Below are 57849 nucleotides of genomic sequence, written 5' to 3' on the forward strand. Positions count from 1 at the left end.
GCGGCTCGGCGCGCGCGTCGCCTCCGAGTCCACGTGTGGACGTGGGGCGCGGGGCGCGCGCCACCCCCCGAAGGTGCGGGCGGGTGAGTGCGAGCGTGCGCACGTGCGGCGGCGGGGTCCGCGGGCCGGTGTCAGCGGTGCGGCTCCGTGTCCCCCACCCCCACCCCCGCCTCGGTGCTGATTGGCTCGGCGCCGTGACGGGCCGGCCCCCGCCCGGGGCGGCGGCGGCGGCGGCGGGCGCGGGTGCCCGCGTGTGCGCTGTGTGCCGGCGTGTGCGCCGGGGTGTGCGCCCGGCCGCCGGGTGTGCGGGAGAGCGAGGGAGCGCGCCGACGCGCCGGCCGCTGCGGCCGAGCTGGAGGGTGCGCGGCGCCCCCGCCCGCCCGGCCCGGCCATGGCCCCCGCCTGGGGCCGCCTGCCCCCCGCCCTGTGGGTCGTCACGGCCGCAGCGGCAGCGACGGCCACCTGCGTGTCCGCGGCGCGCGGCGAAGGTGAGCAGCGGCGGCGGCGGGGCGGGGGCGGCCGAGGGGCCGGGGCGCGGCGCCCGCTGCCCTAGGCTCAACTTCCTTCCCCTGGACCCTGAGCGCCAAAGGGGCTGGGATTCCTGGGCTTGGGAGGGCGGGGGACAGGGATGGCACCGCGGGAGAGACCCGAGGTCAAGGGACAGCGCAATGGAGATGGGGACAGGACTGGGGGACAGGGACCCTAGGGCTTGAGGTTGGGGGACGGAGGCCCCCGGGGTCTGGGGGACGGCGAGGGAGGATAGGACTGAGGGGTTCAGAGCTGGAGACAGAGATTTGAGGGTTGGACACTGGGGATGAGGGAACAGGACGGGGGGGACAGAAGACAAGAGAAGAGGTATAGAGGAGAGAGGGGACAGAGCAGGGGACAGGACCAGGGGACATGGCAGGGACAGAGGACAGAGAACAGAGGGACACAGGGATGCAAGATGAGGATCAGAAGGCTGAAGAAGAGGGCAGGGGTGGCCTTGAGAGAGGGGACCAAGAACTAAGGAAGGAGGAGCAGAGAGCAGGACCAGGTTGTGGGAAGCCGGACAGAGGGGCAGAGAGGGAATCTTAGGTGGGAGGGCCGGACGGCTGGGGGGAGTCAGAGCTGGAGGGGAAGGGCAGCTCTGGTGGGCAGGAGGGTGGCCCTGGGAGGAGGGGACAGTGAGGAGCAGGCCGAGGGGCCGCAGAGGGGCTGAGGCAGGCAAGGCCCTGGAGAGCCGGGTCTGGTTCAGGGGCAAGGCGGGGGCAATCCAGCCACTCAGGGGACCCAGGGGTAGGAGGTGGGGGGTGGGAGGAGTGTGGGCTGAACACTCAGAACAAAAAAAGGTCTGGGAGGTGACCTCCTGGTGGTGGGAAGGAGCAAGGAAGGCTGGGAAGAGGCACCCATCAGGGTCCCCCAACACCCAGGGCCTCACATCAGCACACGTGCACACACAGGCGTGTGCGCACACACACACACGTACAATTAGCCCCACTGAAGTCCAGGTCCAGCCCGGGATGCCGCCCTGGGTTCTGTTCTGCACCCCACCTCCCATCCCCTAGGATCTCCTCTGCTCCTCCAGCTCTGCCCAGAGGAGGCCCAGCGTGGTATCTGGGCAGGATCCAGGGGCTGGTGTCCTGGGTCCAGAGCTGTGTTCTTACCCTGGCAGGATGAACTTCTTCCACATGCGAGGGAGCTCCAGAGCCAGTGTGCCTCATCCACACTCAGATACACCAAGGATCCACCCCCTCACGCACGAACAGCTCAGAGACACAGCCGTCCCCGAAAGCACACATGCACACACGGACCCACATCGGATTTACACACATAGACCCAGGCCTGTAGAGACTCCCATGCATGGACCGCCCCGCACCTCAACGTCACCCACAGTCAGATACACAGAAGGGCAGCCAGCATACATGCGCACAGACACGCGTGTGCACACACACGTACAGAGGCGTGCACATGAAAACACGCACAGCCCTGGGCGGATACTGCATGTATAACGAGACCCCCAAGCTTGCATTCATGCCCGCGGAAATGCGTGTGCACGTAATAAATGCACACGTAGATGAAGTCAGTCTCCAGCGGAGCAGGGACTACGGCAGGGGAGCTGAGAGGTGAGGTGAGGGCGCAGCAGAGCGGGGCCAGCTGGGGTGGCTAGTGAGCAGACGCAGGTTCCTGGGACACCGGGAGAGAATCGAGGTGGGGGCCGGGTGAGTAGGGAAGAGGGCCGGATTGGGCCACAAGGGCCTGGGGACTCCCAGGTTTGGGTTGGGGGAGGGGACAGTGTCTTACCAGCGGGATGCTGTGGGGTCCACATTGAGGCTCTGGGCTTTGGACAGTACACCCTCAACTCCTCGCTTCAGGTATCTGCTCCGGGAAGGAGGCAGCACCTTCCAGAATGGCAGACTGGCACACCCCAGAGCCCGCGGGGGAGGTGACTTTGAGCAGGCTCACCTGCAGAAGACAGGCCTGTGAGAGAGGGGACGTGCCCAGGGAAGGGGCAGTGGTTGGGGAAGAGGCAAGGGCCACAGAAAGAGGCAGGTGGGGATGTCTTTGTCCGGGGCAGACGGAGGCATTGTCCAAGGGCCAGTCCTCGCCTGTCCAGCCAATGCAGCAGAGTACCCACAGCGGGGCGGGGGTGGGCCATGCAGGCTGGACAGCCTGGGGCAGACTTTCCACAAAGGCCAGCCCTCTCTCCCGAAGGCCAGGAGTCCTTCCCAGTATCATTCCTGGGCTGGTGCAGTGCCAGGATTGGCCAGGGAGACTGTGGGCGCTCAGGGAGGGATATTTGCTCCCAGATGGGCTTCTGCAACCGTGGCAGTGCCCCGGCCTGGCCGAGTGCCCCCGTGCCAGGTCCCTCACGGGGCAGGAGAGGGCCCCACACCTGCAGAGTTGCCCCCTGAGCCCCACCAGGCTCGTAGCCCCTCATCGCTCTCTGGTGTGGGTCATCCAGCACTTTGGGGCGATCGCCGAGGCGTTCACATCCTGGCTGACATCCTCTGGCCACCCGAATTCTCCAGCCTCACCATCATGCGCTGCGTCCTCGGGGAATGTAAATCAATTTAAGTATTAGTCTCAGCGAAATGGAATGGGGGAAGGTGACGGTGCTGGAGAAAAAAAAAGAAATCGCATAATGCTTTCCACAGTGGAACAGGAAAGGCTTAGGAATTATCTGTGCTTCTCAGAGCAGGAGAGGGACCCGTTTGATCTCCCAGAACAGCCCAGAACAGCCCGGGCGGGTAGGCCTGAGAGGGATGCCTCCAGCCATCCTGCAGGTGAGGAAACTGAGCACAGAGGGGTTAAGTGATTCGCTTCACTGCAGGCCCGAGAGACCATGAGCCCAGTCCTCCCATTGGCAAATGGGGAGATGGGCCCAGAGAGGAGAATTGACTTCACGGATGGCACACAGACCTACAGGCCAGCAGTGCAAGAGGGGGAGTGAGCCCAGGCCTGGTGAACAGAAGGGTTTGCGTTTCCAAGGGGACGCAGGGGGAGTGGGGCTCAGGCTGGGCTTCTCTCTGGCCCCCAAGCAATCCCCTGCAGGCCTGTGACAGGCATGCTGGGTCTCCTCCCCAGCCCCCCATGGGAGGGGGAGGGCGTGGGAGGTAGGGAAGAAGGGGCACAAAGGGAGAGGAGAGGAGGGCAGGGACAGAGAAGCGTCTGGAAGGAGTTGGAACAAACAGCCCTAGAATCCTATAGCTCTTCCCAAATCCGATAGAATCGACTTTTGACTTATCTTTGGATTATCTGAGCCCCCTGGCTGGCTGATCAAAAATCAGCTGTGAGTGTGGTGAGGTTTCCAGGGTGGGAAGGGCCTGGAGAGTGGGCTCTGCTGGCGGCTGCCCCACCAGTCGTGCAGCTCCGGTGGGGAGGAGTCTAAGTGGTGGACATTTGCGCTGACTGCCCCGGGGTAGGGGCAGGTCTGAGCTGCGTTCAGGGGACTGGAGAACGCGCCCTCCAGCTCTGAGACCCCATCTGGAATGTGGGTCGGGATGGGGGAGCCCACAGGTCCCCCGTCACCATCCTCTCCCCGACTAGGCTCTGCTGGTCTGGGGGAAACTGCAGTGCGGCCCCCTCCCCCTCCCACCAGCCAGCAGGAGGAGAGAGCTTGCCTGACCCAGTTTTCTCTCCATTGCCTGAGAGGGAGGGAGGGAGGCGGGAAGGCTTCTCTGCCTGCGCCCCTGGCGTGGGGCCGGCTGGGGAGGGGAGATCCTTTTGCGGACACTGGGTCCATCCCCTGATCCCACCTGACCCCTGGGGACCCAGGGAGGAGGGCAGAGGCCCCTCCCCTTGTTCTGCAAGCTCTCTCCAGCTGGCCTCCCCTCTGGGGTCCCTGACAATGGGGTGGGAGGGTAAGAGGAGGGAGAAAATCAGCAAATAAGAGCATCTTCACTCCGACGTTTCCTGAAGACACTTGTCTCCATCTTGGAGGGGCAGACACAGAGCTATGCAAATTTCAGGCAGAAGGACACCCCGCCTCCCTGCAGAAAAGTTCCAGGAGGGCCCCAGCGGTTAACCCTCTGGAACCTACCCCAGCCAGCCTAGGTGGAAGCCCGTGATTGCGGGCTGGGAGAGCGGGTGCGCAGAAGAGAGCGAGAAACGGGAAGCCTTGGGAATGGGGAGCCAAGAGCCCTCTCATACTCCCGTTACCAGATAGATCGAAGGAAGCAGGGGCCCAGAGAGGTGAAGAGACTGATCCGAGGACACACAGCAATCGAGATTCAAACCCCGATTTCTTAACAGTTTAGCACGCTTTCATCAGAGAGGCAGGAGGGGCAGGACTTGGGGAAAGGGAATTAGCTTTAATAAGGCAGCGATGCCAGGTTTTACAGTTTACTCTCTAGATGTCGTTATCCCCATTTTACAGGTGAGGAAACAGGGTCAGAGAAGCCAAAGTCAGCTGCTCCTATGTAGCCGCACTGCGATCTGAGCCCAGCCCTGTCTGGCTCCAAAGTCAAGGTCTTCTCTGTTGTGCTGTTGAGACTAAGCGGGGTCCCCCTCGACCCCTCGGGGGTCTGGCTTAGAATAGACTTGCCTTTCAGGACCCAGCTCCTTCCCAGCCACGGTGACGGCTCACAGGTTCTGCTTCCTGGGCTCGGGCCGCTGGGGCTGGCGGTGCCGTCTGTGGTCGCCCCCGCGGGTGTTCTGGAAGCCAGCCCTGCCGCCTGCCCCGGTGGGGCTGCGAGCACGGTCCTGCGTGGCCCCGAGGCCCAGGGTCTTCACTGGTCAAATGGAGACAAGAGTCACCACCTCTCGGCCCCGTCGCCGTGCAGGTTACGGAGGAGGCATCTAACGCGCCCCTCGCGGAGCTCGGTGCACAGTAGGGCCGGGAGGCAGCTCTTACTGTTCTAGGCCCCCCCACAACCGATGTGCTCAGAGGACGAACAACTGCAGGCCGCCAGCCATTGCAAAGCTGGGGCCGGTCCTCCCGCAGAAGGTACGACCTCACGGTGCGAATCTTGCTGGGGGCTTTTGAATGCCAGCGTGTCCCATGAGTGAGGTGAGGATGGGGCCGACCTCACAGCACCTGGGAGGCAGGACCCGCCGTCACGCCCATTTTTCACAGGGGGAAACTGAGGCTCAGGGAGGGGCAGGGACTTGTTCGGGAACACACAGCCCCTACATGGCGGGGCTGGGGATCTGGCCCGGGGCCTCCTGGACTCCCGAGCCCATCTCTTAGCCATCCCACTGTATCACCAACCAGGGAAGCCCAGTGCTTGGGGCAGCTTGTGTTCCGGGGGTCTGGAAGGTCACATTTGGGCCCAGGTGGTGGAGGATGGCTTCAGGCAAGAGGGACTACTTGAAGCGGACCCCGAAGGAGCGGGGAAGTGAGGCATGGAGCTGGCGTGTTCGGGGCTGAGAGTAGACCAGCGTGGCCAGGTTGGGCTGTGCTGTGGGACTGCGGAAGGGTGTCCTGGGGTCTGATGCTCTCTCCTCTCCTGTTTTACAGTGAACTTGCTGGACACGTCCACCATCCACGGAGACTGGGGCTGGCTCACGTATCCGGCTCACGGGGTAGGTGACCAGCAGTGGGGCCAGTGTCACCATCAGATAGACCAAAAGGAAGCAGGCGCCCAGAGAGGAGAAGGGACTTAGCCAAGGCCACACAGCAATTAGAAACAGAGCTGCTGATTCCCTCCTTCTCTTCCTCCCTCCTTTCCTTTCCCCCCCTTCCCTCCCTTCCTCCCTCCCTCATCCCTTCCTTCCTATCTTCCTACCTTCCTTCCTTTCTTCATGCAGACCCCTGGGATTACAGAACCGACCCTGGTGCTGGGCTCCCGGTTCTTAAGTCTAAGGCTGTAGGTGTGAGATCCTTATGTCCATTCTGGGCCTGCAGATTCACGACGGGCCCCAGTCAGGCCATTCACCCCATCGGGATTGGTCCCCTCCCTCATGCCCTGCCCTCACCAGGAGCCACCCGGGCCCCTGGGACTCCCACGTGTTATTCTTGTCCATCAGAATCATCTGGGTGGCACCGTCGGCACCCACTGTAGCCAAGCCCCCAGGCTCTTCTGGGCTCCATGGTGACCCTGGGCTGAGCGCATCAGGTCTCCGTGGGTTCTGGGCTCTCAGGTGGTACCCCTCCCATCCTCCTGGGGAGCTGGCATGGTAACCCCAGGGCACCCAGGTTCCAGGCTGCACTGCCCGACCTTCCACTTCTCTTATCCAGACCTGGGGGGAATCCGTGAGCCTGGCGGAGGCCCGGTTCTGCCACCGACAAGCAGGGCGGCCCTGTGGTCGCCACCTCACTCCCTGAGTCTCAGTTCCCCGTCTGTGGCGAGGGATGAGCATGTGACGACCTCGTGGGCTTTGCTGTCAGGCTGAGGGGAGGTGACACCTGGTCTTGGCGCCGTGCCTGGCACCTGGTGCGCCCTCACTGAATGTACGATCACTGTCATTGTCAGTAGCGTGTGTCATGGTTCTGTCACAGACATTTCCTCCTGCACGCATGCGCAGAAACACACACACACATCCATGCCACAGACACAGGCGTGTCACACACACGTGACTTCTTCCGCGAGCGCCGGCCTCCACGGCTCCAGAGACAAGGGTCATAATGTTAACGATGATGGTGACAAGGACATCAAGAGTGAATATTTGTGAAGGGAGTGGGAGTATTTCTTCACTTTTCATCCAGGCCATTTGTGGCCTGTGGCGGGGGCAGGCTAGAGCCCCCCTCCTCTCCTTCTGGAGCTCTCGTCTCCGGGCAGCAGGAAGCCGAGTCCACTGTCAGTAGCCCCCGTGCCCCAGGCCTCAGGGAGCTTCACAGCAGGCCACGTGGGCCCAAGACCCCAGAGGGAACGCCTTTCTGCCTGAGCAGGTCAGCCCTGCCTAAGGGCAAAGGCTGGGTCCTTGAGGTATCCCTTAACCTCCCTGGGCCTCAGTTTCTCTCTGTGAATTGCTCCTCTGTGTGTACCCCAGATGGCTGTCTCCCGGGGGCGAGCAGAGTGTGAAGGGACTTGAGAAAGTGAGCTGGCTCTGCCCATGGCAGGGGACTGACCCTTGAGTAAGGTGACGGCCTGGCCGATGGCTGGGTCAGCTTTTCCCCTGAGACCCAGCAGCTAGGAAGGAGTGGGCCTGGCCCCAGGTGGGCTCTGGGTGTCTCTGTCTCTCTCTCCTCCTCGGAGCTTAGGACTGGGTTTTTAGAGTAACAGGGAGTTGTAAGGGCTTTAATCAGGTGGGACCATGACTGGACTTGTGTTGCTGCTGGTCGTGCTGGAAATCTAAGGTTGTTTTGCTTGCAGGGTGCTGTAAAGCATGGCTCAGAGTTATCTTATCCTGTTGGGGGGTTAGAACAAGTAACGTATATTCACACAGCTCTGAACAGTTCACAGACATGATCTCATTTAATCCCCACAACCAATCCTGCGAGTAGGTCCAGCCACCCCATTTCACAGAGGAAGGAAGCTGAGGCTCAGAGCAGCAAGGAACAACTTGCCTTCAGACAGTTTCCAAAGGATGGACTCAAACTCTAATCAGTTGGGCCCAGAGCCTGCGTTGAGTCCCCTTCCTCTTTGGTCTGTGTCCTCATCGTGAGAGGGTGGGAGGCCCTCCAGCATTGTCTGCTGAGCCGGGACCACCTTCCATCTTTATGGGGCCTGGAGATGGGGCTTGCCAGAGGGGCGAGAAGGCTGGGGGAGATCGCTGGTTCCCAAACTCTAGACCTTGACCCTGTTCCAGGCTAGCAAAGGGCTCTGCGTCCAGGGGGGTCCGGGGAGGTGCCTGGGAATCTTTTGTTTCCTAAGCTTTCCAGGGGATTCTCCTGCCCAGCTGGCTAGGGAGCCTGTGGACATGGTCCTTGGGGGTCCATGAGGTTCCTCTGACTCTGAAGGCTCGTGAGCAGCCTGGGAGCGAGGGCCGTGCAGGGCTGTCTCCAGCTGCAGCAGAGTGACCGGGTTGCCAGCTAAGGCCGCACAGCCTGAAGCCAAGCGTGCTGCTGGGTCTGGACGAGCCCGTACTCTGCTGCCTGTAATCAGTGTGGCCCAGGCAGGTCACTGGCCTCCACGTCCCCGTTTATAACACGGGGACGACCGCAGAACCTGCTACGTGCAGTTGTCATCAGTGAGGGTGCATGAAAGGGACATTTTCCTGGGAGAAACGCGAAGCTCTGGGAGGCTAAGCAGCTCTGCGAAGGTTGGGGGACATCCGGCCCAGGACCCAGGCTCTTCACCAGGCTGTGCCCCTCCCTCCGCACCCTGGGACCTGTTCCATCGCTTCCAGTGAATTAACAGGCGCTACCCAACGCTGCCTTAGGTGAGAGACACATTCCCTTGTCTCACCCGAGCCTCAGCAGCCCCTGGAGTGGGTGGGAGGGGCGGCACCGCCAGCCCATTTCACATAGGGGAAGCACAAGCTTCAGGGAGGGGAGGGGAGTCCCCAGGGTCAGTGCGTTCTGTTGCAGACAGAGGACAGAGTTGCAGAGCAATGGCGGGGGTTGGAGGAGGAGGGCACCGGGGCTTAGAAGGCGGGGGGGGCGGGGGTGCCCAGGTGGAGAACAGGGCTCGTTCCATCCTTGCACCAGCCTCCAGGAATCCGTGCCGCTCCGGGCGTCTGCAGCAGCCCCTGGGGCTGGCAGGGCGAGGCCAGGCCGTTGGCGTTGGTAGAGCGGCTGGAGCAGACTCAGATGGAGCTGATTAATTTGTCCAGGTCCCTGGCAGGAACCAGACAGGGAGCAGCTGGCTGGCTCTTTGGTGCCCCATTAATTGTGACAATGACTTTAACCCCAGATGTGACACAGCACTGCCCAGAGGCCCTGGCTACAGCGTGGGGTCCCGGGGGGTCCTTTCGGGGTAAGGGGTGTAGGAGGCATAAACTTTCAGGTGAGGCTGGCACACCCTGGACCTCTTCCCCAGGGGTCCCTGGAGGCAGGCACAGGTGGGCTGGGAAGATGCTGCCAGGTCGGCATCATAGCCGTCCCGTTCCTCTGGTGCCCGGCTGTGCCAGGCCCAAGCCGAGCCCTTGGCAGCCTACTTCTTTCATCCTCTCAATTCTCGCTGCGGTGGGCCTGTCCAGGCCCCATTTTACAGATGTGGGCACGGAGAGTTGAGACCACATGCTGGCCAAGATAAGATGAGATGGAGGGGCTTTTGTCAGACAGGAAAGACTTGAGACCCCCATGGTCCCCACTCCAGCCCTTGCGGGTCACTCAGAACCCTACAGATGCTCAGAACATCACGAGGAGTGGTTTTTACCTCCCCCACCCCCTTAGGCAATAGGATCTCTAGTTCAAGGACAATTGCCCATAGAGCCCCAAGAGAGAAGAGCAAGGCGTTGCATCTCTGGCTGACCCAAGGCAGGGACCGAGAGCCCATCCCCTCCATCTGCCCTCAGCCCCCAGACCCTCCTCAGGGCTCTCAGGGGTCCACGGAACTTCACCCACGGTGACTGCTCCCAGCCAACCAGCGTTCTGCAGTTGAGGAAGCTAGGGCCCAGAGAGGAACAGCAATTTGCCCAAGGTCACACAGCAGGTTAGAGACCAACAGGTCTTGACCTCTCGGCTCCTGGCTCATTTCCCAGCATTGGGTCTTGCATGTGAATCTTCTGCCAAGCTGGGCTATCTGGTGCTCGCTGCACGTCTCTTATACTTCCTGACCTCTCGGTGGCTCTTCCCTCCCATCCCCGCAAGAGCTTCCTGCTTCAGCCTGCAGGAAGTTTTCACCACCCCCTGGATGCCCACCCTGCTTGGCATGGAGCCCTCCACCACCTTGTCTGATGGACTGTGGGGTGGTCAAGGGAAGGGAATATTTCTGGAATGTTCCTTCCTTTCTTTTTAAAAAAAGTTGTGGTAAAATACATACAACATTTACCATCGTAACCACTTTTTAAGTCTATAGTTTAGTGGCATTAAGTACATTCACTGTGTTATGTGACCGTCCCCACCGTCCATCTCCAGAACTCTTTTCATCCTTCCAAACTGCAGCTCCATCCCCATGAAACACCAGCTCACCATTCCCCAGGCCCCCGGCCCCTGGCAACCAGCATTCCGTTCTCTGTCTCTACGGCTCTGAGGACCTCATTTCAGCGGATTCATACAATATTTGTTCTTTCCCAGCTGGCTTATTTCACTTTGCGTAATGTCCTCGAGGTTCACCGTGTCATAGCACACATCTGAATTTCCTTCCTTTTTAAGGCCGAGCACCATCCCATTGCTTGGCTACGTCCCATCTCGTGTACCAGTCACCCGACGAGGGACACATTTGGGTTGTTTCTACCTTTTGGCTCCTGCGAATAATGCTGCACGAACTCGAGTGTATACGTATCTGTTTGAGACCCTGCTTGCAATTCTTTTGCGTGTATACGCAGAACGGAATTGCCGGGTCGCAGGGTAGGTCTGTTTTTAACTTTCTGAGGAACCTCCGCGCTGCTTTCCACAGCAGCTGCCCCGTCTTACCCTCCCACCAACAGGGCACAAGCGTTCCAGTGCCTCCACGTCCTCCCCAGCATTTGTCATTTACTGTTGTCTAGATACTCGCCATCCCCGTGAGTGTGAGGTGTCTCTTGTTGTGGTTCTGATTTGTATTTCCCTAACGATGAGTGACGGTGAGCATCTTTCCGTGGACTATTTGACCATCTATATGTTTTCTTTGGACAAATGTCTATTCGAGTCTTTTGCCCATTTTTCAATCGGGCTGTTCGTTTTTTTGTTGTTGAGTTGTAGGAGTTCTTTATATATTCTGGATATCAATCCCTCATCAGACCCATGATTTGCAGGTATGTTCTCTCCGTTCTGTGAGTTGTCTTTCATTCTGTTGATCGAGTCTGATTTATTTCTGAATCACTGATGCCTGGCTAGCACCTGGCACAGAAGCCACCACGTTCAACTTTCCCACATGCTGGGACTCCCTTGTTGAAGGCTTTGGGGCATGGTCAGGTCCATGCCTTAGAAAGATCCCTCTGGCAACTGAAAGGAAACGACCCGTGGGCTCCCTGACTTACCCAAGCAAAGTCGACCCCCCACCCCCAGCCTCCCACCCTGGAGTGTTTGGAGCCACCATAAGGACACAGGGTTGGGTCTTGTAGCTTTGGCATCAGTTCCGGTCCTGGCTCCCCCACTCACTAGCTGGGTGGCTTCAGACACGGGGCTCACACCTATTTCCGCATCTGTAAAAATGCAGCAAATAACACTTTTTGGAGGGTGTGGCACTCGGGGGGATCACATCTCACAGTGATGGTCCGGTAGAAGGTTGGCAACTCAAGGGCAGAGAACATTCGGTCTTCCCAGGGATGCCCCCGGCCCGCGAATGTGTGGCAGGGGTGACTGGCAGGAGGGGGCGGGGTGCTCCCGCTCATTGCAGCGCTGCGCTCTGTCTGCCCGCAGTGGGACTCCATCAACGAGGTGGACGAGTCCTTCCAGCCCATCCACACGTACCAGGTGTGCAACGTCATGAGCCCCAACCAGAACAACTGGCTACGCACCAGCTGGGTGCCCCGCGACGGTGCCCGGCGCGTCTACGCCGAGATCAAGTTCACCCTGCGTGACTGCAACAGCATGCCCGGTGTGCTGGGCACCTGTAAGGAGACCTTCAACCTCTACTACTTGGAGTCGGACCGCGACCTGGGCGCCAGCACACAAGAAAGCCAGTTCCTCAAAATTGACACCATTGCAGCTGACGAGAGCTTCACGGGTGCCGACCTGGGCGTGCGACGCCTCAAGCTCAACACGGAGGTGCGCGGCGTGGGCCCCCTCAGCAAGCGCGGCTTCTATCTGGCCTTCCAGGACATCGGGGCATGCCTCGCCATCCTGTCCCTCCGCATCTATTACAAGAAGTGCCCCACTACGGTGCGCAACCTGGCTGCCTTCTCGGAGGCGGTGACGGGGGCCGACTCGTCCTCGCTGGTGGAGGTGCGGGGCCAGTGCGTGCGGCACTCCGAGGAGCGGGACACGCCCAAGATGTACTGCAGCGCCGAAGGCGCGTGGCTGGTGCCCATCGGCAAGTGCGTGTGCAGCGCCGGCTACGAGGAGCGGCGGGACGCCTGTGTGGGTGAGCGCGCCGCGCGTGGGCGGCCGGGCGGCACCGGGCTCAGTCCGGGCGGGGCTGCCGGGGTGTGGGGGGGTGTTGCGGTCGGCAGGCATGGGGGTGGGGGTGCAAACAGCGTCTGGGAAGATGGGTGACCCGCTGGCGTTTCTGTGTGGGCAAATACACCAGGCCGTGCGTGTGTGTGTGTGTGTGTGTGTGTGTGTGTGTGTGTGTGTGTGGAGCAGGGGGAGGGAGAAGAGAGGGAGACACACCAGAGCCAGGTGGTACCGTCTGTGGGCATTGCGGAGACGTACCTCTGGGGACACCTGCAGGGTTGGGCGTCCAGCTGGGGACATGCCTGTGGGAGGGGACGATACTATGAGCGACCTTACATCAGGCATCGTTTTAGGCATTTTTCACATATTAACTCATTTAGTCCCCAGAGCTAGCCTATGAAATAGAAGCTACTGTGATCCTGGTTTATAGAGGAGGAGACTGAGGCACAGAGAGGCAAAGCAACTTGCCCAGGGGCACACAGCTAGGAAGCGGCAGAGCTGTGATTTGAACCCAGAAGTCTGGCTCCGGAGTGGAGTGGAGGGAAGGGGCAGCAGTCCCTGAGGGCAGGCGTGCAGCATGGGGCCACTGGGAAGGTGTGCAGGCAGGGGCGCCCAGGGAGCATGGTCTCCGTTGGGTGTGTCCCTGGGTCAGCTGACCCCGCCTGCCTGTGTCTGGGGGGATCTTGTCCAGGGACCTGTGGGAGAGGACAGCCAAGGTCCTTGGGAAGGGGAAGCCGAGGATGGAACAGCACGGCTCCTGTTCCCATGAGCGTGCGGCTTGGGTTTCCACGCAAGCGGACCAGAGACCAGGAGCCAGTCCCAGACCCCAGGCTGTGGGCGTGTCACCCTTGCACTGTGCCCGTGTGGGGCCGGTGTAGCCGGGCATCCCAGGCACCCGGGACACTGCGAGAGTTGGTTGGACGGACAGCTGGTGCCCCATGTTACTGGTCTCAGCCTGGTTGCCCTCTGCCCTTCCCTGGCCTCCCTGGGGGGCTGGACACATGGCTGCTCGGCCAGTCAGAGCATAGCGAAGCCTGCTGTTGGGACCACTGGTGCTCCTGGGGGAGGAAGATGTTCCTATGCAGAGATCAGAGAGGCTTTGGCCTGGCCCCAGATAAGACGTGGGACGGGACCCATCCCTCAGCCCCACGCAGGCAGGAAAGACCCCTTAGTGCTCACAGGACGGAGCGGGGCACAGGTCCAGAGTTTCAGATCTCTGGGATCAGAATACTCCATCCAGCTACCAGGCTCCTTCCAGCCCCTCTCTGGGGCTCTCCGGTTTCCTTAAGAAGTCCTTCACACTCTCAATGGCTACGAGTCTTCATCTCTTGGGACCCTAACCGCCAAAGCACCTTCTGTGACGTTTGCCTGTTTCTGGACTTGCTCTGCCCCCTGTGGCCGCATCTGTCAGACTCCCAGGCTTCCAGCCTCTCCTGGTTCCCATCACAGTCCATCTCAACTGGCTTCCAGCACCCCCTCCTTCTGATGGGGACAATAAAGTCCCTTAGCAACAGTTCTCGAGTGTTTGCCGTGGGCCGGGCACCTTCGTAAGCACCTCTTACTCGTCATGGCAGTTACTCACTCTGTTAAGCATCGGGTGTGTCCCAGGCATGGGGATTTAGGCACGGGGAGTCCCTGCACTCGGGGAGTTCACACACTTTCTCATGCTTACACCAGTCCTCTAAGCGAGGTAGCCTATCTCCATCTTACAGATGCGACAAACTGAGCCCTTCAAGCTAAATCACAGTGTAGGGCTCTGATCCCAGGCTGGCTCCCTCCAGAGCCCTGAACTGCTTCCTAGGTCCGCAGAGCCCTCTGCCAGACCCCGCTTCCCTCCTCCCTGGGGTAACAGCACAACAGTTAGTCACTGGCACAGCACAGGCCATAATAATAGGGCCAGCTGGTCGGTGGATACCTGCTTAAGGTCAACCACTGACCCCAACTCTGGATTTAGCCAGCAAGCGCAAGTAAGACACTTTCCTGTCCAGCGTGCAGTGGGACACCCTTCTCCTTGGAAACTGGTCCTCCTGATGGTGGGGCCAGAGGTCTCGGGTCGTGCTCCAGCCCCCTTGTTTGACAGGGGTGGAAAGTGGAGCCCAGAGAGGGAATGTGTCTTGCCCCAGGCCCCGCAGCGAGTCAAGGGCAGGACGGCAGGTAGAAGCTCCCTAGTCCCGGGGCACCTGGGTGGCTCAGTCGTTAGGTGTCTGCCTTTGGCTCAGGGTGTGATCCCAGGGTTCTGGGATCAAGCCCCACATCGGGCTCCGTACTCTTCTGGGAGCCTGCTTCTTCCTCTCCTACTCCCCCTGCTTGTGTTCCCTCTCTCACTGGCTGTCCCTCTCTCTGTCAAATAAATAAATAAAATCTTAAAAAAAAAAAAAAAAAAGAAGAAGAAGAAGCAGCTCCCTAGTCCCGAGCAGCAGGACCTTCCCAGGGCTGGGAGAGGCCGAGGCCATCCCCATTGCCTGGAACTGCTGGTGCATTAATAAAAAATAATAAAGAAATGCCAAAGCGGGGTTAGGAAATTGCAGCATATTTTGAATTTTACACTTAAATCACAATACAACATAATTATGCCAGTTGGAAGATAATTATAGGTTTTATAAAAAATATTAATTCCTAATGCACTGCAGGCAGAGAGGTCTGGGGATGGAATGCCAGTGGCAAGTCGCACGAGGAGAGACTTTTCTCACCCCTGTGAGTGGCTTTCTGGGATTGTCTGTGTAACCTCCTTGGGAGAAGTAGCATGGGTCTGACACGGAGCCCTTCCACAGGTGGGAGGCCCCGGCTGGTGGCCCTGCCAGGAGCCCCTGTCCCCACCCCTCCTTGGGTGGGTAGCCTGAGAGTGGGGAGGTTGGGGGCCAAACAGGAGCCGGGAACAGACTGGGGGTGCCTTTCTGGGCGATGTGGGTTGTCTTCTTCCTCTCAAAGCTGTATCTCCCCTCTGCCACCAACCAACCTGAGTGGGACACCCTGAGGACCGTGGGTCCCGCCTGGCCTTCTCCATCGGACAGTTGTCTCTGAGCAAAAAGTTGAGGAGGAAGGGCTGGGCCTTGGGGTCCCGGCTTGCCCAGCCTGATCCCACTGCCTTCTAGGAGGAGGAGGGGATCCAGAGCCCGAGGCCTGCGACAGGGCCCAGCCCAGGGCAACAGCCACCCTCCCAGCCTGCAGGCCCCCTGCCCCCTGCTTTCCCCCTCACAGCTTTCCACATACATGGCCAGGGAACACTTGATCTCACCGAGAAGACAGTGGAGTCCAGGAGAAGGGACCAAGCCAGTCACGGGGCTCTGCGAGGCCTTACTGAGACCCGCAGAAGAACGTCAGAGCCATGGGGAGCCGGTCCAGTTTACCAGTGGGGAAGCGAGGGCCCGGAGAGCTAAAGTGACCGGTCCAGGGGCCCACTGCTAGGAGGGGTCGATTGGATCCCAGATCTCTAACCAGAGCGCCCCCCACACAGCACAGCGCCAGGCCCAGGCACCTGTCCCCACGGCTGGCTGCAGCCACCCCCCGCCCCCCCGCCAGGCAGGGGAAAGACCTCTCAGAACATCACCCCATGGAGGAGCAGCCCCCAGTCTGAAAGTCCTGGTTGCCGTCCTTCCCGTCACCTGGACGCAGAATACAAACCACCCTCGGAGGCCCTAATCATTTTTCTATAAATATCAGAGAGTCTTGCTTCAGAGGGGGAGCGTGAGCCACGAGCTCTTTCGCCTTCCTGACTGTGTTTAAAATCTGATTTAGAATTAATTTCCTTTGGTCATCCACCGGCGGACACCTTATTTGTCAAATCTCAGGCTCTTGGCGGGGGAGAGGGGAGAGGTGGCGGGGCTGCAGGCAGCTGCCGGCCGGGCGGGCGGCCTGGGCAAGGTGCCCTCGGCAGGGGCAGCGGCCCCGCCTGGCGCTCGGCCCACACGCCGGGCACGCGGGCTCCGGAAGCGCCCTGGGTCGGCGGGCAGGGCCGGGCCCCAGCCCAGAGCTGCTCCATCTGTCTCAGCCATTAATTCCCGGCTCTGCCTCCAGGTCTCCGGGCTCCCCGAGGCCTGGTGATTAGTATTCTTATTAAAGATTATTTTATTTTCATTGCGCGGATTAATCTGGCTTTGACACGTTCTAGCCATATGGGTATAAGCGGAGCGTGTGAGAAGCACCCACCGGCGAGCGGCAGAATGGCCGGGCCATCTCTAAGCCCTGCACCCGTGTTGAGAGGCTGGTGGGGGAAGGGCCTGGGCCCCAGAGGCTCCCCCACCTCAGTTTGCCTTCTTTCTCAGCGGGGAGCCTCAGGCAAGGTCCTTGGCCTGTGTCCTCCCTGCCAAACTCGTGTTATTTCCAGCCACATAGCATGGTGATAAGTGCCAGGCATGGTCCTGGCGTGAATTCACATGTCCTCACTCAGGTCCCCCTCACAAACAGCCCTAGCAGGTGGGACCTATTATTATCCCCATTTTACAGATGAAGAAACTGAGGCCCAGCAACCTGCCCAGCATCCCTTAGCCCAGGTGAAGGGGTTAGACCAGAAGAGGAACCCAGGCAGCCTGCTCCCGAGTCTCTGCTCTTAACTGACAAGTTAAGTGGCCGGTCAGGACTCAAGTACTGTGGGCCATCTCACCGGGCTTCCTTCGTGCCATGAACCACACCGACGTGTCACCACGCATTTTCTGTGCCTGTCACGGCTCAGAGAGCTCCTCGAGAGCCGAACCCGCTCTTGCTTATCTCGGCTCCATAGTAGCAGCTCAGTAAATCTGGGGGAAGGAACAAATAAGCGCCGGGCAGAATGAGCCAACGGCCCCTGAAATGCTGACCGGCACAGATCTGATCACGACAGTGGGGATTACGGGCATCCAGCTCAAAAACGGGTTGCACAAATATTTGCCGATGAAGTGCAAAGCCGTCTTCCTCTGCCCGATTCCTGGGCCCAGAGGAAGGCTCTTCGGCTTGCCCCAGCACTGTGTCTCCTGGAGGACTTCTCGGAGGAGGAGGTGAGATCACAGTGTGTCACCTAGAAGCCCCACAGCCCCAAGCTCCCAGCCCCCCATCAGGCCCGAGACCTCTTGGGGTCTCTGCAGGGGGGAGGGAGGAAGTCTCAAAGCGGAGGCACGTTTTCCTCAGCTCTCCAGCCTGTAGGCCCCGTCTGGCTCCGCGGCCTCCGCGTCTGTGAAGCAAACGCGAGGGCAGTGTCATTCCTCCTGGTTTCAGGTTTTCTCTCAGGCTGGGAGAATTTTACAAATTAACTTGACTTTAGCTATTATAATAACGAGATACGATTTTTTTTTTTTTAAATGACATGATGTCTTTTCAAGGGAAGCTTCTCTCAAGCATCAAGTTTCCCAGAACCGGACTTAGTGGATAGACTTCCCAGTGAACCTGTCGTGGTCCCTGTTGCAAAGGAGGCCAGGTCCATGGTGCGGCCGGGAGCTGCCTGGCCAGCAGCCTCGAGTCCTCCAGAGCTCCCGGGCTCGCACTCGGCCCAGAGCAGATAATGGCAGGATTCACTTGCTTCGAAAACTCCTACGGGCGCTGACAACTTCTGCTCTGAGCCAGACACGAGGAAGGTTGAGACGAACAAGGCCTCCCTGCCCTGGTCACAAGACGCTGTCCACAGACAGCTTCTGGTTTGGGAGGCGAGTCAGACGTACAGATAAAACAGGACGGCCGTTGTGTGATAGGCGGTGGTCCTGAGCGGGGGCTGCAGAAGTGGGGCAGGGAGTGGTGGCTTCTGTGTACCTGCATGTGTGTGTGCGTGTGTGTGCGTGTGTGTGTGTGTGTGTGTGTGTGTGTGTTTAGGTGTGGAGAAAGGCTTCATTCAAAGGGACAGTTAAAAATGAATCTTAAAATTGAGTTCAACAGGTTGACCAAGGGGACAGAAGCCATCCCAGGAAGAAGGCACAGCACATGCAAAGGCCCTGAGGCAGGAAACAAGCTGCCAGATGTGGGGACTGGCCAGTCCTTTAGTTCAGCCAGTGAAGAAGCGGTGACACTGGAGGAGGCGGTGGGAGGGCTACGAATGCCAGGCGTGGCCGTTTAGGCCATGGGGAGCCCATGAGGGTTTGAACGGGCAGTGACGGAGCCAGGTGTCATTTTAGGGAATTCCTCAACCTAGAATGTCTCCTCTCCCTGCAACGCTGACTTGTTCTTATTTTGTAGGCAAGACTCAAATATCATTTACTTCTCCAGGAAGTTAGCTCCTCCCACCATTTACCCTTTGCCACATCACCCGCTTTTTTCCTTTCTGGAAATGATCACAGCCTCCGTTACCGCGTGCCTCCCCCTCCAAGGGGCTGGCTCTGTGAGGGCAGAGACTGTGTCGATCTCGTTCACGGCCATGTCTCTGGCGCCCGGATCCGTGCCTGGCGCAGAGTAGGCGCTCGTAAATACTGCTTGCATAAATGGCAGTCAGGCGGGCAGGTGGGGCCGGGGAGGCAGGGCTGGAGGTCAGGGCATCCAGGTAAGAGATGATGCAGATATGGAGAGGCTGGGGAGAGGGTCACCTACAGGATAGGTCCGTCCCAGTCACGGTGACAGTGCCTCTGGGAGGGGGGGGAGCCTGCGATTCCAAGGGGGTCATTGCCTGGGGAGCTTGGAAAACAGAGTCCCAGGCCCCACGCTGTCTCTTCCACCCACGTGGCTGTGGGGGGCCTGGAATCTGTATTTTTATTGGGGTCTTATTACCTGGTCACATTGCCACCCACTCCATTCCCTTCCAGCTTTCGTTCCTCCCCAAGTCGCAACCCTTGGCGTAGCCTCTTGACCCCCACATTCGAGGCAGTGTCTCACTCGGGGTGGGGGTCCTGTGATGGACAGATTCAGGCTGGAGACAGTCCTGGTCAGGAAGTGCCACTGGAGGAGACGTGACTCTGGTTTGAAGAGGCTCTTTCCTGGGCCGACTTCGGGGCTGGGACTCAAGTATCGGGGTCCGGCCTCTGCTCTGCCCCCGACTTGCTGTGCAACCCAGTGTAAGTCACAGACCCTCTCTGTGCTTCGGTCCCTCCCTCTGCCTATGAGGGTAGGACCGGGTGAGGCTGAAGGTCTGCACCGGTGTCCCTTGGGAGATCCTGCTGGAAGCCCTGGGTCAGAGCGAGAGCTGTCCTGGGCCGGCCAGTGTGGCCCGGCCGGCTCCTCTGAAGCCACCTTGTCCTCTGCAGCCTGTGAGCTGGGCTTCTACAAGTCGGCCCCTGGGGACCAGCTCTGCGCCCGCTGCCCTCCCCACAGCCACTCTGCGGCCCCCGCTGCCCAGGCCTGTCGCTGTGACCTCAGCTACTACCGCGCGGCCCTGGACCCACCCTCTGCAGCCTGCACCCGTGAGTACCAGCCTGAGCCCCAGAATCCTGCACCGGGGGCCAGGACCCCATGCTCCCGGGCTCCAGGGAGCCAGTGCTCTGGGGCTGAGGCAGGGACACGTGGCTCTCTGGGACCAGGGGCCAGTCTAGGGTTGGGGAGGTGACTCTAACTCTGCTCAGTGGGGGTCCCTACCTTGACCTCTCTGGGGTCCCCACTTCCTGCCATATGTCACCTGCCACCTCTCCAGGGAAATCTTTCCTTCCTTTCCTCTGTCTTCTCTGCTTCGGAGGGCAGATGAGAGGTGGCTTTGGTCATCTTCTCACCCAGCAGTGACAGTGATGTCCTGGGAGCTGGGGTGGGCAAGCCAGGGGGTTCCCGTGAAGCAAAGGAATGTCAGAGGAGCCGCCCCCGCCGGATCCCTGTCATCCCTGATGAAGCGCTCAGAGCTGCCTTAGTGTGTGTGCGACGTGTGCGTGAGTGTGTATCGGGAATACACGTGGCTGCCAGCTCGGAGGATGGCACGTGCGCCCTGGATGCCTGCAGTGATTGTGACACTGTGCGTGTCTGTGTCGGCAGCTGTGCCTGTGGAAGACGCCTGCGTAGTGTTTGTACGCTCGAGTGTGAGCGTCAGAGCCTTGCGCCCGTGTGTGTAAAGGATTGTTAGCGCTCTGTGTGCCCATCTGGGTCCCTGGACGGGACTCCCGAGCCCCTGCAGAGCTTGAACGAATGTGCCTTGTGGGTTCAGTGTGCGCACGCCTAGCTCTGCCGGGGAGGCGCGTGTGCCTGGAGAGAGTGTGGTTGTGTGTGCTCACGCCCTGTGTACCTGGGGGGACTGCAAGGGACCCTGGCACCGTGCCTGCAGGGCTGCGTGACTGTCTCGGCATTCTGCCGACAGGGCCCCTTCATCGCCTCCTCCCCTGGCCCAAAGGGGCCTCTCACGCTCCCATCCCATTTGGGAGGGCGGCAGCCAGCTCAGCCCACCCCGTTTGCCAACCCTGGTCTCTTGTGGGGTGAGGGGCACGTCACACAGTTCTGACTGGTTCTGCCCCCTAATCTCTCCCAGCCTCAGTCCCCAATCTCCCTCTCTCCCCTCCTCCATCACACCAAGCCCGCAGGGTCCTTGTACGTAACAGGTGGGAGAGTACGTACACACACACACAGTCTCCCTCCCTCCCTCCCTCCCCCCTTCTGCCCAGACCCGTGCATTTTCCCCACGTGGGACCTGCCAGGGCAGAAAGGACGGCTGAGTGACGTGGTGACTACCGTGGGCTTTGCAGGCAAGGCGAGCCCAGCTCTAGGTCGTGGACGCTCATACTAGCGAGCCAGACCCCAGTTTTCCTCCAGATCCACAATTCAGTGCCCTCAGGTTCTAGAAATCTTAAAGACTGCAAAAGACAAGGCTTTTAGTATTCCATACCCTTCAGATTCTATGATTCTGAGATTCTGCTCTTCTATTTTCTCAAGATCTAAGAGTCCCTACATGGGATGCTGAGAACTGGAATTCTGAGCCCCAGGGGTCCCCACGGCCCCCCACGCCCTCCAGACTCAAATCCCCACCCCCATGAGCCTACCCCAGCCCCCTTCCCCCAGCCCCCGCTCTCCAGTCTCTGCGCTGCCCAGACTGGGGCTCCCGTGGGGGTGGGGGCGGGCACCCAATGCCGCAGAGACCCCACTGCGCTACCCGCCACCTCCCCTGCCCCCCACAGCAGCGCTCAGTGATCTCCGCCATAACTCCAGCACTGGGGTTAAGGAGTGGGATGCGGAACGCAAATGGCAGGGGCATCTCACACCCAGGGCGGCTGCCGTGGGCACCCCCAGGGCTGTCAGTCTCTCAGCCTGCTCTGGGTGGAAACTTCGGGAAACACAAACCCGGGATCCCTGTGGTCCAGCAGTGGGCTGGGGAGGGGCAGAGCTTTCTGGACACAGACCCGACACTGGGTCCAGTCTGACGCTGCGTCTGCAGTTAGGAGGGTCTCAGAGGCTGGAGGAGGCCGTGACCTTATCCTTGGGGGCTGCCAAATACCAGTGGGGGAGTCCCAGCCCTCCCCTGGTCTGATGGGGGGTTGGGGCTGGACCAGTCCAGATAAATGCCCTCTGCAGCCACCAGTCCCTCTCTGTTCCCCAGGGCCACCCTCAGCACCGGTGAATCTGATCTCCAGCGTGAACGGGACATCCGTGACCCTGGAATGGGCTCCTCCCCTGGATCCAGGCGGCCGCAACGACATCACCTACAACGCGGTGTGCCGCCGCTGCCCTTGGGCGTTGGGCCACTGCGAGACCTGCGGGAGCGGCCCCCGCTTCGTGCCCCAGCAGACGAGCCTGGTGCGGGCCAGTCTGATGGTGGCCAACCTGCTGGCCCACATGAACTACTCCTTCTGGATCGAGGCCGTCAACGGTGTGTCCGACCTGAGCCCCGAGCCCCGCCGGGCCGCTGTCGTCAACATCACCACAAACCAGGCAGGTAGGCGGAGAGGCTCCGTCCCCCAGCTTCCCAGGCCCCTGGTCCTCGTGGGATCCGAGTGCTGTCACGGGCTCGCTGTGGCCTTCCGGGCAAGGGTCTGTCTCTCCTCGCCCTGCCTTCCTCCCCAGCACTCGGAGCTCCAGGCTCTCCAGGCCCTTAGAAGAGGACAACATGTCCTGTAGGTGGGAAGAAGCCAACAAGGTCGGCACGGCATTCGTAGGTTCCAGAACTTTCTCTCTGCCTGTGTTTCTTCCCTGATGCAACGGGAATAATGGTACCTGCCTCAGGTACTATTATGAGGCTTAGGTGAGAGAAATGAAAATGCTTAGCCCAGCACCCGGCCCAAGGTACACGCTCGATAAATGTCATTAAAACAGAAAATCACTCTGATTATCATTTTCCAGAACACCTGCCACTGTGCCCCTGGGATGGTTTAGTTGCACTGGTTTGGACAACAGCCATCGATCTCTGGGTTCCTAGCCAGTTCTTGGGCTGAGTTCTGCCCCGGAGCCCCTCCCTTCCCAAATTCTGGTGGGTCCTGCCTGTCAAGTGACCGCCCGACCCAGGAGCCCACCATAGCAGCTTCGCCATCCATAGCCACCCCAGCACGTGGCCCCCACCCCGTCTCTGGCGCAACAGAAACCGTTCTCAGCATGTCACCGAGGAGGAGACCGAGGCTCTGTGTCACCACATAGGAAGTGGCAGAGTTGGGATCCGAACCCAGGTCTGTCTCTTCCCCAAGTGAGATGGGACTCCCAACTGTGAGCCCAGGGCACCCCCTCTCTGATGCTAGGGCTTCATCCACTTGAGAGACTCTCATCCGACCAGCATTTGTGGGGCGCCCACAGAGTGCCCTGCTCTGCCCTCGGGGCTGGCGACACTGTGGGGAATAGGCCTGTGTGTCTGCTCTTGTGGCCCTGCCCTTGCCTGCTGGTCTCCGGGGAGATGGGGTGGGGGGCAGCTGGCTGGCCAGGGCAGGGTGGAACCCCAGAACCCACCAGCATCTCTGACACCAGCAGTACACTCCATCATGAAGAGAAAAACCCTCTCTTGAAGGCACACTCCCTTCCAGCCACCAGACAGGTTCTCTTCCCAGGGAACCTTCCTGAAAGGGCTGTCTGTGCAGCCATGTCTGCGTCCTCTCTCTGTGAGCCTCTTCAGGCAGCTCCGGTCAGGCCTCTTTCCCCAGCTGTCCCCTGCAGTTCAGTGTCCCCACCTGGCCACACGCAGTGGAGACTTCTCTCCCTGTCCTTTCCTCCCTCGTGGAACACTTTTCTCTTGCCCCCATGCCCCGCACACCCCCCACCCCGTTTTCTGTCCACTGTCTGCCCTGCCCATCTCCATCTCTGCCAGCCCCTCTTCCTGAAACAACCTCGGGAGGCTGGGGGACCCCACACTTGTCTTGGACCCTCCTCTCTTCCATGTCCACCCAGGGCCACCTTTTCTGAGGGACCTTATCAGGGCCCATGGCTAGGAACCCCACCGTCATGCTGACATTTGTCACCGGCACAGACCTCTCCCCTGAGGCCCGTGTGCCCGCTCCCACTCCCTCTCAGATGTGTTTTAGCCACACGCACCCCCAGATCTGCACCTCCCACAGTCTCTCCCCTCAGGACATGGGACCACTGTTCGTGGGGCCGCGCAAGACCCAGAGCCTGTTGTCATCCAGACTCTCCCTCCCTGTCTCGGTACCACGTCCACCCACCTGCCAGGCCCACCGGGCCTCCCTCCAGGTGACCGCCTCGGCCTCAGAACTCCTTCTGGTCCATCTCTCTGAGCTCAGGCAGCCGTAACAAAATACTATAGGCCGGGGGCTCAAACCCCAGAAATGTACCGATCACAGTTCCCGAAGCTGGTGGTCCAAGATCAGGGTGCTGGCCAATTCGGTTTCTAGTGAGAGCCTTCTGCCTGGCTTGTGGAGAGCTGCCTTCTCGCTGTGTCCTCACAAGGCAGAGAACGAGAGAAGTCTCTGGTGTCTCTTCTAACAAAGGCACTAGGGCCTCGCCTGCAGGACCCCGTCTACACCTAATCATCCCCCGAGGCCCTGACTACAAATACGATCAAGTGGGGGGTTAGGGCTTCAATATAGGAACTTGGGGAGGGGGACACGGTTCAGCCCCCAGCACATCCCCATCCCCCACCCTGTGTTGTCTGGACAAGCCCAGGAGCCCGCTCCCCTTGCCCCCAGGATGCCTTCTCACACCACGTCCTGAATGAGCTTTAAAAGTGTGAGTGAGGTCTGGCCCTACGAGCCCTTAACCAGCTTCAGTGTGAGCTCAGACCCCCCCGGGCCAGGCCAGGGGGCACCCATGCCTCCCATCCCCCCCCAGCCTCACCCACCTGCTCTTGCCTGGCTCCCTCCCTTGCAACCACACCGGCCTCCCGTCCACCTGCCCATCTCGTGAGCACACCAAGCCCTTGCCTGCCGTGGCCTTCTCCTTCGGAGCGACGGGCTCCTCTCCGTGATGTCCGGTGGCTGGTTCCTTCAGTCCTCGGTTCCACTGTCATCCCTGCCTCGGGGAGGCCCACGCTGACCCCAGCTAAAAGGACCCTGTCCCCTCCCGGCCCGGCCCTGTGGATACAAGGTCTGCTCTATCACATGCTGGTCCTTCTTCCTGTCCCTCATGGTGCTTAACCCGCCCGTGATTACACATCCGTTCGCCTTATTTACTTTCTGTCTCTCTATCGATCATAAGCTCTTTGAGGGCCGCCTTGGCCACTATGGATCCTCAGGTCTTAGCCGACCACAAGGCATGTGGAAGGTCTTCAGGAAATTGAGGGGGGGTGCCTGGGGCAGAAAACAGCCCTGAGCCAATGGGTGAGGTCTGGCCTCAGGGACAGCTGGCCCCCTTCTCTCTCCTCCTCTCCCTCCCTCTTCTCTACAGCCATCTCCTCTTTGGAGCCCTTCTGGTGCCCCCACCCTGTTTCCCTCCCACCTCTGTGGTCTGGTCCCCCTTTGTGTCTGCTCCCCTCACACAGCACCTCTTGCCTTGGACCTTCTCTGTTTTTTGGGGCACGCACATACTGCTGGCACTGGTGTGTGTTCCTCTCGAACAATGGTCTTAGCTGACGCTCACCTCCTCCTGGCAGGCGGGCAGGTGGTGCTGCGGGCTTCCCTTTCTGGATGGGGGAAGTGCCACTCCAGACAGTGCTGGTCCTGGCCAGCCGGAGAAGGCCGGCTTGTAAACCCAGGCCCGACTCCCTGGCTGATGGGGGGTCCTACACCACGCTCTCCAACTTCACTCTGGACTGACTTCTTAATTTTCTATGTTGAAGGCACCCAGCAATATTTGTTGGGCACCTACCATGTGCAGCCCCTGCCTTCAGGGAGCTTCAGGAGCAGGGGGGAAGAGAGGACACCCAGATAGCGGGACAGGGGAGGTGTGGGGCAGAGAGTCAGCCTGGCTGCGGCCGGCTGTAGCTGGCACTTTCCAGCCGACTCACCTCGGGGGTGGGTGCACTGAACGCGGGAGGGAGAAAGGGAGGGAATGGATGACCCAGTCACTGAGTGAGGGGGTGAACCGGGTGACCCTAGTGTGACGCAGGAATCCTGGAGTTCAGATGCGCCCAGCTCATGGCCTTCCCCTGAGTTTCAGAGCTGCTGCCGTCCTGCCCTCCAAACCCAGGCATCCAGGACGCTGCTTCCTTCTCTTCTTCCCCTCTCCTCCCTCCTCCTCAGGCACTCCTGAGAGCCTGTCCCACCCCAGGCCCTGGGAGATAGAGACATCCAGTGGTGGGGCCCCAGGACGGTGAGAGTGTCTTCTTGATGGGGCTGGTGGGGGTCCAGCACCCTTGCAGGAGATGGGCCTGGCCAGAGAGGAGGAGGAGGCAGTGAAAGCTGGGGGAGTTGGGCCTCGTCTGGGTCAAGCCAGCTGCAGCATCCTAGACCAGAGCCAGGCTGTGCTGACCAGGTGGGGGTGGGCGTGGACCAGAGCGGCAGCCGGTGATTTACTAGGAGGATAGGAGGGTGCTGGGTCTCCTTAGATGGGGGCGGGGGCAGGGCAGTTGACAAGGTGAGCAGGCCCAAGCCAGCATCCCTGGGACAGAGGCTGGTCTCCGTTATCCCCCATCCTCCCATCTGACCTAGGCTGGTCTCCTTCCCCCAGCCCCGTCCCAGGTGGTGGTGATCCGCCAGGAGCGGGCCGGGCAGACCAGTGTCTCCCTGCTGTGGCAGGAGCCGGAACAGCCCAATGGCATCATCCTGGAGTATGAGATCAAGTACTATGAGAAGGTACCAGCGGGCAAGGGAGGAGGGGGGAGGGACCAGGCGGGAGGACCGGGGCTGACCACCCCTGTCCCGGGCAGGACAAGGAGATGCAGAGCTACTCCACCCTCAAGGCTGTCACCACCAGGGCCACCGTCTCGGGCCTGAAGCCCGGCACCCGCTACATGTTCCAGGTCCGAGCCCGCACGTCCGCCGGCTGCGGCCGCTTCAGCCAGGCCATGGAGGTGGAGACTGGGAAACCCCGTGAGTGCGGGGAGCGGGGAGGGCGAGGGAGCTGGGCCAGCTGGTGCCGGGGCCTGGTGGCCGGAGGAAGGGAACGGGCCGAGCTGCTGCCTGTGCCGGAGTGGCATTTTTACAGGTGAAACACTGAGGCTCAGAGAAGGGAAGTGACTTGTCCAGGGTGACAGAGCCGGTGACAGCCCACCAGACCCTGGCTGTCACCGAGTTACCAGTGCGTCTGGCCGGCCTCACGGTGCCCTTTGCCATCAAGATCACTGTGCCTGTCCCAGAGACGCTCAGTGAGTTGCTGTTGTGCACATCCCCATCTCCCAGATGAGGAAGATGAGGACCAGAGCAGTAAAGTGAATTGCCCAAGGTCCTCCAGCACAGCGGGATTTGAACCTGGTCAGTCTGGGGACAAATTCTGCGCCCCTTCCCCAGCCCCTTCCTGCCCTCAGGCTCCAGAACAGGGATTCTCACAGCAGGGGCTGGGAGGTGTTGGAAATGCTGATTCTCAGGCCCCACCCCAGACCGTCTGAATCAGAAACCCTGGGGTCAGGGCCCAACAATTTTTAAAGATTTTATTTATTTATTTATTTATTTATTTATTTATTTATTTATTTATTATATTTTAGAGAGAGAGTGTGCACGCGCAGGGGGAGGGGCAGAGGGAGAGGGAGAGAATCTCAAGCAGACTCCAGGCGAAGCACGAAGCCTGATGCGGGGCTCGATCTCACGACCCTGAGATCATGACCTGAGCCAAAATCAAGAGTCAGATGCTTAACCGACTGAGCCACCCAGGCGCCCCAACAATTCAGGCTTTATTACCCCTGAGGGTGATTCTGAGGCACATTCAAGCTTGGGAGTGCTCTGCCCCCGTCTCCAGCTGCCTGGGGTCCTCTCTGTGCTCTATACAGAGGTACCCTCCAGGGGGTGGTGCTAGGATAGAAAGGTTCAAGGCCGAGTTGATAGTGTGTCTCAGCTCTGAGGTCTGATACCACATTGAGACTGCCCGACTCAGAATCCTGCCTGGCTCCATCCCATTTACTGTGTGGCCTTGAGTAAGTTCCTTGAGTCTCTGAGCCCCAGTGTTCTTGTCTGAAAACTGAAGATAATGCTGGGATCTCCCTGTAATTGGGACTGGAACGTGCATCTCTGAGCACATTCAGCTTTGCTGCTGTTTGAACCACAGGCAGGACGGCATATCTAGTGCTTCTCTGGGGCTCGCACAGTCCCAGGAAGTGCTGGCACCAGGGTGGGAAGCCAGGAAGCCTGGGGCAGCAAGGTCTTGAAGGGGCAGCTTAGTCAAGGGGAGGGTGGGGTCAAAGGAGGAGGTGGCCTATGACCTGATCCAGGGCGGACTCACAGCTGAGGATGCTGCCCACTGGGTGTGCCCCCGGGGGAGCCCCCAGATGCCCGGGCCTGTGTGGCCGGTCCCCCCACCCTGCTCTCCCCGCACTAGGGCCCCGCTACGACACCCGGACCATTGTGTGGATCAGCCTGACGCTCATCGCGGGCCTGGTGGTGCTTCTGCTCCTGCTTATCTGCAAAAAGAGGTGGGTGGTCCTGGTCCCCAGCCACCCCCAGCCCCTCTTCCGCAGCGCTGTGTGTCCAGCCTGTCCCAAGCCCCACCCCGCCGCCTGGGGCTGGGTTCGCTTCCAGGTATACCTGTTCTTTCCTCCCTCGCAGAGCACTTTTGTCTTGCCCCCATGCCCCGCACACCCCCCACCCCGTTCTCTGTCCACTGTCTGCCCTGCCCATCTCCATCTCTGCCAGCCCCTCTTCTCGAAACAACCTCGGGAGGCTGCGGGACCCCACACTTGTCCTGGAACCTCCTCTCTTCATGTCCACCTGAGGCCGCCAACGCTGAGGGACCTTATCAGGGCCCATGGCTAGGAGCCCCACTGTCATGCTGACATTTGTCACCAGCACAGACCTCTCTCCTGAGACCCCGCTTGGATGTGTTTTAGCCACGCGCCCCCCAGATATGCACCTCCCACAGTCTCCCCCCACTCAGGACATGGCACCACTGTTCGCGGGGTCGCTCAATCCCCAGAGCCCCTCGTCATCCAGACTCTCCCTCCCTGTCTTGGTACCACGTCCGCCCACCAGCCAGGTCCGCCTCCGCCTCATTTAATCCTGTGATGCAGACATTCTGGTCCCACATTGAGCTAGTTGGCATCAGAGACGTTAAGCCTCTTCCACCAAGTCAATGTCAGAACTGGGACAGGAACCCAGGTCCTTGTTCTCTCTCCTACTCCATCCCAGAGGGAAGTGGAGACAGACACTGTGCCTCGAGTGGGCTTGGGAGCCCAGACAGTGAGGCCTGGAAGCATCCTCCTGTTCATGGAGACACGGGCCCAGGGAAGGGAGGGGGCTGGCCAAGGTCACACAGTATCGTAGATACCAGAAGCCTCCTGTCCCCAACCCTGGGGGGGGGGGTCATGTAAAATGGGACTTATGTTGTGTAGACTGCTGTGCGGGCCAAGTGCACTTGACTTTGTAAATTTTAATTGTCAAAGATGTCACCGTCCAGCTGGGTTGAGAGCCTGAGAGCAGGGGCTCCCCTCTGCAGGGGCAGGAGCTGGCATGAAAAGGGAAGGAGCTAGAAGGGAGGAGCTCTGATCTGTCCCCGAACGGGGTCAGGGCTGAGGCTAGGGCTGTCCTCCGCAGGCACTGCGGCTACAGCAAGGCCTTCCAGGACTCGGATGAGGAGAAGATGCAGTATCAGAACGGGCCAGGTGAGTGCAGGGGCCCAGGCACATGTGGCAGAGAGGCCACGGTGGGAGCCCGCTCTGGTCTGGGGAAGGGACAGGTGGGGAGGGGCAGGGTGCCCACGGAAAAGATGAGAGCCCCAGAGATAGACAGCAGGACGTCAGAGACCCAAGACCTCAGAGGCGGAGTGCTGTTCACCCTCACTGGCTTTGCAGACCCCCCAAGGATGCTAGAAACCCTCTGCCCGGGGAAATGCACACATTTGTACACTCACACAGTTCTGCATACAGTTTCGGAGGGAGCGGGTCATATACTCTTGGATAAGAACCCGTGCTATAGAGCTTTCCCAGGACCCTGCAGAGACCCCAGAAAACAAGGTAAATACCTTGTTTTTTAATACCTCCATACCTCATGTCTGTGCCTGTGGCCAACATTACTATCAATTATGGTACCAATTCTCATTGAGCTGAGTGCAGCCTCAGAATCCTTCTTAACATAGTTTTCTAGAGAACTACTTTCAATCAAAGTTAGCGTTTGTGATGAAAACTTTTTTTGCTATATTTCTACCCCAGAGCAATTTAGAAAGACCTTAAAGACTCTAGAAGTGACCCCCAAAAAACAACAGATATGCTCAGAACTCACTGGCAACCCCAAAGTCCCCTAGAGACCCCATAGCTCCTCCACAGAGATCCCATTTTCACTTGGTAAGCATGTATTGGGCACCTACTGTTTGCCACCACAACCTGAGCTTCCTGGGGATGCTCCTTACCCTCCACGCCCCACCCCAGACCTATCCCAGGTCCATGGGACGCTGTGAGAGAGTTTCCTGCGCCCCACTGATGGGCCTTCTCTCCTGGCCCCTCAGCACCCCCACCTGTCTTCCTGCCCCTGCACCACCCCCCGGGGAAGATCCCGGAGCCCCAGTTCTATGCAGAACCCCACAATTATGAGGAACCAGGCCGGACGGGCCGCAGTTTCACCCGAGAGATTGAAGCCTCCAGGATCCACATCGAGAAAATTATCGGCTCTGGTGAGCCCTGGGGGTTATGAATGTGGGGACAGCATAGAGGGGTGCCCAGGGGAGGGGCACCCAGGGCAGGGGGAGAGGGGACTCACGGAACACACGTTGTGTGGGGCGGGGGAATGCTGGGGTCCAGGTGTGGCGAGGTGGGTCCCATAGCCCTTCCCTGCCTGCCCCGCTTGGGGTCCACAGGGGAGTCCGGGGAAGTCTGCTACGGGCGGCTGCAGGTGCCGGGGCAGCGGGACGTGCCCGTGGCCATCAAGGCCCTCAAAGCCGGCTACACGGAGAGACAGCGGCAGGACTTTCTGAGTGAGGCGTCCATCATGGGTCAGTTTGACCACCCCAATATCATCCGCCTTGAAGGTGTCGTCACCCGTGGTAGGTGCCAGGCAAGAGCAGCCTCACCCCGAAGGCTCCCTCCTACCCCAGGACGGAAGTCTGGGTCTGGGTCCATCCCCGGACCACCATGCTTTGCCCCTGCCCCGTCCCTCTGGTTCAGGTCCCTGGATGACTTGGTTGGGGAGGGGGCCCAGAGCCTGGGACCTCAGTGGGAACCCTAGGCTCCCTGAAGCCCTCAGTGCTGGCCCACCTCCTGGCAGCTTACAGAGGGCCCACGTTCCTGGGGTCTCCGATCAACAGACCTGATCCCCACACCAAAAGCCACACCCTCCCTCTGCCCCTCCCCAGGCCGCCTGGCAATGATCGTGACCGAGTACATGGAGAATGGCTCTCTGGACGCCTTCCTGCGGGTGCGTGCCCCACGCCGCCTTCCCCATGGGTGGGGGAGGGGACTTCAGTCTGGGTGTTGGGAGATAAGGTGAGGCCTCCAAACACCCGCAGGAGCTTGGACCCAATGGGCCTGGGGAAGGGAAGAGAGGTATAGGGAGGGGTCTTAACGACCAGCCCATTAAATTGCCTTGCAGCCCCCCATCACGTGACGGGCCCTCTGCTGCACGGGGTCCTCTGCCCTGCACATGGGCTAAGAGGGGTGCCTCCGTGGAGACCCAGGGCCCAGCCAGCCTGGAGGCATGGCGGGTGTGGTGGAAGTGGCTAGCCTCCAGCCCCTCCCCCCTGCCGTTCCTTTGCTGCGTGTTCGGGCGCAGGGCTTCACCTCTCGGGGCCTCCGTGTCTCCTTCTGCAAAATGGGTGAGAAGTCATCACAGCCCCACCTCCCTGTCAGGGTCGCTGTGAGTGTAAATGAGACCATGGGAAGGAGCTGAAACGGGACCGTGCTGCTTAAGCAGGGAGGATACTTCGCAGGCGGCACAGAGCCTCGCTGAAGCACAGCCGTGTCCCCTACAGACTCACGACGGGCAGTTCACCATCACGCAGCTGGTGGGCATGCTCAGGGGCGTGGGCGCCGGCATGTGCTACCTCTCGGACCTGGGCTACGTCCACCGCGACCTGGCCGCCCGCAACGTCCTGGTTGACAGCAACCTGGTGTGCAAGGTGTCCGACTTCGGGCTCTCCCGGGTACTGGAGGACGACCCCGACGCGGCCTACACCACCACGGTGCGTGGTCCCCCTCCCCCCCGCTTTCCAGTAGGACCGGGGAGGGCTCCCCCACATGTAGTTAAGTGAAGTTGGAAATGTCGGGCTTGCCTTCAACCGGGGGCAAGTCCTACCTCTTCTCTGCACCTCGGTTTCCCCCTCTGGGATAGGGGAGCCCTCTTTCCCACCTTTCCTGTGTGCTGGGTAGCCTGGGGAGACTCCAGGGCTGGCCCCACTGTCACTCACTCTCTGGGAGGTTTTGGGAGGGTCGGTGTCTCTCTGAATCACAAATCCACTCCCCGCATCCGTCTGTAAGGATTGGCTAAACACTAGTGTCTGTGGAGCTTGTCCCACAGAGATACAGGCTTCTCGAGAGAAGCCTTGGGGGACACCTTCAAGGCAAGAGGCTGAGTGGGCCGGGGCTCAGACCCCCCCACTCTGCTTCAGTGAGAACCTTCCCTCGGGGTCTCACCTAGCGAGCATCCTGACGAGGTTTCACGTAGAGAAAGGATTTTGTGACAAACACAGAAACAAACAAGAAGGAAAGGAAGGAAGAGTAGGGAGGTAATGAGCAAGCCTCGTCCCGCGGGCTTCGTCCCTTGTCAGCCTGTTGACTGGCTCACTGAGCACCTACGATGTTCCAGGCACACCACACGCTTCCTTCGCTCAGTCTTCAAAGCAGCTGTGCGTGCCCGTTCCCCGAGCAGAACAGGGGCTCTAGGAAGGTGGAGGCCGTGTCTCCGCTCCTAGGCGGCCGGTTTTCCAGGCCTGACCCAGCGCTCGGCTCCCTGCCTCGGGCCGGGGAGAAGCCTCGGCACGCCTGTGTGTCTTGTAGGGAGGCAAGATCCCCATCCGCTGGACAGCCCCCGAGGCCATCGCTTTCCGGACCTTCTCCTCGGCCAGCGACGTGTGGAGCTTCGGCGTGGTCATGTGGGAGGTGCTGGCCTACGGGGAGAGGCCCTACTGGAACATGACCAACCGTGATGTGAGTCCGGGACCCCAGCTGGGCAGAGGCCGCGGCGGGGCGGGCTGGGCTCGGGGGGAGGGACAGCCTCCAGCCCAGCACTGTGCTTGCCCCCTCCCCAGGTCATCAGCTCCGTGGAGGAGGGGTACCGCCTGCCCGCGCCCATGGGCTGCCCCCGCGCCCTGCACCAGCTCATGCTGGACTGCTGGCACAAGGACAGGGCCCAGCGGCCTCGCTTTTCCCAGATTGTTGGCGTCCTCGATGCCCTCATCCGGAGCCCTGAGAGTCTCAGGGCCACTGCCACTGTCAACAGGTGCCTGACGCCCACCCCAGCTCTGCCCAAGTCCAGCAGCCCTCCTGGCGTTTCCCCAGATAAGGCCCAGACTTAGAGTCAGCCCTGACATTCGGACCACACCTAGCCTGGGTCCCAAAGCCCTGCCCTGCCTGGGCCCCTGACCCCTGTTCTGCCTGGGCCCCTGACTGCTGAGCTTCCTGGGCCCCTGACCCCTGCCCTGCCTGGGCCCCTGACCTCAATCCTTCCTGAGCTTTCCTCAGCCCCCTCCTCTCAGGCCTGGAGGCTCTATCGTCAGAACCTTTGCCCACTACTGAGCCTGCATGGAGGCTGAGGGTGGCTAGTGCCAGGGTCCTTGAGGAGGGCAGAGGCCCTGGCAGGCCACTTACCAAGGGCCCCTGTGTCTCAGGTGCCCGCCCCCTGCCTTTGCCCAGAGCTGCTTTGACCTCCGTGGGGGCGGGGGTGGCGGCGGGGGCCTCACCGTGGGGGACTGGCTGGACTCCATCCGCATGGGCCGCTACCGGGATCACTTCGCCGCCGGCGGGTACTCCTCCCTGGGCATGGTGCTGCGTATGAATGCTCAGTGAGTGAAGGGTCGGGCGGCACCTGGGGGGTGGGGACAGGGGAGGAGGGCAGGGGAGCAGAGGCAGGACCACGGAGGAGGTCGGAAGCTCCAGGGGATGGCTCTGCCCCTGTCATGGTTCCCGGCCTCCCAGGCCGACCTGGTCAGCATCACCCTTCCTTCACAGGGACGTGCGTGCCCTGGGCATCACCCTCATGGGCCACCAGAAGAAGATCCTGGGCAGCATCCAGACCATGAGGGCCCAGCTGACGAGCACCCAGGGGCCCCGCCGGCACCTCTGACCCAAAGCCAGCAGGGCCTGGGCAGCGGCTAAAGCAGACCCGGGTCCTGTCGGCCGTCAGAGGACTTGCAGGGTTGGCCGGGGGTCAGACAGCCCCCCAAGCCTCTGTCCCTCCTCTCAGGTGCCAGGGAGGCCAAGAGCTCCGCCGCAGGACCTGGACGTGTCAGGGTCAGGCTGCCTGGGAAGGGGCGCTCGGTGCCCAGCACGGCTGGGACATCTGCCCCCAGGGCGGAGGGGCTTCTCTTCCCCAGTGACACAGAGCCTGACAGAGGCATCACTCCCCGGCCTCCGTGTGTGCGTGTGTGCGTGCGTGTGTTCATATGCTGTAGGGATGTGTTTTCATGGGGTGTGGGAGGCTTTGTGAACATTTGTGATCATGTGTGCGTGTCCACCCATCAGGTCTGAGCACGGATGTGTGTTTCTGGCGTGCATGCTTTTCCATTACGGCGGGGGGCATACGTGCGTGACCGTGGGTGGCGTGTCACGAATGAGGACGGGTGTCACAGGCCTGAGAGCACAGAACTTGGTGTGATGCTGCCCACTGAATATGGGCCCAGGCCCCAGCACCCGCAGGGATCAGGGAGAGGCTCATGCCCACCTCCCCCACACCTGGAGGCCGGAATGAGGGGCCACTTCAGAACTGCACCAGCACCAGGCCCCCCCCCTCGCCTCTGCCCGGGTGAGCCCTCCCCGGCTCTATCTCAGGTTTGAGCCCTCCCTCTAGCAGGTGCGGGGCCACCTACAGCCTCCACCTGGCTCCCACCGCTGCTTCCACAGGAAAACAGGGTTCCTGGCCAGCCCCTCTGGCCGCCTGCTGTGTAGACATCGCTGTAGAGGACACAAGATGTCCTCAGCTGGACTTGGCTGCCTGGCCAGGGGCCAGGGCTGTGCATGTCCCTCTGGGCGCCTGTGCCCCTCCAAGGCCCAGGGCTCCTCACTTGGAAGAGCCTCTGCCAGCCTCACTGCCTGGCCCTGGCCTGCATTCCTCCCCTCTCAATCCTAAGACAGGGACCATAAGATCCCAGCTTTTCAGCCCCATGTCCACCCCCTCTTGCACCACCTCGGGAGACCAAGGCCTAGAGAGGGGGTGTGCCTTGTCCAAGGTCACACAGCAACCAAGTTTCGGAGCTGAGGCCGCCTGCCTCCCAGCCCAGGGCTCTTTCCCCCACACACCATCCCACACTGACAGCTGTGGGTGAGAGGGGGCTTCAGAAGCTCCCCCGCCCCGAGACCGACCCTCCCCTTTACGGCCCACCAGGGTATGTAAATATCTTTTTTCTACCATGCCAGAATATTTTTTCCTCACTCCTGACAATGCAAAAATGGTCTTCAAAGCACATAAAAAGCACCCAGGGTGAGAAAGCACCATCCCAGGGGAAGCTTGGCAGGCAGGGCCCAAGGAATCCCACTGGGCAGGATGCCTTGTGCCCCCTGCCGGCCCCAGAGGGAGGGGCAACCCAGCTCCCCACCCCCTGCCCAGCCTTCCCCCTAGCCAGCACAGCTGTTCCGCAGAGACACCAGCACTGAGCCCCCCCTTCCTCCTGCAATAATCTGGGGAGTCTCAGCCCCGCCTAGGTGCTGCGGCCAGCTCTCTACACCTCTCTATATATTATATTACTATATAGCCGAGCTGTTCTTCCTTCCTATGGAAGTCGGAAACATGGTCAGGACACGATCCGGGGAGGACCCTGTCTTCCTCCCACCCCCACCCCACTCTCACCCAGTTCCTGGGCTCTGATCCTCACAGTCAGGGTGGACACGGTGGGCCCAGCACTTGCAAAAGTGTGGCCCCTGCCCCGGGTGTGAGGTACCCTTGGGGTCCCAGGGATCTGCTTCTCTGTGGTCTTCATCCTGAGTCTTGAATTTGTCCACAATGAGAATAAATTCTGCCTCATCTTTGCCCGTGTCCCCCATTTTTTTTGCATCCTTTCAACCTTGACATCACCTGATAAGGAAGAACAGCCTTATGCTCTGCGTCTACTGTATGCATTGCATACATTTTTCCTGCTCTGGTCTTCTCGTCTATCCCAGGAGGTAGGATTCATGCACCCATTTTATATATGGGGAGGCTGAGTCTTACAGAGGCCAACTTGCCTAAAGTCAAGTTTGGGGGTTGCTGAGCCAGAACCCCGGTTTTTCCAACTCCAAAGCCCATGCTCTGCTAGGAAGCATCCCCACAGGCCCCAAATTCTCTCTTTCAAGATGTGCAGATGGTGCTTAACACTGCAGCACGATTGATTGCAAGCGGGCCTTGCCCTTGCCTCAAGTTCTCTTGTGGAAGAAAGACATGCTCTGGGGGAGGAACACACGAGGAAGGAGCATTTCATGGGAACAATTTCCCTGGGACTAATGGGTCCATGGAGAGACCTGGGTGCCGTGGGCAGAGAAGGGGTGCAAGCACCTGCTATAGTGACGTCAGAGGCTGAGGACCCATCTCTGTTCCGGGAGAGAGGGGACAGCAGCAGGAGCCAGGGCGGCGGCATCGGAGGGAGAGCAGAGCCTGACTATGTCCATTTGGGGAAAATGCCCCTGGGGGTCCTATGGCTGAGCAAGCAAATGATCCCCAGACCTCCTCGAGCTGAGGGAAGGATCTTCGTTCCTGCACCTCCCTCCGACTGGAGACCTAGACCAGGGAGAAAACATTTTACTGTGTTTCCTTCATTGTCTAATAATCCCAGCAGCCCTATGAGATTGGTAATACTGTCTCCATCTTACAGTTGGGCACAAGCATGCTCAGAGAGGCCAGTGTCCCACGTGGCAGAATGACCACGTAAAGCTAGAACTGTCTGATTTCTAGCCAGGTGCGCATCTCCTGAAACTCTAAACTCTGCTCCAGGCCTCCTCCCCATGGGACTAGCCACCTCCTATGAGGAAGAACCTGTTACTACACACCTCCTTCCCTAAGGGAAGGAATCATCAGTCTATGGAGGACACACTATGTGCGGGGTGACACTGGGGGATACAAAGATGAAGGCAGACCCTTCAGAAGCCGAAACTAGGTGGAGCTATGGAGTGTACATAAGTGGCTCCCCAGTCAGACCACTATGCTAAGTGTCCAGGAAATGGGGCACACTGAAGGATTAGAGGAGATCAAAGGAGAGAAAGCCTGGAGGGCCAGGGCTGTCACCAAGGACTTCCCGGAGGGGGAGGCATTCCGCTGGGCATTGAAGGATGAGAAGGATTTGGAGGTTCCCTTGTGTGAGGATGGATGCAGAGAAGAGGAAGAATAACACCTGGAGAAGAAACAAATGGGTTCCTGTCTAGGAAGCCTCACTCTCATAAAGTCAGCTAGTCCCCTCCAATTTAATCTATGCATTGTATTTCCAATAAAATTTGCAGTGGAGTTTTCTCTGCAAATTGACAAGGTCATCCCAAAATGTATAAGGAACAATAACCTAGAACAGCCAAGACAATTTCGAAGAAGAAAGAAGAGGAAGAGGAAGGGAACCTCACTCTACCAGATGTCAATCATTACTATAAAGCTCAAATGATTAAGATAGTTTTATTTGGTCCTGGGAATACAGAAACAGATAAAAAGAACAGAATAATAATGCCTAGGGATGGATCCAAATATATACGAGAGTCTGAAACATGACAAGGGGCAAAGGATGGTCTAGTTAATGGGTGCTATTAGGACAATTAAATACCCCCCTAGAAAAAGACAAAATTGGATCCCTGTTTATACCATTCACAAAATTAATTCCAGGTTGATTAAGGTTTAAATGTAAAAAGGTGACTATAAAAGAAACTGGAAGATAACTTTATGAACTTAGAGCGGAAAATAAGCAAGATACAAGAAAGCACAAATCCTAAAGGAAAACAATGATAAACCTATTTCAATCAAATTGAAAACTTCAACATGGCAAAAAAAAAAAAAAAAGATTTGTTAGAGCCATCGCTGGGAGGATATTTGCAAGCTGCATGATCAACTGAGAGAGAATTAGTTTCCAAAATAATTTTTAAACTTCAAAGAATCAATTTACCAAATCATTCTAAAGCATAGGAACGTGGGCAAAAGATTCAGAGACAAGTAACAGAAGAAGAAATTTGAATGGCCAATAAAGTTATAAAAAAGATTTTCAACATCACGAGTAAACATGGAAATGGAAATTAAAACAGTGAGATAGGTATTACACCAAGTTGATTGGAAACTTAGTTTATAATGCCGGCATTGATGAAGGTGTTGGGGGAATAGGAATGTTTATAAACTGCTAGTGGGAATGTAAATTGGTGCAACTGCTTTGGAGAGCAATTTGGAAACACTTAGTAAATTTTAAGATGTGCAAATCTAAGACCAAGCTGCTCCACCTTACTGTGTGTGTCTTTGAGTAAGTTCCCTAAGTAGTGCCGGAGATTCTTGTGCAGGTGATTTATTGAGGGAGAGCTCCCAGGTGAGAGAGAGAGGGGAAGGCAGATAGGGTGGGAGGGAATGCTAGGCAACGCTGCGTTCTTGTTGGAGATTAGCTTCCATCTGATGCCACGGGGAGCTCTGGAGCATTAATAGCACCAGAGCTGATCTGCTTTGAAGCAAGGGGGCCAGACTTGGACCCTTGTCAGTCATCGGTTGCCCACAGGCTGCCTGCCCCATTGCGGGAGGTTGGGTGGTGCTGTACAGTGTATCTTCCTGGGGGAGGAGGTTGCTAGGAAGAGAGCAGCTATGGGCTCTTAGCAGCCAACACTGACAGCAGCTGCGGGATGAGTGCATCTGCAGGTCGGAGGAATCTGGGCAGGTCACCCACAGTGTTTTCTACGCATCCTAGAGAAACTCATACTCACATGCAAAAGGATACATGTCCAAGGATATACACTGCGCCTTTGTATGTAATAGAAAAATGAGGAGCAGCCTAACTGCTCTCAGCAGGGGAACAGGAAAATAAGCTGCTTTATAAATACAATGAAATCATTTATCACAGTTAAAATGAACAAACTAGATCAACATGTACCAATAGGGATAAGTCTCCATGACATAATATGGAGGGAAAAAAATAAACGACAAAGGATTATGTACAGTATTATACCATTTATGTAAACTTTAAAAATATATGTCACAATAGAATTACAGGTTTTGGATCCATAACTCAGTAATGACAATACAAAAACATGCCCGAGACAGAAAAACACTGGCCTCAGCTCAGTGAGCTCTGGGGAAGAAGGGCAAGGAGTACCGAGTGGGATTGACTGCGTTTTATTTATTTTCCCTTTTAAAAAGAGAGGGCTGTGAGGCAAATATGGCAAAATGTTAACACCCATTTAATCTTGGGGGGCACATCCGCATCTGTTACTTTATGGGTTTTCTGTATATTGAAATGTTTTGTAATTAAAAATAAAGATGTTTAAAAACCACAAGAGAGGAAAGAGTTCTGAGAGCTGCCCTCAGGAAGCTCAGTGTCTCTTGAGAAACGGAATCAGGCTTTCTGGGGGGAACCTGAGAGGCTTGCGCTGTCCGCGGTGCTGAATCCCAATGGCGGGAGCTCGTGGGTGTGCTGCAACAAATCTCGTCAGCTCTCTCTCCAAACTGTGTTCCAAATGTAACCGTTTATCTCCATCTGCCCCGCCCCCTCTGCAGGAGCTTCCTCACTGGTCTCCCTGCTTCCTCTGTCACCCCCGTAATCCATTCTCTGCAAGCGGCTGAAGGGAGCTTTTAAAAACCAGAGCATGCCACTTTCCTAATTATAACCCCCCAAAAGTTTCCTATCAAGTTTGTAGTAACATCTAAAGTCCTCACCTGGCCTACAGCATCCCACATGATCAGCTCCTGCTGGCCTCTCTGACCTGCCTCCAACCATCCTCTCCCTCACTCATGCCTTTCATTTCTGGAATGTGCCAGGCCTCGGCATTAGTTCCTCCTTCCGCCTGGGATGTTCTTTCATGTCTGCAAAAGGTTCAGCCCAAATGTGACCACCTCCCACCTGAGTCACTCTCTACCATGTTACCCAATATTACCGTATTTGTAGCATTTACAACAAGTTGGATTTTTCTATCATTAACTTATTTGTTTCTTTTCTGCTCCCATAATTCAGTACGGTCTGAAAAAAGCAGGTACTCTAATTTACTCAGTGCTTTACCCACAGCACACAGCGAATCGATGGCCCTCATTCGTGTGCAACAGATATTTGTTGAAAAAATGAATGTATATCTTCTGAGCACCTGTCCTGTGACAGGCCCTGTGCTTGGCTAGGGATATGAATTCTAGAATAAATAAGATAATTCTTGCTCTCAAGATGCTCACAGGCTGGAAAAAACAGAGAAGCCAAATCACAAGATCACAGAATTCATAGAATGTTGGAATAAGTCCCTTTGCTCTTTTTAAAAAAGATTTTTTAATTAATTAATTTATTTGAGAGAGAGAGACACACACACACACAGGTGTGAGGGGCAGAGGGAGAGAGAGAATCCCAAGTGGACTCCGTGCTCACATGGAGCCCAACACAGGGCTCATTCCCACAACCCTGAGATCATGACCTGAATCCAAAACAAGAGTTAGACGCCCAACTGACTGAGCCACCCAGGCATAGCCCCTTTGCTTTTATTATAGAATTAGAGGGCTTTAAGGGAATCAGATTGGTCATTCTCCACATGCTTCTTTTTTCTTAAATAAAGAAATCCAGCCTTACCCAGAGACAGAAAAGGGCGCACCCAAGTTCACACAGCATCAGAGGCATACTCTGGGTATGAAATTCTCCACCTAATTTCTTATAGTTAGCACTTCAGGAAAGTCCTTCCACAAAGCAGCACTTTCACCACACTCTTCCACCACCTGGTTCTTGAGTGCCCTTCGAGGCACCGCCTGCAGAAGGGAAACAAATTCCCAGAGGAGTGGTTTGAGGAGCAACAGGAAATCCTCAGGCAGATGGATGCTTTAGCTTTTAATCAAACACAATGCCTAGATTTTCACCATTGGGACCTCATCTCTTTGAAGCAAGACTTGCTGTCTTTGGACTTCCCTGAGAAAACACAAAAGCCCCCTGGAAGTACAATTCTCTGAGCCCCCAGTGTGGGCAAAGCCAGCCAAACCTTCCCACCCCTATGAGGGGGCTCACTGGGACGGAAGAATAGATAATATGGTTGGGGGTTGGAGGAAGTATAGAAAGATAGTGTAGTCCAAGAAAGATAGCAAGCGAAACTTGTAATCCAAGATACCAAGCGAAACTTTCTAACCTGGTGCCACCCATGTCTCTTGCCTCATCCCCTGCTCTTACTCCCCAGCAAACCTACAGAGGAACTTCCAGCCAGGAAGAAGTACCTGCAGACCCATAAATACTCTTGGCCCTCTTCCATGACTGAGCCATAAGCGTTTTCCACTAGAGGAATGTTCCTCCTCTCCCTTCCCACCCTGTGTAATTCCTACTCATGCTTCAGCTCTCAATCTCTCTCTGGGGCCTCTCCCTAATTTAGGTTTGGGTTTCTCCCTTCTCTGAGATCCCACAGACCAGGCCTCCTCATTAAAAGAACTTATATTGCACTGTGATAGATCTCCCACCTTCACTGTGGACCAATTAAAGTCAAAACTGTCCCTATTTAGCTCGAGAACCCCAGTGCCCAGCCAAGGTCTGGCTCACGGTAAGGATTCAGTGACCAACAAAGGCACAGGCAAATAACCCTTCCTGGGGACCTGGGTATCCGTCCTGTTGTGGGGTCAGTTTCTTCTTCCTTCCCTTCCATGTGACTCTGAGCATGTCACTTGCTTCTTTGAGCCTCATTTCATCACTTATCACCTGCAGTCTGAGGTCAGTACTTACACGCACTGCACAGGCTTGTCATGAGGTTTAGAGGATAATATGAAGGTAAGACAGAGGGACAGTGCCTGGTGTTGGTCACTATAGCAGGAGGAGAGTGGCTGGGTGGCTCTGGGATGGTGTAAGGGCAAGGCTGTTGGTGAGTGTGGGTGAGGTTTTAGAAGTGGGAAGGGGTGGAGAGCTCCAGAACCCAGGACAGTCCCCTCTATCTCTCGCTTCACCCAGTGGGTGATGACCTGGGCCCACGGGCCACCACCTGTCACATTCCATCCCCATTGCCCAGGCACCTCCTTCATTAGGTACACCTCCACCTCCCCAACCCCAGGCTGCTGGGGAAGGGTCAGCTGCTGGTGTGAAATTCGCAGTCCTTGGAGAGTTTGCATTTCCATGTCTCCTGTGTTGGGGCCGGTGGAAGGTGATGAATAAAAGATGGGAATAGGGGGAGCTCCTATGGCTTTAAGAGAAATGTGATGAGCATTTAAAGTGGAGAGATTAGCGCAAGAGCCTCTCTCTGAATACCAAAAATGAGGGGTCCAGTATCAAACGTAAAATAAACCAAAATAAACCAGAAAGCCACCTTGCTGCTTTGATATGGTAGGAACCCAAGGGAAGGAGAAGGGGGCCTGGGGGCGTTGAGTAAATGTAGAGACCCAGATGAAGGGTCTGGAACCATCAGGAGAAAAGTTCAAGAGGAGGCATGGTCAAGGTGACCCAAGGGCTGAGAACAGGGCAGTGAGGGGAGAGGAGTCCAGGTGCAGCCCCCTCCTTCCCTATGCTGACACTCTTTTTGGATGCTGAATGTAATTACTGCCCCCCCAACACAAACATATACTCCTGTGAAAGAGACCGTGAAGAAAAGGCTGTCTGTGTGGCATGTAATGGGAGCCTATGTGGGTGGCTTACTGTTATTAATAATAATGAATCACTATTTACTGCACTTCTGTCATGTACCAGACCCAGTGACAAGTGCTCTCCATGCATTACACTTTCCAGTCCCCACAGCAACCTTATGAGAGTGTCACTATTACTATCCCTCTTTCATTAGTAAGGAAACTGAGGCATCGAGAGGTTATGTAACATGCTCCATGTTACACAGCTAGTGAGTGGTGGATCAGGATTTGAATGCATGTCAGCCTGACTCCCTGGGGAGCACTAATGGTGGGGTGTGCTGAAGGCAGTGGTTAAGGACGTCAGCTGTGTCCTAAGCTCAGGAATCACCCAGCAGTTCACATCTGTATCTGTCTTCTGGACAGTTGCTCCTGGGGGAAAGCATCCGAGACCCACTGGCCAAAGGGATGAGTGATGGAGTAGTGGGGTGGGGTGCATTGCTGCCGATTTGTGCTCAGTGTAAGTGGATGACCACAAGGTGTTGTGTGGACATTTCTGTGCATTTGGTGGCATGAGACTATACAAAAGGGCACGTGTGACGTTATCTCCAGGTGTGTGTATGACTTGGCATATGATTGTATGTACCTGTGTCTGTGTGAATATGACTGTGATGGGTAAGCACATCCCATGAAGGTGAAGGGGGCTGACATTACTGCATGTGCTTTTGCATGTAGAATTCAGTGACTAACATACATAAAACACACAAACGTGCGTGATTGGTGTTGGTATGTTATTGTGTATATGTCTGTATGTGTGTGAAGGGCACAGGCATTTCCGTGACTAACACGAGCCCGTGTGTGACTGAGCAGATGAATGGTGCGCCTGTGTGTAGACGCAGGTAGGAGCATGTGTGTATGTGTGTGTGTGCCAAGCCCAGATGGTCACCTCCGATTCCCTCCCTCCCCCAGTCTCTCTCCCAGTGACAGAACTGAATGTCTGTCAAGATGCTCAAAGTAGGAGTCATTGTGCCTCAATGTAAGGATTCCCAAGGCAACATTCTGGACATGGAACTTTCAAGTGCAGATACACAGCGGAGCCCCAGAGTCCTGCTTAGCCCTGAGATCCTCCCAGCAGCCCTCCCAGGCCAGGCAGGCACTCCTGGCTCTATCCTTAAGAAAGGTCAAGCCGCAGGGTGCCTGGGTGGTTCAGTCAGTTAAACGTCTGCCTTCGGCTCAGGTCATGATCCCAGGACCCTGGGATCGAGCCCCACATCGGGCCCCCTCTTCCATGGATCAGGGAACCTGCTTCTCCCTCTTCCTCTGACTGCTGCTCCCCCTGCTTGTGTGTGCTCTCTCTTTCTGTCAAATAAATAAATAAAATCTTAAAAAAAAAAAAAGTCCAGCCTCAGAATGATTACGTGTGTGTGTGTGTGTGTGTGTGTGTGTATCCACTCGTCTTCCCATCCTTTCACAGCTGGAGAAACTGAGGTTCAGACAAGTTAAGACTCTTACCTGCAACTTCAGGTCCAAATTGCTTCCCCCAAGGTCCCCTAATTTTCTGAGCTTTTGCTTCATAATTTTCCCTCTTGTCCTGTCTGAAATGAAGACAACCAATTATTCATTCAACAGTTATTCAGCACTTCCACCCTGTGACCAGATGATACTGTCTTTCAGCCTATAACCAACTCTTCAAGGACTAGGTAGTCATCTTCCCCAGACTCCCCTGAGCTTCAAATCCAGGGGGAAAGTCTTGCAGCCCCACAATGGTATGGAACTGTCCTTGGTGCTGATGCTGCACGGCCAGCATCTGCCTCCAAGGCCTGATCTGGGGTCACCTCTGGACTTTGGGAGGACCTGAAGCTGAATTATTGGAAGCACAGAGTCACGATCAGGGGAGGTGATTTTCCTGTCATGCACCATGCTGGCCTGTCACATCTAGAGCCTTGCCTCTTTTCTTGCCTGAACAATCTTCATGGAGCTTCTCAAAGGCTGGATATGGTTGATACAGCCCAGGTCCTGGTTTAGTGATATTTGCTGGACTGAGCTGAAGGAAAAATAACAGGCTCTTGACTGTGTCCATGGGAGCATACCATGGTGGAGGTGATCTGGGAGTCTTAGCAAGGGGAGTGTCACCAATCATTATCTTCAGATCCTGGAGGGACTGTCCTGGGAAAGAAACTCAGGCTAGCTCTTCCTGGGACCAGACACTGGACACTTCAGGAAGAGAGGAGCTTCCCAAAAGTGAGAAAGATAAAACATGCAGTTTTTTTAGGGTCTTCATGAGAGCAGACCAGTCCTTAGGCACAATGGCTACCATTTACTGAACACCTATCACATGCCTGCCGCAATGCAGGGACATATATATCATTAGCCCCATGTTACAGATAAGGAAACTGAGGCCCAGAGAGGGGAAGTGACTTGTTCATGGTCACGTGGCTGGCAAGTAATTGGGCTGAAATGATACCCAGGCATGTGATTCGGTGTGCTGTTAACCTGACCAATCCAGAAGGTGTAGAATTCCTACCTTCTCCCTCATGTCTCCCCGCAGCCTTCTCTCAGCTCCTTCCCCTCCTCCTCCCCTTGGGTTGAGTTTTAAGGAAAAAATAAATTAAAAATGGATGAGGCACCCAGCCCAGAGTGTGGGTCCTGATCCGATTAACACTGATGTTTCTTTCATGAGGGATGGGACAGTGTTTCTCACCCGCAGCAACCCAGGGCAGTGGAGGAAGCCGCCTGCAAGTCACCAGGCCTCCCGGCTCTGCAGGTTCTCCGACCCGCCCTGCCCCACCATCTGCCACCACCTTCCCCGCCTCCTGTGCTCCCCACGGCCCAGCCACAGCTCTCAGAAGCTCCACCGACCTCCAGCTGCATTTCCCAGACAGCCCGGGGCAGCAAAACAAGTCCAGACTTTGGATCAGACCAGAGTCTAGATCCTGGCTCTGCCTCTTTCCCTGAGATCTTAGAGAAGCCACGTAAGCTTTGGCTTCTCCTCCAGTAAAATGAGGAAGATGCCCGCCTCACAGAGCCATTGTGAGGTGAGCTCATACATCGAGGGCTTGCAACAGAGTTTATCTTCTCTTGGTTAACCCTCAACAAATGGTCATTACTGTTACTGCTGCTGCTGGAGTGGTGGTAGCAGCAACACTGCTGCAGCCACTACTACCAGTTGTAGTAATGCTACTAGTATTAGGAGTAATACTATTGCTGCTAGTAGTACTAGTAGTAATGCTGCTGCTGCTAGTAGTGCTAGTAGTAATGCTGCTGCTGCTAGTAGTGCTAGTAGTAATAGTGCTGCTACTACTAGTCCTAGTAATGCTGCTGCTTGTAGTACTCATAGTAATGCTACAACTTCTGTACTACCACTACTATCATTGTGTTGCTGAATGGAAGCATTTGCCATCCTGAGTGTTAATGACCAAAAAAGACATAGGTGAAAATCAAGATGGTCGGAGTTGAGGTGCATTCTTGGAGGAGCAGGACACGCCTTAGGGAAGCCCCCACTTTCTATCCACCAGCCATGTCACCAGGGGTAAAGGGGACAAGCAACGGAGATTCTGCTGGATCAGGCCCCAGTTATTGGGAATTTGCCTGGCCTGACTTTGCAGCTAACTGAGACAGGTGGGAGTGCCTCAGATGGAGACCAAAGGCATCTCGATCACTGGAAAAGCTGATGCTGGATGATGGGGCTGGCATCTGAGGACTAGTAGGTTTCCTATGGCGAATCCCAGGGTCCAACAGACTCACTGCACAGCCACAAGACCACTGACCAACCACAGGGGAGCAGGGCACACATGGGCTTCCTGTAGGCAGCCTGGCTCCCAGAAGGAAAGATCCCATCACCTTCATGCTGTGAGCCCTTGGCCTGAGCACTGCCCCTCTCTGAGCCCCTGTTGGCTACTCTGTGAAATGGGACAACAGCAGAACCGACCACATACAGCTGTGGCCTGGGTTACAGGGTGCAAATGGGGCAGAGGAGTAGCAGGGCAGAGGCTGCCTCCAAGCCTTCCCACACCCCATGTTCTCAGGGCTAGGACTTTTCACTGGGTCTGAACCCCCCCCACCACAGACACCTGGCACAGGTGACCCACAGAGGGGTCCAGGAGCTGCCCCCACTCCCCAACCATGGAGCAGCCCTCAGCAGCAGCTCTGAGCCTCCCCGCGTTGCGTGCGAGACAATGCATGTGGCTGTGAGGAGGAGAAGGCGGGGAAGAAGCCGGGAAGCCTGGGGCCCAGGGGAGAACCCTGCTCGCCAGTCTCCCTCATGCAAGGGGCTTGACACGCAATGTGAAGGCCTCCGCCAGGCCTCTTCCTCACTCTTCCTCCCTCCCCTTAAGCACACCTAGGGAAGCTCAGTGACCCCAACCTCTGCCCCAGCTCCAGTTTCTCTTCCCCGTCCACCCATCTGTCCATCCATCCTCTCAATGGGTAGACTGGCTGCCTGCCTCTCCTTTGATCTGCTTCCTGGACTATCCCTATGTCTTTCTGTCTGCCTGTGATCCTGTCAGTCTGCTTGTCAGTTGTCAGGCTCCTTGTGGGTTAGACTGGCTGTCAGTCTGTCTTTCTGTTGGTCTTCTTTTCTGTTTTCCCATTAAGTCTGTCTGTCCTCCCAATGGACAGATTGGCCTCCTGTTTCTCAGTCTACCTGCTGTCTGTCATCACAACTGTCTGTCAGTCTGTCTGTTAACTATCCTTTTACTGGTCAGCCTGGCTGTCCATCTGTCTTTGAGTTTGTGTGTTTCCCTCTGTCTACCTGGCGGTCAGTCTGTCCTGCCTTCCTATCTGTCTGCCTGCCTATTCACCCCGTTATTCCCCATCCCCACTTCTCTCCATGTGTGGAGCTGGGTTTACTCTTCACCAAAAGCCACCTTGCTTGGCCCTGAACCAGGGCTGGCTGCCCCCAGTGAGGCAGAGCAGGCAGCCAGTGAGCCAGGACCCCCCTCCAGCCCTCCGGCCCCAGCCCAGCCCCCAGCCTCCATGGCACAGCCTCCCCTTCGTTCAGCCCCACCCTCCTCTCTCCAGCCTTAGAGTCTTACAGAAAGATCTATCAAAAGGTATTTGGGGAAGACTAGGTTCAAATTAATGGTGAAAATAAGGTTTTATGATTCCATTTCGGCTTTATTTCTCCACTGATTTTCTCCATTACCACTGAGCGTCACTTGTGAATGGCTGCTCTCCGCAGTAGTTACGGTAATGCAGGTTAATGTCTGAGTTCGAGGAGCTCAGTTAGCAAATTCATGGACAAGGGGGTCTGTTCGCACTTCTGAGCCCAATGATTCATTAGCCACGGGGAGAATGCTGGGTTTCACGTCCGCATGCAAAACACCAGCCACTGTTCTCCCAGGTGTGTGGTGCCTTGTTCAGAGCTGGTGTTTAGGGAGCAAGTGGCTCTTTGTTCCCTGTACCCATTGTAGTCCTTGGCAAAGAGTAGGACCTCAATATCTGTTTGGCACCCAGCCTCGAGCACATGGCAGTCATCTCTAAACATTAAGTCAATCAATCAATCACTTTGTCCTCAGTAGTGGCTGCGTCCTCAGTGCCAGGCAGAGAGCCTGGAACAAAGGAGGTGCTTGATATTTGCTAAAGAATTGATACATTCCTGATCTCCTGTGCCTAACATGGGGTTGCCACATGGTAAATGCTGGATGAGTGTCTGTTGACTGACCAACTGATCGATAACAAATGAATGGATGGATGGATGAACGTCACTGGTCTTTTCTAGTAGCATGGCTGTCTGGATCCCCAGAAATGCCCCAAGGGTGACTAGAAGAAACAGGATTTCAAGGAGGGGTCCCAGTATGGAGGGTCTAGGGCTGGAAGAGACGGGCAGAACTCCTGCTCCCACCCCAGGGCCAGACTTGAGAAAGTCGAACAGCCACAACCAGGTTCATAGCTTCGGGGTTTGCTGGGCTGGGGCATCCAGGCTGAGTAGAAGAGTTGCAGGTGGCACCCACCTGTCCTCTGATAGTTGCCCAGCCCTGATTCTCAGGGTGGGAAAGCTGTAGAGAGAGAGGAGACTGGTCTCCCTAGTGCCTTCCCTTCTTGATCTCTTGGTAATGCAAGGCTGGGTGATTAGTCTCATTTTGCAAATGTGGAAACTAAAGCCCAGAGAGGGGAAGTGCTTTTTCCAAAGTTACACAGCAAGTTAGTGGCTGAGTTGGAATTTGAACAGAGGTGTTCCGTGTTCTTTCCTCTGCTTCCTGCTGCTCCCCAGCCCCATCCCTTGTCCTCTCTGGGCCTCTGATTTCCCACGCCCTCTCCCACTAGAATGTCAACTGCATGAGGGCAGGGATCTTTTCTGTGCTCACTGATGTCTTACCGATGCCTGGGACTGGGCAGGCAAATCACAGAAGTGTATAATAAAGCCTTATTGAATAAGTGAATGAAGAGCCCCATGCCCACCTGGGAGAGCAAGAGCATAACAACCTTCCTAGCATCTCCCACTCATGATGTTCCTACTGTATGTGTCAGAAATTGGCGGCTCTCCAGTCTTCCAACCGTCCTGTGGAGACAGCGTGAATCCTGTCCTCATTTTCAGTGAAAAAACCTGAGTTTAGAGAGCTGATCTGGCTTGCCCTAGGTTGCATGGCTAGTGAGTGGTAGAGTCAGGATCAGGATTTCAACCCAGTTCACTCTGTGTGTATCAGAGCCCTGAACCCATACCCACTGGCCACCTACCCTCTGCACCCCTTGCTCGAAGCTGAGCCCACCCAGCTGCCCACCTGCCAGCTCCAGTTAAGGCTGGTCCCTGGAATGATGGCTCCCGAGCCCCAGGCAACATTCGGGTGGCCTCCTGGGGCTGGAACCACAGCTGTGACAGGGAGACCAAGAAAGGCCAGGCCCAGGGGGAGCGAAGCTAGGCCCTGGGCCGCTCCCTGCCCACTCCGCCTGCCAGGGGTCTCATCAGTGTCAGCAGAGGCCTCTCCATGAGAGGAAGTTGACATTTCCTGCGCAGCCTGCCATGGGCTGCCTGTCTCTCCCAGGAAGGGGCTCGGGTGGGAGGGGGTATGGCGTGAAAGGCAGGCATGACAGCAAGGCCCCGGAGACCGGCCCAGTGTGCCCTCTTTCTCCAAGTGCTTGACGAAGAAAGCAGATAAAGCTCCAGCCCCATGCTAAAGGCTAGCAAGAGGCGCTGTCAGCACTTAGGTCCGCGCGTGCCAGGCCCCATGCCGAGCACTTCACGGGCATCCTCTCCTTTGGCCTCACCGCTGCACATAAAGGAGGCCTAAGGAATCGCCCCATTTTACAGTTAGGGAAACTGAGACTCAGAAGTGTAAAATCAATGGCCTAAGGTCACACAAACAGAGCAGCAGATGCAAGACCAGGTTCTGTTTGACCCCAAGCTCTCACCCTTAAGCTGCACTCCCTAGAGCCTCAGTAGAAAAATGTAAGCCACATAAACACAGCCCCAGGTTTCTGGAAACCTCCTCCTCCAGCTTAATGAGGCAGGGGAGTTAAAAGACACAGAATCAGTCCTGCTTCTACCACGGACTCCCCCGCTGTGTGACCTTGGGCGAGCCGCTTAACCCCTCTGATCTCCAGCTGTGACATCCTCAAAATGGAGATCTGCGCACCCATGCCTGAGGGATCATCCTGCTCAACTCACCCCCAGAGGCCCCTCCACCTGCCTCTTGATTTCCTGGGTTCAGGAAGACTTTCATATTGAGGAGGGGGGGGGGGCCTGTGGCAGTAAGTCTTAGGGAGAACCAACAGCACAGTAAGAAGGCCCCCAAATGTGGAGCGGGATAGAACCAGTCAAACCCTCATTAGGGATGTGACAACCAGAGAGAAGGGACTTGCCCAAGGTCACACAGCACATGAGCATCCAGGAAAGGATTCCCACGTCAGCACCTTCCCCCACGCGGCTACGACGACAGTAAAAATGTTCAAAGAAATGTAAAAGCTTTACCTTTGGCCCTTAGTTTTTTCTTTTTAAAAATCTTTATTCCTTTTTCTTTGAAGAGAATAAAACATTGGGGTTCTTGAAAACTCTTTCCCCCCCCCCCAACCTTTCAAACAGAAAATAAGCAAACTCAGTCTAGAAGACCCTGAAGACAGAAATGGCATGTGGGCTTCCTCTTCACCCTCCCCCCACCCCTCCCCCGGAGACCCGGCGGCTGTCTCCCGGAGTCCCTGGCGGCTGGCACCACCGTGGAAAGGCCCGGCGGGGGTACTTTCTGGACCAGCTGCTGCATAAGCAGCTAGCAACTTCAGACAGACTGGAAAATCAGGCGCCACTTCAAAGGCTCAATGACAGGCGGCAGCGGAGGTAGGAGCATGGAGGTGGCCTCCCCTGACGACCAGCCATGAAGGGGAGGCACGGAGAAACAGCCAACAGAAGGACAGGCAGCACCTTTCCCCGCCAGCGACGAAGCTCTTACAATATTTGTCAACCCCTGAGTTCCAGGGGGCGGATGGGCCCACCGGGGGGAGGGGGGGTGCGGTTGAACAGAGCACAGGCCCCGGGGTCTGGGACAGGGGGACCTGACCCCTCCCAGAGCCACGCTTCACCTACAGAGCTGCAGGTGTCGGCAGAGGGTGGGCGGCTGGGAGCCCAGCACGCCCCTGCCTGGCTGAGATGGGGGAACAGGAGAGGCCCGGCCCACTCACCAAGCCCCCCAGCACGTGCGCCAGGCGGCGAGCCGGCCACAGCAAACCGGCCAGCCGGCCACAGCAAGGGACCCCGCGGTCCCTCTCTCACTTCACGGATGGGGGTAGCTGGACTCACCAGCACCGGACAGGCAGCAGGAAACCCCGCTAGAAAGGTTGGGGGCGGTGCTCAGGTGTGTGCATGCGCATGCACGTGCATGAGTGTGCATGTGCGCATGCGTGTATATGCGCATGCGCGTGCGTGTGTGCGTGCGCATGCTCCCCCACACAGGCCTTTAGCGGCACATCTTTCATATCACCCTGTGCTAGTGTTCCCCAATTGCTCACCCCACCTGAGGGCCCTTCTCACCCTCCCTGCCCTCTGTCTTCCCTCCTCCTCTTCAGAGACAACCCAGTTCCAGACCCAGTTCCGGACCCAGCCCATCACTCCAGGCCCTGTGACGTCAGACTGGGGACGCCATCTCTCCAAGCCTCAGCTTCCCATCTGTGAAATGGGACACATTGCTCCGCGTTCACAGAGTGGTGGAGGTAAGGAAATCTCGCGCTGGCACGCACAAGCCCCTGGTGTCCACACGCCCTTCCCCTCCACCTTCCAACCTCCAAACTCTTCTCTCCTCCTCTCTCCTTAGTTCCTTCCAGGCCCGCTCTGTGCCTCTGTTTTCCCATCTGTAAAACAGGGATGACACTTCCTATCTCTAAGCCTCATGGGAAAGATTAGGAAAGGTATGTGGTGACAGGGCCTGTGGTTTCATCACGTGCTGGCTGTCTTCCTTGTCATCCTCATGTCTTAACCCTGGCACGTAAAAGTGAGTTATTGTTACTGAATGGGAGGAGGCATTAGTCTGTGTGTGTGTGTGTGTGTATGTGTGTGTAGGCATGTGCACATGTGTGTATAACAGCTTGCACTGATCTTAAGCGTACTGCAAAAGGGCTTATTACATAGGTATACACCCATGAAACCACCACTCGAATAGAAATGTAGAGCATCCCCAGAGTCCTAGAGTGTTCTCTCCCAGTCCATAGCTGCCCCTACCACCAGAGCTAACCATTACTCTGGGTACAGCCCAAGTTTTAGTCTAGAAAATCTACCGGGTTAGACTGCACGCAGGAGACCGAATGGGACAGGCAAGGGTGAGGCGGGGTAGGGGGTGGAGGTGGGGGGGCCCCAGGCCACAGGGACGCGGGCAGGGATAGAGCAGAGATTGCATTTGAGGTGGGGCGGTAGGTAGAAAAATGCTGGCTGTCAGAGAAGGCCCCTGAGCCTGGGGTCTCAGGGGACCCCTTCTCCAGGAGCCTCCTGCTGCCTGAGGGAGAGACAGGAAGCGTGCACAGTGGCTTGCGGTCACATGCACCTGGGGACTCTGGGCTGGGCTGGCCCAGCAGAGCCAGAAACGTGGGCAGCTGCTGCCCCTGGGCCTTTGATGTGACAGAGATGGAGACACACACACGCCCGACAATTAATTAATTGTGACTTTCACCGTGCAGCGGCCGCTTCCTATTGATCTCCGCCGGTTTGGAGTGAGAGAGACAATTAGGAGGGAGCACAGTGGCGGCAGCTAATTACCCACAGAATGAAAACCGTGCCTTTCAATTTATTAAACTTTTATCACAAAATAACCGAGGCGCCCGCTCCTGCTGAGAAGCAAAGGGGGTGCTCTGGAGAGGCACCCCCAGTTAGCCTTTCCCAGATGTTGCAAGTGTTAGGACGTCTGAACTGCCTCCTTGCAGCAGAAGACCTCGCACGCACACACGGGAGCTCTGGGAAACAGCTGGGAGGGGGGTGCCGACAGCCGAAACAAGCCCCGAGGCCTGTGGCCTGGGTTCGAAGCAAAATCAGGCAGAGGCCTTCAAGGAATCTGGAGGCTTCGATGAGGCCTGGGAATGTCCAAGTCAAGCTGCAAAGGCTCCCGGTGCCCACTGGCCCCCCTGCCGGGTGCCAGAGGCAGCCTGGTGTGCAAGTAGGACCAAGGGGTCCTGTAGCCCCCGGCTCAAACCTCAGCCAGGCCTCCTAGGGTTTTTGCTGCCTGCCACTATTTAGTGTCTGCCCCAGAGAGACTGCTACTTCCATTTCACAGGAGTAGAAACCGAAGCTTTGAGAGGCAAAGTGCTTGCTCGAGGCCACACAGCTGCCCGTGCTAAGGCCCAGGTGGAGCCTCCACTCCCCTAGTCTTTAGCAGGTGGCCTGGAGCAAATGACACCGTCTCCCAGAGCCCCCGCTTCCTTGTCTGTAGACTGGGAATGATTGTATCTACCATGCAGGAAAGTTACGAACATTTAGATACTAGAAAATGAAGCAAACAAAACCCCTGCCTGTCGTGCAGCATGGCTAACTGCCGTTGCCCTCCACAACAGGGAAACTGAGGCCGAGACGGCATCCTGGCTCCAGGCCAGCGTGCAGGCTGCACAGGGGGCAGAGAACTGCCAGCCAGCGCACTTTCTGCTCCAGAGGTGTCTCTAAGTTCAGACCTGGCTCTGCCTCTTGCTGATGTCTGTGGGGGACCCCGAGTGAGTTACCCACTGGCGGGACCCTGATGCCCTTAGATGTGCCCGGCTTTGGGACGCTGATGAGCGTCCTCCCACGGAGCCAGCCCACAGCCCCACGAGGCAGGTGGGACAGTGCCTGCTAGAGATGAAGATGCCAACACCCTGAGGAGGTGGAGAGGAGGCCGAGGCAGCATGAACAGAGCCCGGAGGAGCACCGGCCTCTAGGCTCCCAAGCCAGGGCCCTTTCTCGGCACAGCTGGTGCTCCGGCCTGGCTCCCAGAGCAGCAGACCCCATGGCCCAGGCCGGCCCCAGAGGCCAGCCCACAAGCTGTGCTTCCTCTCTGCCCTACCAGGTCAGGCCAGCCTCTGGAAAGCCCCCTGCAGCCCCGGTTCCTGTGGGAGCTGGTAGGAACTAAGCCAGGGTGCTTCTCCCTCCAGCCCCTTTCCCAGTGTGTTCCAACCCCCACCAGCATGTCCCAGCAACTGCCTGGAGCCAGGGGGCTGCAGAAATTGAGCGGGGAGACCCCAGAGAGAGCTGCTCAGAAGCCCCTTTTGCAGGGGAGGCTATGGCTGAGCTGGGGGCCGTTTGCCCTGCTTCCCCCCCCATGCTTGCCCCTCAAGTCCCCCGTGATGTCCATGACAGCCTTGCAGTGAGGGCAACAAGAATCATGTTCTTCGTGTTGCGGAGGAGACAGGGAGACTCCCGGGGGCCAAGGAGCTCTCTCAGGGCAACCCGGGCACTTGCTGACTTTGAACACAAGCTCCTTCTGCAGGCTCAGCCTTCCCATTAATTCGGCCACGGTTCCCTGAGCAAGCAGTGTATATTTCTTGAATAAAAAATATCTGGTATTTCCTAAGCACTTGCTAGGTGCTTGACACCATTCTAAAGACATTACCATATTGACTTCATTCCTCCTCACTACAGTCATGTGAGGTGGCTTCTATTACTACCCCCATTTTGCGGATGGAGTCACTGAGGCACGGAGGAGTGAGGAAGAAAGTAACTTGCCTGGTATCACACAGCTAGGGAGGGGAAGGGGCAGGGGCAGGATGTGAACCCAGGCATCTAGGCTGCTTCTCTGGCCGGTGAGTAGGGGTGAGGGAAGCGAGCGGGAAGAAAGGGTAGGGGAGGTGCCACGTACATGCCACGCACTGTATCAAGCCGGGAGAAGGTGACTCGGACCTGTCCTGCCCTCCAGGATTCACAGTCTGCTGGGGTTTGTATGTGGTTCAAGGAATTCAATGTCCGTTATGACCCTTCCTGAGCTGTCATGGAGTCTAGACACAAGGACCTTCCAACTGAGGCATCCTCCACCCAGAAAAATAAGAGGTCTCTTACCTGGGGATCAGGGGCTATGCCAGAGAAAAAGGGGAGTCTGTATCCCTTGTCCCCCTGCCTCTGCCCTCCCCCATTTCCTCTGGGGAAGACAGAGCTAATGGGAACTTGGTTATGGCTGGGCCCCCTTTTCAATCAGGTGTTCTCACGGACAAGCTCCTGGGGCGGAGCCAGGCCTCAGATCCCCATCAATAAAGCACGATGAGGCCGCTGGGGCTCTTACCCACTGTTTCTCCCTGCCCACCTCCCCTCACTCTGGGGGGTCGGCTCCCAGGGCCCTCCCACCTATATCTCCCCAGGGCTTGCTCAGTTCCAAGGCTGCCTCAGAAGAGGAGTACTTAACTGTTGGCTCTGCTGCCTTTTTTAGCTTGAAAAGACAGAGTGTGGCAAGACCCAGCAAGCCACAGCGCTTCTAATGTGTCACACAGGTGCAGTAAAACCATAAGATTCATTGGTCACGTAAGCTGGACACATTTTGGAAGGGGACTCTCATTTTTGCTTTTCTTCACAAGGGGACGTTATCTCCACAATATTTATTTATTTATTTATTTATTTATTTATTTATTTAAAGATTTTATTTATATATATATGATTATATATATATAATTTTATATATATATAATATATTATATAATATATATATAGAGAGAGAGAGAGAGAGACAGCCAGCGAGAGAGGGAACACAAGCAGGGGAGTGGGAGAGGAAGAAGCAGGCTCATAGCGGAGGAGCCTGATGTGGGGCTCGATCCCAGAACGCTGGGATCACGCCCTGAGCCAAAGGCAGATGCTTAACGACTGCGCCACCCAGGTGCCCCAATCTCCACAATATTTAAAGGAAATTCCCGATTCTGGAAGGGAGGGTGTAGTTGAGACCAGGCATAGATAGCAGTCATCTAAGGTTTAAAGTAATCAGAGACTGGAGCACGGGACAGATGGGGGGTCGGGTACCATAGGGGTAGGAGAAGGCCACGGAGGGTAGAGAGTGCTTCCTGGAGGGCTGGTTCACTCGAGATGAGCCTTGGGGAATGGGTGGATTTGGACCGTGGAGGTGGTGTAGAAGGACAGGCCAGGAGAGAGGAACTGACCGCAAGGGCATGGAGCTGACAGGACAGAAGGATGGGCAGTGTGCTGTGGGCTGGGTGGGGGTCCGGCTGCGGGATCATTGGGAACTCTGGGTCCTGGCAAGGCCCTTGGGGTGGCCCCGGAGGCGGTGGCCGCAGCGAGCAGACTCTAGCAGATAAACGTACACCCACCTTCGTGGCAGCAGTATTAATAGCCCAAAGGTGCCAGCAACCCAAGCATCCATCAGTGAATGAACGGATAAATCAAATGTGAAATACATACACAAAGGAATATTATTTGCCTTTAAGAAGGAAGAAAATTCTGACACCTGCTACAACATGGAGGAAACGCGAGAGCTTTATGCTAAGTGAAATAAGCCAGACAAAAAAGGACAAATAGTGCATGATTCCACGTATCTGAGGTGCCTAGAGTAGTCAGATTCATAGAGACAGAAGGTGGACTAGTGGTTGCCAGGGGCTGGGGGAGGGGAGGGATGGACTTAGTGTTTAATGAGGACAGAGTTTCAGTGTGGGAGGATGGTAACCGGTCTGGAGACGGACGGCGGTGGTGAAGATCACACAGCACGGTGACTGTAACTAATGCTACTACACTGTACCCTTAAAAGTGGTTTAAATGGTAAACATTTTTCTGTATATTTTGCCACAATAAGAAGACCGTGGGGTCTCAAAGGTCAGGCATCGAAAGAGTGGGAGATGCGGTCAAGCCAGAGGGAGTAATGAGGCTCCAGGTCTGAAGATACAAATCCTAACCCCAGACAGGCTCTGGTTAAAGGCAGGCCCAGCATACGTTACACGCTCAGGCACTTCCTAGCTGTGTGCTTTAAGCAAGTCACTGGCCCTCTCTGAGCCTTCTTTACCTCATCTGTAAAGCAGAGATAATCCTAGTTATTTCGATTCTCTTGCAGGGTTGTTGCAAGGGCCAAATGAGATTGTAATAACAGCTGTTTATTGAGCAATTGCTATATGCCAGGCACTGAGTAAAGCACTCTACCTGTATTAACTTGTTCGAGTCTCACGACAACCCTATGAAGATGGACTTTTATGTCCCCATTTTACAGATGAGAAAACCAAGGCTTTAGGAGGGAAAAATGCCCGCTCGGCATTATCGAATGGGAAGTGGAAGAACTAGGACTCAGACCTGAGTCATGAGGGGAACCTATGAATATCCGGGAGGGAGTCCCTGCTGCCACCTCCTTCCTCTCCCCCCTCCCCCTCCGCCAAGGAGTCTCCCAAGATTCCTGCCCTGGGGTGACTCTTGTCTTACCTTTTGGGAGCTCCCACCTCTGGTTTCTAGGTGTCTCTGGCACCCCATGAGCTGCTCATTTTGGGAATTATGCCTGTCTGCCTCCCCTCACAGAACGTAAGCTCTCCAAAGGCGGGTCTGGGTATTTTTCACTGTAGAATCCCGGGTGCCCAGCCTGGATGGCATGGAACTGATGAAAGTCTGGGCAGTGGTGGAGGCTCAGGCAGAGGGCAGGACCCGGGACAGCTCAGCAGAGATGAGCCCCCTGAAGCATCCTGCTGCGTTGTCATGACAATGACAGCCCTGGAACCGGAGAGGAGGAGGGCGGGGACTAGACTATGAGGTTGGCAGTCATATCAGTGTCGGGCCCATCGGTCAGGATAAGTAAGTTATGCGGTAGTAACAGCCCACACCTCAGCGGCTTGACACCACCAGGGTTTACTCATCCCTCCTGCAAAGCCTGTTGTGGCCCAGATGACCCTCCGGGATAGTTGTCCTCTATGAAGACA

At 57.0% G+C, this 57849-nt stretch overlaps 1 protein-coding gene across 1 annotated transcript; it reads left to right on the top strand.

The window, feature by feature from the left end:
* Positions 1-391: 391 nt before the first annotated feature.
* Positions 392-34026, top strand: EPHA8 (EPH receptor A8). The gene is made up of 17 exons (XM_026517102.3): positions 392-488; positions 5942-6006; positions 11810-12473; positions 19639-19794; positions 21900-22235; positions 26342-26466; positions 26541-26703; positions 28142-28235; positions 29353-29420; positions 30260-30424; positions 30608-30793; positions 31103-31164; positions 31718-31927; positions 32742-32891; positions 32993-33183; positions 33572-33745; positions 33912-34026. The coding sequence occupies exons 1-17, from the start codon at positions 392-394 to the stop codon at positions 34024-34026; spliced, it is 3021 nt and encodes a 1006-aa protein (XP_026372887.1).
* The last annotated feature ends 23823 nt before the right edge of the window (positions 34027-57849 follow it).

Source organism: Ursus arctos, unplaced genomic scaffold, assembly GCF_023065955.2.
Source record: "Ursus arctos isolate Adak ecotype North America unplaced genomic scaffold, UrsArc2.0 scaffold_32, whole genome shotgun sequence".
Classification (NCBI taxonomy): domain Eukaryota; kingdom Metazoa; phylum Chordata; class Mammalia; order Carnivora; family Ursidae; genus Ursus; species Ursus arctos.

What these genes read in the sequence shown, in the direction of transcription:
- EPHA8 (XM_026517102.3), top strand. Translation starts at nt 392, where the DNA reads ATGGCCCCCGCCTGGGGCCGCCTGCCCCCCGCCCTGTGGGTCGTCACG. An exon ending in GGAACATGACCAACCGTGAT is followed by an intron (nt 32,892 to 32,992) that starts GTGAGTCCGGGA and finishes CCCCCTCCCCAG; the next exon opens with GTCATCAGCTCCGTGGAGGA. An exon ending in GTGCTGCGTATGAATGCTCA is followed by an intron (nt 33,746 to 33,911) that starts GTGAGTGAAGGG and finishes CTTCCTTCACAG; the next exon opens with GGACGTGCGTGCCCTGGGCA.